The sequence below is a fragment of the Garra rufa genome, chromosome 17, assembly GCF_049309525.1.
Source record: "Garra rufa chromosome 17, GarRuf1.0, whole genome shotgun sequence".
Taxonomy (NCBI): Eukaryota; Metazoa; Chordata; class Actinopteri; order Cypriniformes; family Cyprinidae; genus Garra; species Garra rufa.
The window spans coordinates 31451529-31515538 of NC_133377.1; the positions used below are offsets into that span (position 1 = coordinate 31451529).

A 64010-nucleotide genomic window follows, 5' to 3' on the forward strand; every position below is an offset into this window, starting at 1 on the left:
AGTAATGATGCTAAAAATTCAGCTTTGAAATCACAGGAATAAATTTTAATTTTAAAATAGAAAAAGTTTTCAGTACTAAAAATATTTCAAAATTTGACTGTTTTTGCTGTACTTTGGATCAAATAAATGCAGGCTTGGTAAGCCGAAGCAGAAAAAAATCCTGCTGTTCAAAAACTTTTGACTAATATATAGTTTTTTATATGAATATATAAAAATGTAATATTATAAGTTAATCTAATATTTATATTTTATTTAAATAACCAAAACTTTGTGATAGTTAATATCGCCGAACTACAGTCTTCTTTCTTGCACAGGAAACAAAAATGCATGTACATTCAATATTTATTCATAGGTATCATTTTTGTCCAAGACAAACAGTTCAAAAGACATATCCATCGAAGTTTGCATACATACAGTTTTAATTAAAATATTGACAATTAAATAGAACAACCAAATAAAAAGACCCAATGAAAGACCACAATTAGAAGGGTTGAGATAAAACAAAAGAAACAAATATATATTTTAAAACTGGACAGTTCTGTTATCAATTCATTAAGATTATTTCATCACACTTTAACTAAACCGTTATATCAGAGCGCTGAACGTGTTGCATCACAATGAAAAGAGTGCTGACTTTAAAGAATCCTATGAAGCTCCTTCAAGATTAGAAGAAACTCGCATAGCATGATACATCTGCTATACAGTATTTAAATTACAGATATGAATATCCTCATTTTATAATCATTAAATCATCATGCTATAAATGTAACAGTTGGATCCGTGAAGTTCATTTACTGTATGAAAAGGTGGAATTTAGGCCAAATATTAGTGGCATTACCAATTCCGTTATTGCTATTTCATCACATATAGACAACACAGATTTGTCTTGGTTGTTAGAAATGCTTTCAAGACAATAAACATAAAGGGAAAACATCGCTTGGGATGCATTTCCAGGCTTCCTACAATATAGCCTGCCTGGTCAGTGCTTGATCTATTAGTTTTGCAGTGCCAAATCCTTACAAAAAGTAGCTTTAACCCTTGTAGAAAGTTTGGTCCAGAGACCCTTTAACTGGTAAGCTCTGTGATTGAATGTGTTCTTGGCGAATAAAGAGGCACAATCACACCCACACATACCGTTTTAACACTCTTGAACACACATTATACAGTATATCATATCAATATTAACTTCAATATAGGCTTGTCGGGCCTTTAAAAACGTATTTTATCTGTCTGAGAACAGCACCATCAGAAAAGGCACATTCCACTAACTCATCTGCCCAAAGGATGAATCTTCACCTCAACACAGTCTGAATTAAAATAACCTCAAGCAGCAAATACTCTAGGCTTGAGGAAAACAGTTTATCACTTCAGTTCAGACACGACTAATATCGAGTTCAAGAGGACTTTGAATGTGCTTATGTGTGAATCGTCCTGTTTTTATTAACTAAATGGAAATGTTTCAGGCGGTACCTTCATGTTTAAGTCAAGAAAAGTAATAAAGTGAGAGGACTGAAGGTTCATCCCTTTGTGAACTACATAATTTCGCTCATATAAATACCGTAGGACAATGCAGAGACACTCACGAACGACTTTCAAGACGAGACAAATCTACTAGTCAATAGTCTATTGCATATTAGCCCAATTTATATTAGTCACTATCGCTTTGCTTATCTTTCATAGACTTTGTTAGCAAAAATAATTGATGTGCATTATGCAGTTTGGTTATTTAAAAATATACAAATATACTTCTCCTCTGAATTAAAAATGCTTTAAGGTATCCGCAGTCCAGCTTTAAGCCAAGGGGTGGAGAGTGTCTGATCACAGTTTCAGTGGGAGGTGCTATTTAAGCCACACCCACAAACTCAAATAGCCCCACCCACAGGACTTGGTTTTTTTTTTTAAGCGATTTAATCCGTGGCAACTTCAGAAGGCTGTTTAAGCTGTCATCTAAAGCCAAACATGCATATGGGTGCAGGTTCTACTGATCACTCCCCTTATTCAAGTAAGTTCAAATGCTGGTAGCGGCAGAGAAGTAACAGTTCTCAACACATCGAAACAAATGAAAAAAAGAGCACCGAAGCCATTTGACATTAGCGCAATGGAGCTAAACTCCAGGTAACTCGCTAAAACTGACATTTTATTCACTGTTTGAATACAAACACGTATGTGGGTTTGGTCATTCGCAAGCTGAATTCTCAAATTAGCGAGCAAACCGAACATCACACTCTGGAAAAAAACAAAACAAACAAGGCTGGCTCTAAAGATCAACATTTTTTCACCTGGTGAATCACTCCATACATTAAAAATGCTATACTTTTAGCAGACAGATAAGCGTAAGTTAACATCCCCGAATTACAGCACCACACCTCTTAGCACCTTGGGCGTTTCGCCAAATCTCAGACCGTACAGCATTTTGTTTAAGTGCAGCAATGTATTTGTCAGTCATTTCTCAGAATCTCTCGTTCTCTCTCCACATATAAAAGCAGATGTTGTTTATGTAAAATAGCAGCTACACTGGTCAACACATATTTGTGGCTATAGGGCAGAAAGACCACAGTGCCATTCACATTAAGGGTGATGTGAAAGTGTGCTAGAGGCCATGGAGTTAACAAATATAACCCTCCACCTAACCTACTACAATCCAAATGCCTTAACTTAGGTACTCCCTGCTACCCCTGTTTTCCGAGGCACATCGGTTTGGTCTGTGTGGAATGCAGTTGAATATACAGGGGCTATGAACAAGCAGGGATTTGAAGAAAAAAGTTCAAAAGAAAGGGTCTGAAAGATCAAAAGAATGTTTGAAAATTCTTTTCGAAATTCAAAATACAGTTGGAAAGTTCAAAAGAAAATTTGAAAACTCAAAAGAGAACATCCAAATCTTTAAAACAAAGTTCAGAAAAAGGTTTTTAAAGTTCAAACGTTCAAAAGAATGTCTGAAAGTTCAAAAGAATGTTTAAAACTTCTAACAGAATGTTTGAAAATGTAGACACTCAAAAGAACGTTTCAAAGTTCAAAACACAATTTGTTGAGTTTAAAAAGAGCTTTTGAAAGTTCACAGGTTCGAAAGAATGTTTGAAAATTCAAACTGAATGTTTGAAAATTCATTTTGAAATTTAAAAAGTTTGAAAGTTCAAAAGTCAATTTAAAAACTCAAAAAAAAAAAAAGAATATCCAAACATTTAAAGGAAAGTTCAAAAAGAGGTTTCTAACGTTTAAAAGTATGTCTGAAAGTTCAAAATAATGTTTAAAAAATTCTAACAGAATGTTTGAAAATTTAAACACTTAAAAGAATCTTTCGGAGTTCTACATATAGTTTAAAGTTCAAAACACAATAAAAAAAAAAAAAAAATAGAACGTCAAGATGTTTGCGTTTAAAAAGAGCTTTTGAAAATTCAAATAATGTTTGAAAATTGAAACTGTATTTCGAAGTTCAGAATAAAGTTCAGAAGATGATTTAAAAACTCAAAAGAGAATGTCAGATTGTTTAGAAAGTTCAAAAGAAAGTCCAAACATTTAAAGGAAAGTTGAAAAGTAAATGACCCAGGACTTGGTATAGTCAGTTCTATATTAGTTCAACTATTCAAATTGCCCTTAACAACAAAAAGACCTTAATAACAACAGCTAAATATCTGTCCAACCCATGTACACGCCTCTAACTTTAAATATATATTTAAAACATACCCCAATAGAATTGCGTTTTAGGGATATTTCCTATAAAACAGGCACTTTGTCTCATTTGACTTTTTACATGAAAGGTTTGTCCAAAATCTCTTGACAGCAAACTGAGTCTTTCCCCTAAATCATACCCATGAGAGTAGCCATCTCCTCTGTAAACTCAACCCAGCATTCCAGCCATAAAACACATGATCCATTTCAAGTTCTCTTACACAATGCCACATACAACAAAACATTTGTAAAATTAAAGCATTCACTCGTAAGGTACGGTTTGCATTGTATAATGAAAGTCTACGACAGAGCCGTCAATAATTGGCTTATTGCACTAAAAGGCTTATGGGACAGTGTTTGTTGACAGTTCACAGGGCTAAAACGCGAAATTAAGAAACCGATAAGTTAAATAGATAATTTACAGATGCGCTATTGACAATGCGAGTTAAAAGCAACATTATAAAAAAAAGCTCAAAGATCATGAATGAGAATGAAATGTCTAACAGCTGTAAAAAGTTAATATTAATGGATGACGTAAACCTCTGAGTAGCCTTGGGTGGAATTATATGTGCACACACTTCCATCAAATGTGTCATGGTCACGCTCCGACTGATTCGAATGCTTGCGTTGTAAGCACACAAGAACCGAATGAGGCACAAAGCATTCAACCCACATACATAAACAGTTGACTATATGGAAACTTTTTGCCAACCCTTGAGTTTCAAAGTTCATATTTTGGTGATTCTGCAGACCTTAGCTAATCTGTCACCTCTGCTTAATGACAAGCTAAAGAGAAAGCCATCAGGAACTGCAAAGAACCAACGGTAGGCGCAACATTGACTAGAAAGTTAATGTATCACAGAGGTATATAGAATCATTTGAAAGACTGTTGGAACTGGAAGAAAAGTGGTGCCTCCAATGTTCATAAAACAGAATAAGACATGGAAATGAGATGTAAAGGGACAAATATAGATTCCCAACTGGCTAGAACAAAATGGAATGACAGTTATCTGTTTTTTTTTTCTGCAGATGCTAGATTAGACTTTGCTGGAAAAGCATGACTTACTATTAAGCTACTTGTAAAACATCAAAAATGGTCTCAGATTAGCACAACAAATGTCCAGAGGTACAGCGGAGGACCTACAGTAGGATGTCATAGCAAGACTCTGCCCTCTAGTGGCATTCCTCCAACAACCGACTTCTCCAAACCTAATACCTAAATCTAAAAGGTGGTCCAAAGACTAGTTTCAACTCTGTTCAAACACACCTGGCTGTCTTTTTCAACCGAACCTGAAGACACTGACGTCTAAATTCATGTGTTGTAAAACAAAACTCTGTAGAAGGAGAAATCAAGATGACTCCTCTCCAGCCCTAAAGAAATAACACTGCCTCATTCGCTGATCTAGTATGAGTTGATCAAGCAAACCTTTTTAAGCTTGGTTTTGTGACCTACATAGGCAAAATTAATAGTTAAAACAGATCTATGAATCTAATAAATAATGGTATAGCTGCAATCTACATATTAAAAACAATCCGTAAGCGAAGCAGACTGGAAAGATTGGCTGTTTTTCTATTGCATAACAGTGCTAGTCCCTCCTGCAAGTTCTACATTTGGTTCTCTTTAGCAGCCTGTGATTGGGTGAAGCCCTCCTCCACTAAGTGCACGATGACCAGCGACTTGATAGGTCTGTGGTGGCTGGACTACGCAAAGTACATGGTCCTCAGAGTGTCGTGATGGATCTGCACAGCTTTGGCCAGGGCCTGGGGGTCTCGGCCATTACTCTGGCCTGACACGTGGCTGCCTTCCGCACTGTGAAAGAGAAAGAAATTAGCAGAGGCCTAAATTTACACTATTAAATATATTTTCCTTGACATACCAAGGAGACAAAAGTGTATACAGTATGTACACTACCATTCAAAAGTTGTTTTTTTTTAAGGAATAAATTAGCAATTATTTTTAAGTTAAAAAATTATTTTAATTTCAAACAAATACTGGTCTTTTGAATTTTGTTTATCATAGAATCCTGAAAAATGTATCAGCTTACACAAAAATATTAAGTTTCAAAATTGATAAGAAATGATTCACAATCACCAAATCAGCATATCAGAATGATTTCTAAAGGGTCATGTGACACTGAAGACTGGAGTAATGGCTGCTGAATAAATTAAGCTTAAAATATTTTAAAATAGCCTTAAAGGAGAAGTTCACTTCCCGAACAAAAATGTACAAATAATTTAATTACCTTCTTTTCATCCAATGTTTATGTCTTTCTTTCTTCAGTCATTAAGAAATAGTTTAAGGAAAACATTTCAGGATTTTTGTTTTTTATATAGTGGACTTCAATGGTGCCCACGAGTTTGAACTTCCAAAATGCAGTTTAAATGGAGCTTCAAAGGGCTATAAACGATACCAGCTGAGGAAGAAGGGTCTTATCGAGCGAAACAATCGGTTATTTTCAGACAAAATTTTTTTTAATTTATATACTTTTTTTTTTTTTACCTCAAATGCTCATCTTTTCTAGCTCTGCGTGAACTGTGCATTCTGGGTCAATACAGTTAGGCTGTCAATAAACACCCATCTTTTTTTCTCCTCCAACTTCCAAATCGCCCTACGTCGTTGCAGAAGTAGCGACCTAGTGTTTACAAAGTGAACGCACAAAGATGGTATTTTAAAACAGCGATGTAGGATGATTTTGAAGTTGGAGGAGAAAATGAGATGGGAGTTTTTCGACATACCCTAACTGTCATGAACCAGAATACACAGTTCACACAGAGCTAGACAAGACGATTTGTTTGAGGTTAAAAAGTATATAAATTGTACATTTTTTTTTTTTAGAAATTAACTAATCGTTCCGCTAGATAAGACCCTTCTTTCTTGGCTGGAATCGAGCCCCTTTAGAGCCCCTTGAAGCTGCATTTAAACTTCATTTTGGAAGTTCAAACTCAGGGGCACCATAGAAGTCCACTATATAAGAAAATTCCTGAAATGTTTTCCTCAAAAAACAAATTTCTTTACGACTGGAAAAAAAAAAAAAATACATGAACATCCTGGATGACAAGGGGGTGAGTAAATTATCTGTACATTTTTGTTCAGGAAGTGAACTTCTCCTTTAATTTTTAAAAACAAAAACTTACTTTTACATTTTTTTACCAACCAGTATGTAAAAACAGATTAAAAAGTGTTAACCTGAAACATACAGAAATATAAAGAAAAAAGGAAAATCTCTGCTGGAACACAAAAATCTGTGATTATGTCTTAAGTGGCTAGCTTGAATAATTCAACTTCCTGAATTCAAACCATCACTCTGAATCACTGAAATGAACGATACAGGATCACTCTGACCCGGTCAACAACTGTGGCAACCAAGAATATGCAAAGCCTAATCAAATCGAAGTGACTGACAGCTTCTAAAAGCCTTTCATTTAAATCATATAAAACATTTCTACTTATAGATACCAAGACTGCAATAATCAGGCCAGTAAATCCCTCACCTGTCGTGCTCTTTATCCACTAAATGGTAGCGGGCTCTAAAGGCCACTAGGTGGGCATAGTAGGCAGGCGCAGGGATGGAAACGGAGCGGGTACAGCGCACATATGTGTGGCACAGCTGGTAGGTCAAGAGCTGGAATTCATCGGCTGTAAAGCAGTTGTCGTCCCATAGCACGTGGTAGTGCGAAGGTCGGCTTGTACCCTGAGTAAAACAGGTTAAATAAACATTTTGATTAAATGCATCAGGCTCACTTCCAAATTGTGTTAAGTGTTAATGGATTTATTAAACTCAATCAAATGACTTAACAGGCAATAATGCAACAAAAAAAGGCCTAAAATGCACTAATACAGCTATGCTCATGTCTGCATATTTTCATACCTGTATTCCAGCATGGCTGCACAGATAAAAGTCAAATTCATAAGGATGGGTGATATCAGTGTCCACTGTGGTACCTGCTGGTATGTTGCCACTGCGGCCCACCTTTAAAAATAAACACAAAAAAAAGAAAAAAGTGAGTGTGTATATAAAACAAAAAGAGAAGTTCACTTGCAGAACAAAAATGTACAGATAATGTATACACCTCCTCGTCATTCAAGATGTTCATGTCTTTCTTTCTTCAGTCTTAAAGACATTGTGTTCTTTGAGGAAAACATTTCAGGATTTCTCTCCATATAGTGAACTTCTATAGTGGCCAGAGTTTGAACTTACAAAATGCTATTTAAATGATGCTTCAAACGATCCCAAATGCGGTTGTAAAAAATCCCAGTCGAGGAAGAAGGGTCTTGTATAGACCTTTTTCCTGAGTAAACGATGAGCGCCGCCATTACGAATTCCAACGTCAGATTAAATGCTTTTCTGTTCCGGTTTCCATAGGAACCCATTCTAATAGCGTCCATCTGTTTTTAATGTAGCTAACGTCCGCTGCTTCGTGTCATCTACACACTTATTAAAGTGAGGCACTGACAAATGACGCTCATTGCGACATTGCCAAGTGATGGCGCTATGGAGCCATGTGCTTTTTAAAAACATTTTAATAGGTTTAACATTAGTTTATTAGCTCGGAATATACCCTAATTTGACTAGAAACAATGCAGACCAGAAATGCAAAGCATTCTTTCAGTTAAGAGTCGGACTTACTTCCGTGTTCAGGAAAAAGGTCTATAGCAAAACAATCATGTTTTTTTTTTTTTTTTTTTTAACTACAATTTTTATACTTTTTAACCTCAAACAATTATCTTGTCTTGCTCTGCCTGAACTCAGTTTTTTTCCAGGTCAATACTGTTAGGGTATGTCGAGAAAATCCCATCTTATTTTCTCCCTCAACTTCAAAAATCATTTCAAAAGCATCCTACATCGTTGCAGAAGTACCGACCCAGTGTTTGCAAAGTGAGCATACAAAGAAGATCAAACACCCTTAAGAAAAAAGGTAAAACAGCGATGTAGAAAGATTTTGAATTTGAGGGAGAAAATGAAATGGGAGTTTTTCAACCCTAACTGTTCAGGCAGTGCAAGATAAGATGAGCGTTTGAGGTTAAAAAGTATATCAATTGTAATTTGAAAACAAAAACAACCAATCGTTTTGCTAGATAAGACCCTTCTTATTATCTATTGTTTACAACCGAATTTGCGATCATTTGATCTGCATTTAAACTGCATTTTGGAAGTTCAAACTCATGGGAAGTCTTCTATAGACCTTTTTCCTGAGTAAACGATGAGCGCCGCCATTACGAATTCTAACGTCAGATTGAATGCTTTTCTGTTCCGGTTTCCATAGGAACCCATTCAAATAGCGTCCATCTGTTTTTAATGTAGCTACCTTCCGCTGCTTCGTGTCATCTACACACTCATTAAAGTGAGGCACTGACAAATGACGCTCATTGCGACATTGCCAAGTGATGGCGCTATGGAGCCATGTGCTTTGTAAAAACATTTTAATAGGTTTAACATTAGTTTATTAGCTCGAAATATACCCTAATTTGACTAGAAACAATCCAGACCGGAAATGCAAAGCATTCTTTCAGTTAGGAGTCGGACTTACTTCCGTGTTCAGGAAAAACGTCTATATGGAGAAAAAAATTAAATGTTCTCCTCAAAAACATAATTTCTTTACAACTGAAAAAGAAAGACATGAACATCTTGGATGTCAAAGGGGTGAGTACATTATCTGTAAATTTTTGTTCTAGAAGTGAACTTCTCCTTTAAGAAAAAGTGACGAAAAAACAAAAAAAGCTTTTAGGAGAAGTCTCTCAAATTCACCCTCTCAGTGCGGTCAGCACAGAAGAGACGAGTGTGGTGACGTTTCTGTACGACAATGTAGGTAATTCCTGGCTGATATTCCTTCTCAAGGCTGATACAAGCTTCACGTATGGCCAGCAACTCGTAGTACAGCACCTAAAAATAAAGACATAAAATACAGTTCAAGAATACTACTGAATATGGCAGGGCTGCATTATGGTTAAACTGATAATCATGATTGTTGTCATTTTAGAAATTTCTTATTAGACTTGATAAGAACTTCCACAAAGCACAAATCAAAGGAACATCAACTTGCATGGGTTATTTTACCTCATCTAGTAGCAACTACTATGTTCAAGAGAAGAAACTCTTGAATTAAGTTGTTATTTTTGTTTTCTTTGCGCACAAAAACTATTTTCTCAGATTCATAAAATTAAGGTTTAGCCACTGATGTCACATGGACTATTTTATCAACGTCTGTTGCGATGTCAGAAATGCAGGGTCAGAAACCTCTCGGATTTCATCAAATATATCTTAATTTGTATTCCGAAGACGATATCTTTCGGGTTTGAAACAACATAAGTGTGAGTAATTCTTGACAGAATTAAAATTTTTGGGTGAACTATCTCTATAAACAATCAAGAGAAATCAAAAGAAATCGTGACCATGATTAAAACACATTTACAATTAGTGCTTATGAGAGTCTTTCGACCAAATGCAGTGCATGCTAAGAGAAGAGAGGGGGCGCTGGAGAGCCTTACCTGTCTGAACTGTCCCTCAGACACACCATCTCTGTAAAAGATGATTCTGGTGGGTTTGTAGTGAGTAGACTTGTAGAACTGGATGAGAAGCTCTCGCACCATGGACGCCAGGTCCTGAATCACCTCCTGTCTGGGCCTCTGGACACGGACGGTTGCGCAGTACCTGCTGGGGTGAGCATCCATGCTGCCCACCACCTGTTCAGAAACAAGTGAGGAAGAAGCAGAAAAAAAAGAAATGCATTTCTTTAAAAATATCCACAGCTGTTCAACAACAGTAACTTTCAGGTTCGTAATGAGGATTTAGGTATTGCAATTTTTTTATTTTCCACAAATGTGTATAATGTGATTAAATGGTAAAGTATATGACATAAAAAGTGTGTATTTCTCACAGCTGCAATGGAGGGTTTCTTGCCATCTCCTGCGGGCGGATGAGTGACATCAGCTCCCAGAAAAATGACAGGCTGCTGGAAAACAGATGGGCTGAAAAACAAACAACAAATACACACAAACATTGTATCTTAACTAGGGCTGTCAAATGATTAAAATTTTTAATCAGATTAATCAGACTTTTCAGTGGATTAATCATGATTAATCACTATTTGCAACACCTGAATCCTAACCATTTTTTTTTTTCTAAAATGCATACCAAAATATAAATAACAGGATACATAATTTTCACATTTTCATATTATGCCAGGGCCCGCATCGGGCCTGTTTTAGGCTACTCCTTATTTTTTATATTTTAGACATCCATCAATAATGTCGCGCTGGTGGAAACAACACGAGACTTTCGCTTTTACTTTCGATAACGGCTGGGATGGCGCAACTGGAAGAGATCCGCGTTCAATCGCACGCAGTAGGCTAAAACAAATACCGGCAAAAATAAATAATAAATGTGTCGGGGAAAGAGTAAGGACATATCTGAATTATTTATTAATAAAGTGTATTCTATGTCGCAAAGATCCTGCAATTTCATTTTTGGACGCGCCTTGAGAGAGAAATTTATCGTTAAGGATTACATATTAAACAAGTTTTTGTTTTCGATTTGTTTTATTTCGTTAAGTAATAATTTAAAACTTTCTATAGATATGTTTATCATGTCTGTGAGGCATGCATTTAGCTTTATTTTTGTTAAGCACTCCTGTTCAAGAACGAGACGACAGAAAGCGCATCATTTTTGTTTTCTTTATTTTATAAAAACACTGCAACGTTTTTTGGTGTATTACTTTTTCCTTTGTGAGCAAAAATGACGGATAATTTGAAATTGCTTCCACTGAAAAAATGCAATTGATTGAGCTGGTGCCTCGATGACCTGCAAAGCGGCTTTATGTATCTTCCACTCTCCACTCTGTCACTGTGTCAGTCACCGCTCTTTCGAGAATGAACGTAATTGTACGATGTACAGATGTAATTCCCAAAACATAAGAAAAACGAAATTTTCATACAAATTCTGAATGGATTATGGCATGGAAAGTGCAAAGCGCGCTCCCTTTATTATCACTAAAAGCGTCACAAATCTAGTTCATAGAGATCTCACAACGTTCCGTTATAATCAATAAAGCTTTCTAAACTACACAATGAATATTTTATTTACATCGCGTCTACACTTAGTCAGGAGATGAACAACGCTGGATTGTTTGTCAGATCTTCAATTGCTTTGCTTTCGTTTGAGGGTAGGCTATATAGCACCGTCTACCCCAGTAGAACCGAGCTTAAGCTTGGCTATAACCACTCCAGTTGCAGAGGGGCTGTCGCAAAGGCTTGTACTTGTTAACTGTACCATCATCATTCTTTTTATATTTGAATCCGTCCGTAGGCTCACCTTGCTCCATCTCGCCTCTAGCTCCCCAATCCTGACAAATGATTCGTCACACTGCGCATGCGTGAAATGCGTTAAAAAATTTGACGTAATTAACAACAACAAAATAATTAACGCCGTTAACGCGTTATTTTCGACAGCCCTAATCTTAACCAAAGAAACCAATTTTTCAGTGTAAATAGGCTCATTTTTTTTCTCTTACCGCTGATGGGGTACCAATATGTTGTTGATGCCGCCCAGTTTGACGTTGATCTTAAGACACAGATTGGAGAGGGTCTGAGGGGAGGTTTTTACCACGTTCTTCACCTGAACGCACTGAGTGGCCATTCCCAGAAGAGTGTCTCCAACACGTTTCACTTCCGCTGCAGAAAAAGAGCACAGACCCCATATTTAATTCATTTAAATCTGTTTTAATTTAAGATATTTTTGATAAAATCCGAGAGGTCTCTGACCCCTCCCATAGACAGCAAGGGTCCTACCAGAACAGTACAAAGATGATTGACAAAATAGTCCATGTGACATCAGTGGTTAATTTTACAAAGCTACGAGAATACTTTTTTGCACAAAGAAAATAAAAATAATGATTCCACATGTGTATGCGCGTTCTTGAGTACCATGAGGCAACGCCGACGGCCCGACGCTGACCCAGATCTGGCATTATGACGTTGAACACATCCGCTATGCCTTGTTTACACATGGAGAAATATGCATGCTGTATGAAAGCTATTGAAATCCATTGATCTGGGTCAGTGTTGCGACATGCATGCATTGGGGTACTCACGCGTCCACAAGTGACGCAGTAGAGACGAAAATGTGGAATAAAGTCATCATTTTAATTATCTTTATTCTCGTAGATTTGTAAAATTACAGTTAAACCACTGATGTCACATGGACTACGTTGTTGATCATCTTGGTACTTTTCTGGGCCTTGAACGTGGAAGGACACTTGCTGTCTATGGGAGGGTCAGAGACCTCTTGGAATTAATAAAAAATATCTTTACTTGGGTTTCTAACATGAAAGAAGGTCTTACGGGTTTGGAACAACATAAGAGTGTGTAATTAATGACAGAATTTTTATTTTTGGGTGAACTAACCCTTTAATGACTAAATAAACATCTGTCCATATATAGTTACCATAGACAGGAGTTTTCCCAGGTAATATGACGATGATGAGTTGGAGGCCAGCGTAGGTGTTTTTCAGGTGGCGGAACATGGGCTCCACATTATCTGCTCCCTGAGCGTATTTGCAGAAACATGGCTGGCCCTGTATGGGCATCCCTGCATCCTTAGAGATCTTCCGCAGCTGGTCTGTAAAGCCCCTGCAAAAAGACGAGAGGCAATTTAGTAATTCTGAATTAATAGATGGTGCTTTGTTAATGTCCAAAAGAGGGAAAAAGCTTTACTTGAGAACTTCCTCTCTGCATTGTCTCTGAGTGGCAAAGCAAGCAATGGCCCACATCTTGATCTCAACACCAGTATGAAACTGCTTGCCTCTCATGTCCCACACTCCATGACTTGGGGTGGCTACTGTACGATTCTGTTGCACATTTGTAAAGGTTGTCTTAACTTGTTAAGATCAAATGTTACCCTGGACCACAGAACCAGTCATAAGGGTTTTGAAAATTTTTGAAAGATGGTTTATTTAGGTTTGTTTGTTAGGATAGGACAATATTTATCCGAGATACAACTATTTGAAAATCTGGAATCGGAGAGTGCAAAAAAATAAAAAATAAAAATCTAAATATTGAGAAAGTCACCTTTTTTAAGTTACCCAAATGAAGTTCTTAGCAATGCATATTACTAACCAAAAAATAGGTTTTGATTTATTTACGGTAGGAAATTTCAAAATATCTTAATGGAACATAATCTTTACTTTACATACTAATGATTTTTGGCATAAAAGAAAAATCGATAATTTTGCCCCATAAAATTTAATTTTGGCTATTGCTACAAATATACCCGTGCTACTTAAGACTGGTTTTGTGGTTCAGGTTCACACACAAAATACAAATTCAGACAATGTTTGACCAAAGTTACAGTATGTATTTTTTACAGTCGTTATGTTATAATTATTCATGATTATTCGCAATTTACCAAAAACACATAAAAAATGATAAAGGAAAATGCATTTTCCAAATGCAAAAAAAACAAGCAACTAAACAAGCAACAAAGCTCATTCCATTTAAGGAAACCCACACAACAACCCACATATAAACATTAAAATTTGCACACATTCAATTATAATATTAAATGTTAAATCTAGACACAAAAAAATGACCAATTTCTAGCCTACTCAAACACAAACACACAAACTGCATGAGTGAAAGGGAACGGGTACCATAAAGTGTTCAGAGCTCACCCTGCCGCCGTATTGCAGCATAGGGGCGGGCAGGACTCGACCCGTCACCTCGGCCATCTCATCCCGCACACGGAACTGAAACTCCTGCACGAAGGGGTCCGAGTTGTAGTTGGCACTGCGCACCTATGGATTGAGAAAGATTTAGAGTTGGGACTTGCCCGTATACATGAAGAATTTCCATGATACCAACATTTTGCATCAGACAGTGACACTATGAACTCACCAGTCTGCTGATCTCCTCTTGTCTGTCTGGTGCTGAGCGGGCCGTGGCTTTGATCATGGTGGAGGTTTGGTTGTCTGTTAATTTTTTAATGCAGCGCTGGCCTGCCACAATGTTGCACACCTGTTGTGATAGAGAGAATGGTCAATTTTGGCACAATTAAATTAGATCAAGACATCTGAAAAGCTTCTAAAAGTGTTTAAAAATTAATCAGTGATGAGATGGTGGCTGTGGAAAGAAATGGTAGCCAATGTAATTGATCAGATATCTTGACCCTCACCTCCAAAGGCAGGTATGTGTGCTTCTGCTCCTGCCCCACTTGCAGGCAGGGCAGATGGGGGTACTTGAGCTGTAAGTTGTACTTTTCCCTGAAGTATTGTGCCACAGTTCTCTCCACAGTCTGTCCATTTTCCAACTGTAGAGGAAACCTGTCAAAGCATAATAAAATTTCAAAAGAAAATTAACGAGGAGCTGGAGTGACTTGCTTTAAACAACAACAACAAAAAAAAAAGTATAAAAAGAAATTACAAAATGTTTTCTTTTGTTGAAAATTACTTATGCTCGGCCCATTTAAGGTGTAGATGACTTTGTTTGTTCATTAGAACAGATTTAAAGAAATTAAGTATTACATCACCTGCACACCAACAGATCATCTGCAGTGAATAGGTGCCGTCAGAATGAGAGTCCAAACCACAAGTAAGTAAACCATGTGACTCCAGTCTATCAATTAACATCTTAAGCAAAAAGCTGCTTGTTTGTAATAAAGAAATCCACCATTAAGTCGTCTTAACTTCAAACCATCAGTTATGGACAAAATACAAGTCCATAATCTATAATCACGCTTCCTATAGTGCAAAATGTTAATCTCCTATTGTCCTCTCACATCAAAATCCACCAACATATTTGTTTAGAACTGTTTTAGGCTGTTTTCACTTGCAAAGGTTCTATAAATTGTTTTGTGCACAGAGAAATCTGTAAATGTGAAGTTAAAACATTTTAATGATAGTTTTGTTTCTTACAAACACACAGCTTTTTGCTTCACAAGACATTAATTGGAGTCATGTGGATTACTGCGATGTTTTAATCATCTCTTTGGACTGTCATTCTGACAGCACTCATTCACTGAGGAAGACCCATTGGTGAGCAAGTGATGCAGTGCTTCAATATAACAAAAAAAATGACACTGTACAGATTTATTGACACAATCAAACCTCACATTATCATAAGAAATATGCAAAAAGATGCATATACAATACACTTACGTCTGGTGGCTGGCTGGCCGGCGAGTAACATTACACACCCTGTACTTCCTCCGCATGGTGCCACAGTGGGTGACCTCAACCTTTAAACCTGATGAGAAGAGATCAAATTTACACCACTATACAGATGCAACTGGTCAGTTTACAGCTCAGAGTATTTTGACTATTAAATACAGTACAGTAAATATCATGTTTCATCAAAAATTGTGAAATTAATTTTAAAAGTAATTCAAAAAGTAATTGGTAAGTCTGCATTAATCTGATTAAAAATAGAGTAAAAATAGCAATACTGTGAAATATCACTACAATTTCAAACAATGGTGTATTTTAATTTATTTAAAAATGTAATTTATTTCTTTAATTGCAAAGCTGAACTTTCAGCATCCGTTTCTCCCATCTTCAGGGTCTCATTTTTATTCAGAAATCATTTTAATATGCTGATTTGGTGCTCCTGCTCAAGAAACAATTTCTCTTATTAACAATGTTGAAAACAGTTGTGTAATTTAATATGTTTGTGGAAACTTTGATGTTTTTTCAGCATTCTTTGAATCTTTGATTTGCATAGAAATGATTCCATTCGTCCATTCACACAAACCTTTGATCTCTTTGGTGAATTTGACTCTATGGGAATCGGTAAGAGGTCGAGGCTGCTCATCGATGTTGTGGATATCCAGAACCTCACACATGAACTGAATCACAGGCTGAGCTTTGTAGAATGCAGTAGCAGACACTGTGGAGAAAAAAAACATGGCCAATGTTACACCAATACTGCCCTCCAAAGGCAAAGCACAGTAACTACACATTTGGTCAAAATTGAGTTAAGGCTTAAAATGTACTTTGTGACAACTGTTTTGTCTTGTGGCAAAGTCTCCTGGTTTAATTTTGTCCCATTTCAGAGAAATGAGAGTGTCAACATGTTTGACTAGCTGGTGCAAAAACTTTAAAGGCATTTTTCTCAGTTTCAGTGTTGGCGTAGTTACTGCCCTTTGCCTTTGGAGGGCAGAATAGTCAAGATGGTTTTTGACAAAGTCACAGGTTAAATCCCCCAAAACACTGTGATGCTTTTAAAAGCTGGACTATCCGTTTCTGTGACCAATGACTGATGGAAAAATGGAAGACCTTCAATAACGGCATGAGTATTTTGCCATGATCTTTTTCTTTTATCTGATCTTTTATAACCACTGAACAACATCCAGATCACGTAACTGGATAATTCAGACCAAAATATGTTTTGACTTTTCATAACACTCTTACCATCAATGTTCAACATCATCTTCCACATAGCTGGACGCACTGATTGGTGAAAGCCAAACCACACCTCCCTCCCCCCACCCAGTGGGTGATCATAGCCCTCGGGGGAGGAGAAAAAAGATCGTCCCACTGGGGTGTACCTGAAGAGAGAGCAGACAAACACAGCTGTAACCTGCAGAATAAACATGTGCACTCCTAATTTATCCTTATCCAACCGCTCACTGTTTATGCTACAGTAATCTTCAACAAAACAGTCTCATTTTCAGTTTCATTTTACTAGTTATGCACTTTATTATTAAAGATGTAACAATCACTTAATGCTTTTCTAATTGTATCAAATGCTTTTTATGATCAGGTAACAGTACTCATGGGGAAATCTTACCTCATAGAGGGCAGATGGCGCATAACAACATCTACAGCGTGTACGGGATTGGTGCTGATTGGCTTATCCAGGTTCAGAGGATCAGGTGTGCTCCGTCCAGTGAGGACCTCATGCAGCAAATGCCAGCTGACCAGTGACACAAACTTAATGGTGACCTTGAACAACCTGTCCTTTCCACCTTCACCTGGCAAGGTCACATCCAGGTCCACCTACAGATGGTACACAAATTTAAACATAATATTTAACACAAATTGACGAACATGCTTTATTCAGTCATACAGGTTAAAATACATATATATTTTTTAAATGTGCAAATGCATTAAGGCTGTGCATAAAATGCTTCGTTTAATTTAGTCAATTGCAGTGAAATAAAATATTAATGCAGCACGATTCCTAAGTTCTGTCACAACATATTTTCATTGCACGTAATCAATTTAAATGTATACAATTATTTGAATCATTTAATTAGCATTTTCATTCATTTCATTCCATTTTTTGATTGTATGAAATTACATGACATTCTATTTTCCTGATTTGTGTCAATACTTTGACCTCACCTATCAATATTTTAGTTATGTCCATATTTTTAGGGTATTACTCATAATATATAACAAATAAATTTGACCTTGGAACACAAAACCAGTCTTAAGTAGCACAGGTATATTTGTAGAAATAGCCAAAAATACATTGTATGGGTCAAAATTATTAGGATATTAAGTAAAGATCATGTTCTGTGAAGATATTTTGTAAATTTAAACTTAATTTTTGCTTAGTAATATGCATCACTAAGAACTTAATTTGAACAACTTTAAAGGCGATTTTCTCAATATTTAGATTTTTCAAATAGTTGTATCTCGGCCAAATATTGTCCTAACAAACTATACATCAATGGAAAACTTATTTATTAAGCTTTCAGATAATGTATGAATCTAAATTTTAAAAAATTTACGCTTATGACTGGTTTTGTGGTCCAGGGTCAGAAATATGTATCTAATAATCAAATACATGTATCAAGGTTTACTTACTGTAAAGTACTCTAAGGTACTTTCCACCAACCCTGGTACACATTTATAAGTCTTACCCCCGCTGTGGCCACTGGTAACGGCTGGGCGGTGTAGAGACTTTTCTTTCCATCATAGACTGGTCTTCTGTCCCCAAAGATTGTCACCTTAAAGTGCTGCACCATGGAATCCACCACCTCTCTAAAAGCCACCACAGAATGGAACATAATAGTGGTTATCATAGGTTTAAAGGAATAGATGGCCAGGCCATCCAAGACATAACATTACATTACTTGCCCACCAATGGGCTCTCTGCAGTGAATGGGTGCCATCAGAATGAGACCCCAGACAGTTGATAAAAACAACACAATCCACAACATGACTCAAGTCCATCAATTAACATTTTATTAAGTGAAAAGCTGAGTGTTTGTGAAAAGCTGAGTGTTTGTTTTAACTTATAATCATTGCTTCTGGGCAAAATACGAATAATAATCCATAATAATAAAAAGTCAGTTTTCCGTTGTCCTCTCAAATCAAAAACAGTTTCATTTGTAAATGGTCTTAATCTATGCATATTTCTCTCCAGACTCATAAAAATATTTTTTATTGGAGAAAGCAATATTTGGATAAAGGACTTTAAAGGATTTTAGCCGGAAACAACAGTTTAAAATTAAAAACATCTTGATGGATTGTTATCTAAACACACACAGCTTTTTCACATTCACAAGACATTAATTGATGGACTGAAGTCATATGGATTATTGTGATGCTTTTATTAGCTGTTTGGCCTCTGATGGCACTCATTCACTGCAAAAGATCCATTGGTGAGAAAGTGATGTAATGAAAAATTTCTTCAAAACAGTTCTAACGAAGAGCCAAACTCATCTATATAATTTTTCTGCAAGTTTTCATTTTTGGGTGAATTATCTTTTTAATGAATCTAAGATTTTGTTTATTTTGCTTTCAATTGGACTATACAGATTGATTCATGCACAAGTCTCTTGTGAATAGTTTTTGAACAGTAAGATTTTTAATGTCTCTTTTGCTCACCAAGCCAGCATTTATTTGATCTAAAGTACAGCAAAACAGTACAATTTTGAAATTTTTTTTTTTTTTAACTCCAGTCACATCACCCTTCAGAAATCATTCTAATATTCTGATTTGCTGCTCAGAAAACATTATTATTATGTTGAAAACAGCTGAGTAGATTTTGTTTTCAGGTTTCTTTGATAAATAGAAAGTTCAGAAGAACAGCATTTATGTGCAACATTATAAATATCTTTGCCTAATAAAAGTATTAATTTCTATTATTTATTTCCCCAAAAAATACATATATACTGACTCCAAGCTTTTGAATGGTATAATGTATGATGTTACAAAAGATTTTTATTTCAGATAAATGCTGATCTTTGGATCTTTCTATTCAAAGAATTCTGAAAAAAATGTACTTATCTGTTTTAAATATTGATAATAATAATAATAATAATAATAATAATAATAACAACAACAAAATTCTTGAACAGCAAATCAGCATATTAGAAACATTTCTGAAGAATCATGTGACACTGAAGACAGGAGTAATGATGCTGAAAATTTAGCTTTGGTCACAGGAATAAATTAAATTTTAAAATATATTCAAATAGAAAACGGATATTTTAAATAGTAAAAAGATTTAAAAATTTTACTGTTTTTGCTGTACTTCGGATCAAATAAAGGCTTGTTGAGCAGAAGAGACTTTTTCAAAAAACTTTTGACGGGTAATGTGTCACAAACTATGTAAATTATTATTATTGCAGAGTGTTTGGCACCTGTTAACACGGCGTGGGCACTTTTCGGGCTTGATGTCCACTTCGTACAGGTAGACGTCCATTTTGGGGATGTCCACCTGGAAGCAGTTGGCCAGCAGCTTGATGGGCTTCCCCATGGTGCCATAGCCTGGCCTCCGAGGTACGGAGAACAGGGGCGCAGCCCCAACGGCTTCTGTAATGAAAATCAAAGGGAATTTCCATCAAATATGAGATTTCAAAACTTACTCTATTAGACAGACTCTCACAATCAGTTATTACCATCTAAACCTAAATAAGCCCCATGACTTGTAAAATCGAATAGCCAACACTGTCATAATCATAATCCTGGCATTAAAGCCAAATCAACCTTCATACAGGCACGAAACGTTATTTCTCAATTGTCAATATTGACATTTCACGGAAACATGATTAATATCTGAATTAATAATAGTAAATCACCCGTTCAATTTTTGACACTGACATTTAAACAGTGGGTGTTATTTTGTCTTATCAGGAAATTTCCTCTAAATGCCTACTCAGTGGAAACAACATAACACTCAGCATCATCACACCACACACATTACCGATAAAGCACAGCTTTCACACACGCACTATTGTATACCTGGGAAACAAACACACTGTCAACTAAGATTTCTAAAGAAAGATGCTTTGAGTATTGTAAAGCAAACTTGCAGATACACTGCCGTCCAAAAGTTTGGGACTTGTAATGTTTTTTTATAGAAGTCTCTTATGCTTATCAAGGCTGCATTTATTTGATCAAAAATACAAAAACAGTAATATTGCTAAATGTTCTTACAATATAAAATCATGTTTTCTTTATTTTAATAATATTATTTCAAAAATATAATTTATTCCTATGATGCAAAGCTGAATTTTTATCAGCTGTTACTCCAGTCTTAAGTGTCACATGATCCTTCAGAAATCATTCTAATCTGCTGATTTATTATTAGAATCATCAATATTAGAAACGGTTGTACTGCCAAATATGTTTTGGAACCTGTGATTCAGGACTTTTTTGATGAATACAATTTAAAAAGAACAGCATTTATCAAAATATAAATCTTTTGTAATAATGTAAATCTATGCTATCACTTTTTATTAATTTAACACATCCTTGTTGAATAAAAGTATTAATTTCTTTCAAATAAAGAAAGAATAAACATTTACTCACCCCAAACTTTTGAACAGTAATGTATATTGTTAGAAAACTTTTCTATTTTAAATAAATGCTCTTTTTACCTTTTATTGATCAAAGAATCCTGCAAAAAAGTATCACAGGTTTCAAAAAGTATTAAGCAGCACAACTGTTTCCAGCACTGATAATAAATCAGCATATTAGAATGATTTCTGAAGGATCATGTGACGCTGAAGACTGGAGTAATGATTCTGAAAATTCAACTTTAATTACAAATATAAATTACATTTTAACATATATTAATATAGAAAAACGTTGTTTTACATCATAATAATATTACTTATTTAATTAAAAAATCTTACTGATCCCAAACTTTTGAACAGCAGTGTATCTCTGACATACATTGTATATAGGCATACTCAGTGTAGTTAAATAAAAAGCTTATTTTTTAAAACAATAAGAAACATGGCAGTTGTTTCTTCCTCTTTTTTCCTTCAAGACAATTTAAACTGACAGCTCAGAAATTAGACAAAATGTTTATACAGTCAACTATTTGGTTTACAACACTGTTCAAAATATCTTCTTTTGTGCAAATGATAACAGAATTCATTTTTGGGTGAACTATCTCTTTAAAGACTTCAACTAGACCTCACGTTTAAGTCACTTTAAGCACATTCATTTTACAATACTGAAAGTTTTAAGATGACTAATAATCCTGGCATTGTATACTACAAATATTGCTGGCTCTATGAAAAGTTGGTTAAGTGTCTGCTAGATCCATAAATGAAATAAATGAGTAGAGCTGCAAGATTTTGGGGGGAAAAAAACCACTAATTTAAATTCATGATAAAAAATGGATTTTTACATAAAGAAAATCGAGGTTTGCTGTGTTTGTTTGTAGTACTGCACAAGATGGCCAAAATGTTGTGTTTTATACAAATATGGCTATAATAATAATAATCATAATAATGAATAAAATATAAAAAAAATACTAAATAAAAACAAAAGAATAAATATTACTATTGTAATATTTGACAGTAAAATAAAAATAAAAATACTCTAGTTTTATTTACCTAATTAAATTACAGCCTATGTGATATGGTAATCACACTAAGCCATATTGTGATTTCAGTATTAATTCAATAAATCATGCAGGCTTAAATTGGAGTCAGGGCAGTTTGTTTTAATGGGGATGTGTGTCCAACCCTCAATAAAGGCCCCAGGAAAATGTTTAGCGTTTGTTAGCCTTATGTTGAGTGAATACAAGCTTTCTGCATTGCCATTTAAATCTAGTTTACGTGTTGTCTTAAATGTTGAGTCTATGTCATCCTTTTCAATTTTCTTTCACTTTTCTGACATCACATCTCTCTTTGCTCGCATTGAGTAGCATATTGGGTTATCATGCCAGAGTAGGCGAGACTGTTACTGCTGTTGTAAAGATGCTTTAGAGGGGGTTTACAGAGCAAAACTGTTACTGAGAGGTGTGTAAGGGGAATTCGACTGCAACTGCTTCTTACTCTTCCCAGTGTGCCGTTGCTATGCCAGTGGCACTCATGTGGCTTCTTTTCACCATAGCAACCAAGACTACACTAACGACCAGTTAAAGGAAGAACAGCTGTTCCTATATATATATATATATATATAGACACAGGTAGAAGTGTTCTTGTAGGTCACACATGTGCATTTACTCTACAATAAAGAAATCTGGATTGTACCGTTTACTTCACACGCATTCATACTCACATTATCTGAAATCCCTAGCAGTTTCTTGACATCACAGACATCAAGAGGAACTACAGGTTTGACAGTGATGTGGTAACACACTCAGATTGATTTGAAAGGCTATTGTTGGTCTGGTGCTTGGAGTGTAATGCTCACTTAACTGGCAAATAGGTGACTGGCATGTTTACAAGGGTTTTACTCATTCAGAGACTGAGACACATCTCCTTTCTCCTTTAATTATTTAAAGCTAGTCGAGCAAAATAATTTAAAGTTGTCTGATACTGATTGGACATACAGTTTTGCACTAGGGCTGCTTGATTTTGGCAAAAATCATAATCACGATTATTTAACACGATTATGACTGGGTCCAAAACTTTATATTAGTGATTAATTCAAAAGATAGCAATACAGCAGAAAAAAAAGATACAAAAACTTTTATGCAAAGTCTAAAGTAGTCTAACAATACTACATAAATTAAATGTAATTATTTGAATGTAAAATAAAACAGGATTGTGTAGAACCCTTTGAAGCTGCACTGAAACTGCAATTTGGAGTGGACCTTCAACCTGTTGATCCCAATTGAAGTTCACTATATGGAGAAAAATAGAAACATTCTTTTCTATTTGACTGAATAAAGAAAGACATGAACATCTTGGATAACATGGGGGCGAGTAAATTGCCAGGAAATTTTCATTTGGGAAGTGAATAGTGGTGGGCATAGATTATTTTTTTAATCTAGATTAATCTCACTGTAATCTTGGAATTAATCTAGATTAATCTAGATTAAAATGGCTAATTTGAATTCTGCCGAAGGCATTCAGAATATGTGTGCTACCCAAATAATGACTAAAAGTAAGTCTTTGAGAACGGGTTTCTCAAGCCAGGTGGCGCATTAGACCAGGGGCTCATCTCCTGTTTCCAAAATGCATCACAAACTGCTTGACAATTGCATTTACAACACAATTAACTATACAAACTTGTGTGACCAACTATTCATACACTGCATGTACTTCTGCGTAAAAGGCTGCGCAACGTGCATGGATATCTGCGTGCATAGTCTTCGGTTAAACTGCGTTGCTTTTAGAAGCATCGCTTCAGTTGTTGCATATAGTTTAATGTCTTTATTTCGGGATTATCAAAGTAAATTATAACTCATGCACGTGCCCCAGTAAAAAGGGTCTAGCAACACCCCTGCCCTGAAGCAAACCTGGCGGCTTCATAGCTGCATCCATGTTAGCACGTCTCGTTTGATGTGGTAATTTCACAGTAGGCATACACACAGGTTCGAAGACTCGTTCTCGCTCCCTATAGTGCAATTCGGCTAGGTATACATCCGCGCTAAACTATCCAGGTGAAAGTCATCATAGCTTGCGTTGTATAGACCCAGCTCCCAACCCAACTTTGAGAATAGATTAACGGCGATATTTTTTTTAATCGCCCGATAAGAGTCTCATGTCAACGCAGCACGTTAACGCCGGCCCACCACTAGAAGTGAACTACTCCTTTAAAGACTGATTGATATATTCTTTAAATGTGGCTAAATGTGTATCAATACGGCCATTGTTAAATTGTCAGCATTGATAACTGTCCCTGATTCGCAGATTAACAAAAGTGGTTATTTAGCTTAGTGTCAGTTACAAAATCTACAAATAGGCTGGTTAAATCAGGATATATCCTTAAGATTATACATTTTTTTTGTTTTAACAGAATTCAGAAAATATCTGTTATTTGGCGGACCTAGTAAAGTCAGCCAAAAGTCAACTAGGTTAAAGACTTTTTAAACAAAACATTAACTTTTCTTGAAATGTCTTTAATAAAGAGATAAACAATGATTTGACAAATGTAGGTGTTACATTAAAGTTATAATATACATAAAGGGATTATATATAATATATATAAAGGGACTTTTGATCTTCAAAACAAATTATTTTTTTAAGTGTATTTTTTTTTTCCTGAGCAAAAAATATTGACTATGATACATTTTTATCACGATTTACAGAAATTGTCATTCAGTGGAACAGTACTTTGCATACCAAAAAAACATTTGTCAGGCATATTTAGAACAAGAATCAGATGACATTTAAATACTTAATTTAAGGCTCACACTGCAGCCCCAAAATACTAATTCACTGTCATTTTAAATCTTTACCAAAGACTTTAGGCAACAGCAACAAGTTTTCAATCACCTAAAATGAAATTAAATTTAGTGTGAGCACTTTTTCTTTTATATATTGTAAGAAGTACAGGTCAGAATAAGTATATTGTTCAATTTTTACATAAATATGTTATGCTGAATGATGATGGAACATTATTTCACTCATTTTATTTTCAAATACAGCGTTTATATACATGTATACAGAGAGTTTATATAAAATATGTATATGGGTCAAAGACGTAAAAAGAGTTAAAGCAAAAAAATAAGTGTAATACTGCTTCAAATAGTTGTTGTTTTTCCAAAAAAAATATTTAAAAGTTTTGTTTAATTTTATTGCATTTTTGTTTTTGTTTTTCTGAGCAAAAAATAAATATCATACATTTTTTCCTAATTTGCAGATGACACCCACTAAAATGTCATTCAGTGTAACAATCTTGTCAGGCATATTTACAACAAAAATGAATTTATGACACATTAAAAGATGAATTACTTTCACCCCTAATACTAATTAGTTAGAAATTCCACATTTTTAAAATTTGCCATTATCATAGGTTTTGCCCATTTGTCAGTAAGAATTTTTCACTCATTTAAAACACAATAACATTTAATACGCTCCCTTATTCTTTGATATATTTTAATATGAACAAGTCAGAATAAGCATGGTGTTTAAATTTTTTACATAAATATTGTGTTCAATATTTCAACCAAATTTTGACATTTTATTCTCCATAAACTTATTTGAAACCTTAAAAGTACACACTTTACTTACATTTAATGTGCTTTCTATGGACATAAAATCACTTTTGTAAATTTCTTTTGATGTGGACATCTTAACGTCTTTGACCTATATACAGAGAGTTTGTATAATATATGTATGTTTATATAGATATCGTAGCTATGGTTACCTCCTCAAGCGTACACAAGTAACGCAACTAGTGTACCTTTGCTTGGTACTTGTGTAAAATTATGGATTTTGAGATCTCAACCTCTTTGTTCCTATGCACTATTAAAAGTGCCGGGCCCCCCAAAAGCCCCGATACACGTTATCTCAGCATCTCTGTAAATTCTGAGGAATGTACAATGACTAAAACTTTACAAATGACCTTCTGGTTAAATACAAAACGATTTCCACTTAAAAAATCATACGTAAGATCGTTCAGATTGATAAAGCAGTGAATCAGTGACAGTCGTCATGGCAACGGGCAATCAAAAACTCCCCCCTCCCCCCGCTACACGCTCCCACCGGTAGCAGCTCGAGGACTGCCGCACCTGACGCACGCAGCACCTGTGCGTGACAGCTGTGCCACAGTGGTGTGACGTCAGCAGAGCAAGTGAGTCAGGATCTTCCACACACGGCGTATGATAGCAAAAAAAACCAAAACCCTAACCAAACCCTCACGCTAATTTGGTTGCTACGCCCAAACGTACACGAGCAGTAAAATGGTTCTAAAAGCTTATTCTTATCGCAAAAAGCAGTTCTTAGCAACTCACCAAGGACGTTTGCTAAGCACTGAACGTGTGTTGTGCTGACGGTGGACGTAACAAAGTTACACCGAGTCGATACGTCACAGTTCGGAATAGACAAGAATCCTGAATCGGTCTGAAAACATCGAGAGCGACGTACCTGTAGTTCCGATTTCCATTCATGAGGTCTCTGTCCGGATTCTAGCCGGCTCCAGGGGATCAAATACCGGCTGAAGGGTGCTTGTTTGAAGCCGCTGAATGTCCTCCGTAAACCGAACTACACCCCGGCTTCTACCGCGGGTGTCGAAGCGGGCCGCTCGGAGGTTCTACTCTGGTCGGAGGTCCAAACAGCCAGTACCAAGTCAGTCAACCAAAAGCCACGAACTCCCCACCGTATGTTGTAAATCCGTAATTGCTACCAGCTGACAAGCCAAAAGACGCCGAAAATATTTCAAACAGCCGTCGCGAAACAGAGTTTGTCAGGAGCCTCGAACCATTCGCGGTGTCTTCTAAAGTGACAATCTCATATAACTTAAAGACATACACTCGGATATTAAGTTTATAGATGAATATCCGCTGCCGAGTCGAAAATGTGGCTTTTATTCCAGTCGCTTTAGTCCGAGTTTGCCAGCGGCCGTTGACGTCTCATCGACTCTGTCGGTGTGTTACCGGTTTGCCTTGGGTTTACCATCTCTGTACAGTCAGGGTGTGTTGCCAGGTCTGTTCAAATTAAGCAAGTTGGTCTGCTTGAACTAACTCGGAATATGCGACTTGCATATTCAAAATCAGTCTAATATAGTTATTTTTAAGTCTAAAGTTTATTTATGTTTTGCGAAAATTTAAAACTGAAAAATCACCAAACCACAAATCGCCTATATTTATAAGCAAAAAATAATCCCTAAAATTTAAAAAACACGGATTTGGCATCACTGAATCAGGGAGACCCACAGGAAATACCAAACGCAGGAAACACCGTCACTTCCTAACATAATGTCATTTACTTGATCCGCCTTTGATTGTTAATTAATGAGTAGTTTAAGAACATGACATTAACTCTCTATGATTTTTTATTATGAAGAAAAAAAAATTCTATTATGTATATTTTTTATTATAATTGATTTAAATCAGTAAATTATAATATTCCTCCCATTGTTTTACAAGAACAAATCCTCCAATGTGTTAATTTGCAATGTTATAATATCCACATGTAAATGGATATCTATCTATCTATCTATCTATCTATCTATCTATCTATCTATCTATCTATCTATCTATCTATCTATCTATCTATCTAGTGGAAGTTTAAGTAGCTCTCTTTTTATCACATTTAGTGCTCACCTTCGTGGCAATTTCTTACATTTTTGTTTTGTAAATTGTGTAAAACCCCCCACTGCAAAACAGGTAGAAAATTCTTTTAATACAAGCACTTTACTGCAAACTGTGATCTACAGATGGCAGCAGTGTGCTTGGCTTGTATGTCATTACCAAAGAAGAAGATTGTACAGGATATATTCTGCACTATAAACGTGAGAACAGTATCTGGTGGTTTTGATTAATCTTTTTGTCATGTTGATGTAATTTCTATGGTTTAAAACTGAAATATCAATTAATCTAAATTGATTAATCTGTTTTTAAATAATCCCATATAAAAGATTTAATCGTTTGGGCACAAATCAATGGCTTACATATTGAACATATGTAAATAACCAGCTGCATAAAGTCGTGAATGTACGCCAGAAAGTTGATGAGCAACAAAGAGCTCAAACCGATTTATATGTGCTACTATATTAAGATTTGATTCTGTTATACATCTGATTAATTAAGCTAAAATTCAGCTAAACAAGTATTGAGATCAATAACTCAAACTTTTTTTCCCTCACTATCATGTGGAATATTCTCTCCAGGTAAACAGAAGTACAGCAGGGTACATTCAATTACTTTTCATGTTTCTTTTCTAATCTTTCATATGTGGTATCAGTGCATAGGTACTGATCAGACTATCAACTCCTACAGGTATTTTATGAATTGACAGTTTTGTCTAGGATCAGTTATTCTTAATTCATGTCATAATGTTTCAGAGGAATGGATAAAGTCATAACCTGTTTCAACAAGCGCCCAGATGCTTCGGTCCGTCTCATCTGTTTTCCCTGGGCAGGTGGAGGCTCTATTCATTATGCTCGCTGGGCAAAAACTCTCAACAACTCTATTGAAGGTAACTCCCCTACTAAAAACAAACAATCAAACAAATGTAATATCAATATTATTGCATTTTTTTTTACATTCATTGTATCAAGTACATTTATTTTTTAGCTTAATTTAATTGTTCATTTATTTTCAGTGTACTCAGTTCGACTACCAGGTAGAGAAGGGAGAGCCAAGGAGCCATTTTTTAAAAATATGCAGCAAATCATTGAAGAGGTCATGAGTGTGCTTCTTCCACATCTCAAAGAAAAGCCATTTGCACTCTTCGGACATAGGTTTGTGAAACCTCTGCTAAAGTAACGGGAATGACAGGTTTTAAAAAGTATATATAAATTTATATGGTTTTAAATTATATACACTACGGCCCAAAATACAGCAGAAGTTATATATTGTAAAATATATATGGTAAAATATTTGTACTATTTAAAATAACTGCTTTCTATTAGAATATATTTCAAAATGTAATTTATTCCTGTGATCAAAGCTTAATTTTCAGCATCATTACTCTAGCTTCAGTGCCACATGATCTCTTAGAAATCATTCTAATATGCTGATTTGCTGTCCAAATTTTTTTTTTTTTTTTTAATTATCAATTTTTAACAGTTGAGTACATTTTTTTCAGGATTCTTTGATGAATAGAAAGATCCAAAGATTAGCATTTATATGACATAAAAAGCTTTTGTAACTACTATTCAAAAGCTTAAAGTCAGTTTTATTTTTTGGGGGGGGGGGGGAAGAAAAGAAATTAATACTTTTATTTAGCAAGTATGCTTTAAATTGACCAAAAGAGATGATAAAGACATTAATAATGTTACAAAAGATCTTCTATGTCAGATAAATGCTGTTCTTCTGAACTTTCTACTCTTTCAAAGAAACCTGAAAAAATTCTACTCAGCTGTTTTCAATATAATAATAATAATCAATGTTTTTGAGCAGCAATCAGAATATTAGAATGATTTCTGAAGGATCATGTGACTGGAGTAATGATGCTACAAATTCAGCTTTAAAATCACAGGAATAAATTACATTTTCAAATATATTCAAATAGAAAACTGTTATTTTAAATAGTAAAAATATTTCAAAATTGTAGTTTTTGCTTTATTTTGGATCAAATAAATGCAGGCTTGGTGAGCAGAAGAGACTTCTTTAAAAAAACATTAAAAATCTTTTAACGGGTATTGTATACACTGATGTGTCAATATAACAGGCAAATGTATACCTTTTTATATAAATAAATAAATACCTGTTCATTTGCAACTTCCGCAGTTTTGGAGCTATGACCTGCTTTGCTTTTGCCGAGCATGTAAAGAAGGTCTACAACCTTGAGCCAATCCACGTGTTTCTCTCTGGAGCATCTGCACCCTATGTAAGTGTGATCTGTTCTGTATGTTGTCATATCTGTCAACTGTAAACAGCCAGAAGCATTTGTCACATGAAAACAAACACAGCCAGAAGCATTTGTCACATGAAAACAAACACAGAGTATGATCTTCCCACATATTTTACACAGTATCTTTAAATACCCCAAAAATGATGGACTACATATAAGTGGTATTTCCATCTTATGTGCTTTGGTTTATTTTTTTGCAAAGGTGAGATATTTTTGTTTATTAAAAAGAAAAAAAAGACTATACTTGTACATATAAATATATTCAAACATATAATGATTGACTTTTCTATAAGTCTGAAGCAAGACTGCAGGCACCAAGAAGAAGCAATCTGTCAGATCAAGAGTTTCTTGTGTGGGTGACTTCTATTGGAGGCACACCACCAGAGTTACTGGCCAATGCTGAGCTCGCCAAACTCTTCTTACCTGCATTGAAAGCAGACCTCTGTGTAGTGGACAACTATAGGTGGGTTCAGAAAAGAAACAGACTTCAGTGTCTTTCCTAGGATAAGAAAACCAATATATGTGGCATGAAACAAACTTGCATATAATACAATATGTCTGGCAGATGTAGCAGACCATCAACGCCCTTCCTGTCATGTCCAGTATCATGCTTTGATGGAAAAGAGGATGTACCCCATGACTTACAAGGTGACTCTGACAAATAAATAGTTCAATTTGAAATGGTTTCTTGTAAACCTAGAATAAACAAGCTTTTTTAGGTCATCATTTACAAGCTTTAATTTTATGTTTATGTATTGTGTCTGTTGTTTTACAGCTTGGAAGGACATGACAAGTGGTGACTTCACTGTGCAGATGCTTCCTGGATCTCATTTTTACTTGAAAGAAGAAGCAAATGAAAAATACATACTGGACCACATCACAAAACATCTTGAAACAGCAGAAATGGACTATCTATAGAAACTCTGTCTTTCATTTTAACTGCAAACATGATACGTTTATGATGTAACAACAAATGCATTATCCTAATTCATATCAACTGAGGGAACACATTTTCTTGTGACTGTTAGAAATATATCAGAATAGACACATAAGGTAAAACCAAGTAATGAATTTAAAAAAATAATTGTGTACTGAATTATTCATGACCTATTTTGACCAATAAACATTAATAGATGTATACAAATAATTTTAGAGGATAAAACATGATCAAGTAGCCTAATCATCTCCAAAGCTGTAAAATATATATAGCTAAACTAACTTTAATAAAACACACTGAATGGTTGAATGAAGGAGGGATTTTTTAAAAGAAATTTGTACATGTTAAAAGTGCTAACAATGGGCATTTGCCACAACATTTCTAATCTGTTTTGAGTGGTTTTTAAACGTTGCTGTGAGATTTCTAGGGTGTTTAAGGTGATCAACTTTAGACAAAGCCAAATTGGTCCCACCCCAAGTGATTTTCGGATTTGAAATGCGATTCAACAAAAGCATCAATTACGTCCAAGAGCTGAGAAGAGTGCTCATGGAGAGATGCCACGGTCAAATGATGAAACGTTTCAGTGAATGAGTAATTGTTGAGTGTTGCTATGCTGTATAAATTATTGAATGAGCTGTTGCGTCGCCCCGTTACCATGAGACCCTAACTGTGTTTACTGCTGGACTCACAACAGCCGACTGACAACACATCTGAAAGTTACATCAGTTTCGGTAAGTCAAATTAATGTTTTTGGTGGTTTACAAACTTTACATTTAACTACAGACTTATAAAACGCTGCTGTGTGACAAATCCTTTTATAAAAGTACAAATATTCAATGTAGCCTCTCAATTACGAGGTCATGAAATATATGGGAAATACAAGATAAAGAAAAGGAATAAGTAAAAGTAGATTATAGTATTTTCTCGAAATGTCACGTCAAAAATCCGAGTGCCATTGCTTGCTCTGTCATAATTATTTGTTTGCCTCTTATCATTCTGATTATTTATGCATCAAATACATTACTAAAAAATGTAATTCTTAATATAATGCTTCCTAAAATACAGAAAAGAGAAGTTTACATTACCAGAGTGAATTTAAGAAGCATTACTGATAGGTTGACTATATGTCCAATAATAATAATAATAATAAAAGATGTTTAATTAATATATTTGACGTCAGAGTGAATCAGAGTGATAAAACACAAACACAGCCTTAATTTCAAATCAGATGGTTAACCATTTCCCTGTTTACCAGAACTACTTTTTTGTCTTTAATTGACATTTTGTTTCTACCAGCAAACATGGCAACCCTAAGCTCGAAGCCAGGCTTGCGTTACAGTGTATCTGACTGGGCGACCAATAATAAACAGATATCAGACACTGCTGAGTACAAGCGCAATATTTCACATGACATACGCCAGGAAGGAAGAACTTTGCGTAATGAGACGACAAATAAGGTGATTATAAGGGTAGTTCGGGACTTGTTTGACAGGGTAAAGAGCGAGTACCACTAATTAACCAATCTTTTGTTGTTACTGTCATCCCATCAGACAAACTGGGATGAGTATGACAGCAGCCGGCGACTGAGTAACAAGATCAATGACGTCACGCACTGGAAGGAGAATCTGAACGCTTGCGCGCAGCAAGTAGATGCAGAAATGGACGCACTTACTCTGGTGAATGAGTCCATAAAAATATTTTTCCATCTCTTTGCGTTTTCTCAAAGCAACGGTATGCATTTTTTTTTACCTTGAAATATGCAGATATGAAATTCCTCTAAAAGAGCAGAAGGCTTTACAAATGAGCTTATCCACATTTTTCTTCCCTTAAGAGTGGGCGTGGCCACTTGTAAATTTGTAAAAAAAAAACACAGTCTGGCTTCCCTCTCATCTGCCTCCAGCTATTTTTAGCTGTACAAAACAGCTGGTTTTGCTTCTTGATATTTCAAATTGGCGTGTCTTACCCAAGCGGCAACCTCTAGCGCTCTCTATTGAAATCAACACGGAAGTGACTTAAACTGCAATTCATCGACTGGCCGCTAGAGACTGGCTGCAGAAGAGAGTCAATCCCATTGACTCCCCATGTTAAAATGCCCAACTTTACAGCAGAAAAAAGTATGTTTACAGCCTGGTACAAAAAAGTGGTTTTGGTCTATATAGCTAGTTTTGCCCTTCATGTCAACTGTGAGGGGGGTGAATTTTTTTTATAACTCATCCGTTTAAGTTATATTAAGCCTTAAAGTTCTGCATAATTAGGGCGTGGCCACTTGAGTGACGGGGATTGCCGCTGCTGTTACCACTGTCGCGCTAGGTGGGTGTGGTTTCAGCAACCAGCTCCACCCACGTCCCGCCTTTTTGCCCATTTTCAATTATCCTGAGTGACGTGCGATGGAGCGATTCCAGGATGGCGACGGCCGACTCCCGCCTACTATAGGCTTCAAAATCGCTCTTCAGAAACCTATGGGTGACGTCACGGACACTACGTCCATATTTTTTACAGTCTATGGTCTTACCATATTATTTAAATGTATTATCTTAATTATGAGCACACTGGTTTGTAATGCAAAAAGTCCCACCGTTTACTGCACTTTGTTATTGTTCTCGTTATTTCCCTATAAGTTAACGGATAATGAACCGGAAGTATCACCCATAGGCTTACTTTCGCTTTGAAGAAAAACGTCTGACAGTCACAGCAGTATGTTTACGATAGCAAAATAGGAATCAAAGACGCTAAAATACACAAACACTACATACAGTGGCTTTAAGTATCTGACAATCCTAAGTTAATTATAAAACACTGTAAAACATAACCCAATAATTATGGAAGCCCATTTCCACCACAAAATAAAATAAAATGGGTATTTAAAAAAATTCTGGGTGTACATATATATTACATAATTTCTCACAATTCTGAGAAAAAGACAATATTGCAAAATATAAACTCAGAATTTACTTTTTTCCCCTCACAAGTTCGAGTACATCTCACAATATAAGCTAAATATAAACCGCAACTTTTTCCAAATATTTCCCCTCACAAGTTCGAGTACATCTCACAATATAAGCTAAATATAAACCGCAACTTTTTTCCTGCACAGTTGCGACTTTATTTCTCACTATTTAGACTTCTCCTCTTAGAATTTTAAGAATTGTGAGGAAAAACCAAACAAAACTGCTACCAACAGATTCGTTCCTGGAAGTCAGGTTTTTCTGCCATTTTGAATTATATCCACAACCTACTTTTGCAAACTAATCCTAGTTTTTTTTGCCAGATCAGAACCGACCAACGCAGAAATGTTCTATGGAGTCTGATTATCAATAATAAAAAAGTAAAAAAAAAAAAAAAAAGTAAAAGGCGCCAAAATGTTCTAAATGTGGCCTATTGGTGGCGCTATAAGATGGAAAAAAACAAAAACATCTATAACTATGCAGCCATTTGTACAAGTGAAAATTTGTTTGCTGTGTCGTTGTCTATGAGGACATTCACGTATCTCCAAAACATGGTATCCATTGGCCAATAAAGTTTGAACACCAATTTAAAAAGGTTAACGAAGGCCAATCGGAACTAAACTTTGTGGTCTGTAAGAATTTTAAAAGAAATCAGCCACTTGTTGGCGCTAATGAGTTTTACGCCTCTAGTGTTTCACATATCAAAACAATATGCATATAATTTAATAGATCTCCTCATACTGAGCAACTTTGCCTGAAGAACCACTGCTGTCAATTAAATTGTTTATTAAATATTCTCAATTATATTAAAAAACTACTTTTGCAAACTAGTCCTAGGTTTTTCGCTTCACCTCAATAAAACCAGTGCAGTACAATTCTCGACTCTCTAGATCAATAATTATCAAACAATGTTGAATTTTAACCTTTGGGTAGCTATAACATGATCATTTAAATAAGGGATGTGGCCAAATATACCCAAAAGACTATAGCACAATTTTGAGTTCATATCTTGCAATTCTGTTTTTTCCCCGCCACTGAATATAATCACATCTCTTTTCTTCCAAGTTGCGACTTTATATCTCACAGTTCAGACTTATATTTTCTGAATTCTGAGAATTGTGAGGAAAAACCTCAGAAATGTAAGATATAAAGTCACAATTACCTTTTTTATTCCATGGGTGAAACGAGCCTCCATAAATCATCTTTGTGTTAATTACAACTTTAAAAAAACAATTTTTATAGTGAAAAAAATTTCACCTTAAATGTATTCATGAACCCATAAAACATTCCTAAGTCTAAGGAGGAGACGGAACGAGCCCTTGCTGCCACTGTTCTTCCTCTTGAAGTCACTGCGGAGTGCTTGAACCTCAGAGAAGGTCGTCGTGGTAAGGAGCTGGTCAGTGACCCTGTAGAAGCTGAACTGAAGAAGGAAGTAGAGGTGATTGATGGATCACAACGAGTCCTTCAGCAGTGCATCGATCAGGCCTTTGAACAGCTGTGGTAAGTACATTCAGATGGACATGAATTGGTTTGAACCATTAAATAGCAATCTGCTTTGTTTATTCTGGATGACAATGAAGCTTAAACAAAATATACATCATATCTCACTTGACTTTTACCTGTTGATATGATAAAGATTAAGTGGTTGATAATCTCGGCATATGTTCTTAGTCGCTTACAGGAAGCACGGCAACAACTAACAATTGACCTTCAGGATAAAGTAGAGGCCCTTGATGTGGACATGTCGTGCTTGTCTCTCACTATACGGTCACCTGAGATCTCCCTGAAGCCCAACCCCACAAGAGTGCCCCCCGGGTGAGCTTATGAGTGCATTTATCTATATATAATATTAATTTAACATCCAGAATATATTATAGGCCAAGTTTTGTGAAGGGACCCTATTTTAAACCAAATTTTATGACAATGTCAACCTTTTATGGTAATGAATGATATCTTTGAATTATGTTTGCAGTTCCACAACTCCTCAGCAGTGGGAGCAGTTCAGCCGATACAATATTACCCGAGCTAAAGAAGAGATGCAGGCCTCTGTGCAGATAAGAGAGAACAATAGCATCACAAGAGCGCAGGTGCCACAACTAGTGTATCGATTTAAAGTGAATCATTTAGTGTAGTAAAAAGCTTTTTAAAATATTTAAGGAACTTTTTTGAGATGTTCAAAATGACTTGCAGTTGAACACTGTAACAGGATTCAGTATGATATCCATTCACCATATACACCTTCTCTTTTAGGTGCAGAATGAGCTAGAGGCCCAAAGAATGGCAGTGGAGTTTGCTCTCCGTAAGCGAACTCACCGCGAGGAACAGGCCTATCATGAAATGCAGTGGCAGCTAAAAACTGTAAGGCTTCTTCTTTATTCTCCCCGTTTTGAAATATAATTATGGTGTTTTTGAATATCTAATAAAACTGTTAAAAATATTATTCCTCCACAAGGTGATCAAATGAGGTGTAAAAGTGTCATCCTGAAGGGTTCTATTTTGCTATATTGACCAGCTGACTGCAAAATATCCTCCTATTATATGACTTCCCACCAAAAAAATCAATACATGGACTTTGCTTTGGGTGTATGTTATTTGATTATGTGTGAAACAGACTGTGGACTGATACTAGCACAGTGGTTGTTAGGGACTATGTTAATTATTTTACCAAAATAAGAGGGATCATACAAAATGCATGTTATTTTTTATTCAGTACAATTACATACAGTCTACAAGAGAAAATAATAGCTGAATTTATAAAAATGACCCTTAATACGGTGTTGTTTTTTGTGATGTTGTTTATGAGTCCCTTGTCTGTCCTGAACAGTTAAACTGCCTGCTGTTCTTCAGTTTCAAATTCATTGTTTTTTCATTTTTGTGTATTTGAACCCTTTCCAACAATGACTGTGTGATTTTACTGTGAGGACAACTGAGGGACTCGTATGCAACTATCACAGAAGGTTCAAACACTCACTGATGCTCCAGAAGAAAACAGGATGTATTAATAGCCAGGTGTGTAAACTTTTGAACAGAATGAAAATGTGTACATTTTTCTTATTTTGCCTAAACATCATCTTTTTTTTTTTTTTTTACATTTAGTACTGCCCTTCAGAAGCTACATTTTTCCCAGAAGACAATAAGTTAAATTTACCCTGATCTTCAAATTCAAAAAGTTTTCACCTCCCAGCTCATAATGCATTGTGTTTCCTTCTGAAGCATCGGTGAGCATTTGAACCTTCTGTAATAGTTGCAAATGAGTCCCTCAGTTGTCCTCAGTGTGAAAAGATGGATCTCAAAATTATACAGTCATTGTTGAAAAGAGTTCAAATAAACAAAAATGCTGAAAGACCAAAGTATTTGTAGGACCTGAAGGATTTTTCTGAAGAACAGCGGGCAGTTTAACTGTTCAGGGCAAACAAGGGACTCATAAACTCTCATTAAACAAACAAACAAACAAACAAAAAAACAGCTGTGGATCATTCAGATAGCAACACAGTATTAAGAATCAAGTGTATGTAAACTTTTGAACAATCATTTTTATAAATTGAACTATTATTTTCTCATGTGGGCCATATGTAAACGTCTTTTATGTGAAATATCTTATTCAGGGCATTTTGTATGATCCCTCTTATTTTGGTCAAATAATTACCATTTTGGACATTCTGCAAGGTGTATGTAAACTTTTGACTTCAACCATATCTGAAACAAGAACGCGGCAATTGACCAATCAAAAGGTAGTATTCCACACTGCCATGTGGTAATGGATTTAATTGTAGTATGTGCACCAATATCTTTCAGACTCAAGAAGAGATTGCTGAGCTGGAGAAGGACATATGTGGCCTAGAGGAGGACATGCAGGCCAAGACGGCTCCTTTAAAGCTGGTCCACACCCGTCTAGAGAACAGGACCAAGAGGCCTGGCATGGACTTGTGCCGAGATGAGGTAAACTCTCCAACTAGTTTACTGGTAACTTGCATAAAAAGTGCTGTCACATTAGCAAAATGTAGTATTGCATTTAATATTGAAGGCAAAAAAGGTCTACGGTCTGTTGTCAGTTGTGTGAAGATGTATGCAACAGCTTTTCTTTGGTCAACGTCTTGAATCACAAGATGAACTTGAACCTATTTTTAACATTCGTAAACATAACATATGAAACAAAAACAAGTATGCAATATCAAGCAGCATAATGGATTGTTTTTAAAGCAACTGACACTCAAAACCTTGTACATTCAAGTTACAAGTAGCCACATAGACTCTTACGATAAAAATAAGTTGGATTAAAATTGGATTTTGCCAAACAACAATAAATGTAATGATGCCTTATGTCATCAGCAAACAAAGAGATGCATGACCTTTGTTTTAGTTGGTGTCATCCAGCGAAAAACAAACACAATCCATTTTAATCTGTTGTGTTTTGATTGGTTATCTCTTAACCCATTACTCTCAGGTGCAGTTTGGTTTGGTGGATGAGGCCAAGCAACTGGAAGCCACCATCCTAGCACTGAAACAGAAGCTAGCACAGGCCCAGTGAGTCCACTGTTTTAATTCAATTCCTTCTTCTACTATATATGAATAATGCAAATTCAAATAGAATCTGACCTGTGAGCACTTTTGATTGCCAGGCACTCTCTGCAGTCTCTGAAACAGCATGAAGCTCAAATGATAGAGGATCTGTCTCGTAAGCAGGATGCCCTGTCACTGGAGCAGCGCAACAGCCAGACCCGTCAGCGCCTGACTCTGGGGGTCCAGACTGAGGGTCTGGCTTCAGCTGTGGTGCCTCTCACCAACTCTAGTGGCAGACACAAACTGGAGCTCGCTTGAGTTGACATGCTGATTCTTACTACGTACTTAAAGGTATAGTTTACCCAAAAATGAAAATTCTATCATTAATTATTCACCCTCATGTTGTTCCGTAAGGCCTTTGTTCATCTTCAGAACACAAATGCAGTGTTCTGTAAACACAAAGAGATTTTTTATGAATTCCGAAAGCTTTCTGACCCTCCATAGACAGCAAGGGTCCTACCACGTTTAAGGTCTAGAAAGGTACCAAGAACATCAACAAAAGAGACCATGTGACATCAGTGGTTCATCCGTAATTTTATGAAGCTACGAGAATACTTTTTTTGCACAACAATTATTCAACAATTCTTCTCTTCACGTCAGGAAGGAGGAAAGCATGCACATGCGTCGTGGTACTGTCCAAAATGGTGCTAGGATGATGCACAGGAGAAGAACCGTTAAATAAAGTTGTTTTTTTTTTCGTATTTTTGCACAACAAAAAGTATTCTCGTAGCTTTATAAAATTACGGTTAAACCACTAATGTCTCATGGACTATTTTGTTGATGTTCTTGGTACCTTTCTGGACCTTGAACGTGGTAGGACCCTTGCTATCTATGGAGGGTCAGAGAGCTCTCGGATGTCATCACAAATATCTTAATTTGTGCTCTGAAGAAGAACAAAGGTCTTACGAGTTTGGAGTGACATGAGGGTAAGCAATTAAAGGTGCCATAGAATGCATTTATACAATATTTTAAATTGTTCTCTGATATCTACATAGAAGGTATATGGCATAGGAAAGGGCAAAAATTCTCCAGAAACGGTTTTACAGGTCCATTTACAACCCTAGGATTTGTCCCTAGAATAAAATGCTCTGTTATTGCCTTATTTGGAAGCTTCATGAATATTAATGAGCTCTGCTCTGATTGGCTGTTTCACAGAGCTGCTCATCTCTATAGCTGGCACATGGATAAAAATATATATTTAATTAGGAGCTCTCTCTGCTTTTAATAGGTGGTTTGTTGAATCTGCCGTTTTGAATCGCCGACATTTTACTCTCATTACTGTGATCGCATGTGCTCTGTGTAAAGTTATAATGAAGAGGGAGTGCTTACTTACCACACAAGTTCAGCTGCTTGTCAGTGATACTCGGGATCTGTAAATCATTCGCCATCATCAGTGCAGTTATTTCTCCATCATTCGCCATCATCAGTGCAGTCATCTCTCTGTTTATGTGGTAAGTGAAATCTTTTGTACTGCAATGTAACAGGCTAGCATTAAGCTAACGGTGTCCCTTCAGTGGCTTGCCTTATTTTACTGATGTACTGACGTTACTGATGATTGGGCGATGCAAATGTTGGAGGCGTAACTATTAACGATCGGGACTATTGCATAATAGTCGGTGTTATGTTGGAAATGACCTATTTTTCGGTGGTCCTTTGCAAACACTAGATTTATATAAGAAGGAGGAAACGATGGTGTTTGAGACTCATGGTATGCCATGTCCATGTACTGAACTGTTATTATTCAACTATGCCTAGGTAAACACAGTTTTTCATTCTATGGCACCTTTAATGACAGAATTTTAATTTTCATTGGGTAAACTACACCTTTAAGGAGATGCGTTGCATAGTGAAGTTTCATGAGCAAAATCCAGTCTTTCCTACAAGAATTTGCGTGATCGGGAGTTCCACATGAGGGCAGAAATGTTCCCCATGCAGATTTCTCTCATGTTCAGGTTGAAAGTGCTTGGTTTGAAAGTGACTGGTATGTGTGGTGCTTTATACATTTCAATGCTATTTACAATGGATTTTTTTTGTCCACAAAATTTCACTAATGTGACCACACCTTTAGTCTCAATAGATTTAAAGTAGTCATATCATGAAAATATAATTTTACTTCTTTTGAAATAAGTTGCAATCACAACTTAAAACTTCCTTCTGAATCCAATACAAGGTTGCCAGGTCTGCAAAACAAAAACTAGCTCAATGGCTGATCAAAACTGGCCCAAAATCGCAAAATCGAAACTCAAAATATGCCACTCCCATACATACACTAGTACCAGTCAAAAGTTTTTGGACAGTAAGATTTGTAATTTCTTTTTTTTTTAAGTCTCACCAAGACAATTTATTTGATCCAAAGTACAGCACTATTTTTACTAAATAGCTAATTTCTATTTGAATATATTTTAAAATGTAATTTAGTCCTGTGATTTCAAAGCTGAATTATTAGCATCATTACTCCAGTCACATGATCCTTCAGAAATCATTCTAATATTATGATATGCTGCTCAATAAAACATTTATTATTACTATATGTTAAAACATTGGAGTTGATTTTTTTCAGTTCAGAAGAAGACTAATGATCTGAAATAGAAATCTTTTGTAACATTATAAATGTTACCATCTTTCGATGCAGCCTCAGATAGTGCAGTTTAGTTATTTAGTTGTACACACAACTCTCTGACTCTTCGTCTTCTTCCTTGTCGAATTTCTGTGGCTCTACATACGTCATCCGGTATAATTGAAACGATTGGCTATGAGCTACGCACAGGCGCATTTGATAGACATTCGTAGCGCCCAATAAACGGCTCTGGGCATTCGTAAACCACGCCTCAAATACGAGAAAATGAACATGTGGTTCCCAGACCACGAATCATGACGTTGTCATGACGTTATCCAGGCTATTTGATCACAGGAATTAATTACATTTTACAATATATTCAAATAAATAAAAAAAAAACGTTATATTAGTTTGAAAAAATCAAAATGTCACTGTTTTTGCTGTAGATCAAATAAATGCAGGCTTGTTGAGCAGAAGAGACTTCTTTAAAAAACAATAAAATTATGAGCGCTTATCAGGATCAACTAAACGGTAGATTTTCAAAAATATGTGAAATATGTAAAGTTTGCAGCATAGACTCTTTAAATAGTCTGTTTGTGGGGACATTTCCACAAAATGACACAGGACAAAAAGAACGTAAGGTTTCCAGACCTTCTGCCATCAGTCTAAAGGTCTGGCTACGTGAGACTACACAAAACTCATCATCTAACATAGTTTTATCATGGGCAGAATATAAATTGGCTAAAATATTCAATACAAGCACTTCAGATACAATTCATGCAACAGGTCAAACTTTAAACCTATGGGAGGAGATAAAAAAACAACCCTTGGCAACATTTTAAAAGTATCCCAATTCCAAAGGAAAACTGTGGACTTGGCAACCCTGGTCCACGTTTTTGATGTCCGGTAAATGAACATATTGACACAGGACCATACACATTTATAAGTAAATGACGTGAGTGTGACATTTACCAACTTGGTGTGGCCACTCATGGTGAGGTAATAAAGAGGAAGTACAGTAGATAGGCACGTTTTGCAGACATGTTTATCCAAAGCGGCTTACAGTGTGTTTAAGGGAAGCATTTTATCAGTACTTGCATGTTAAACCTAGAGCCTTGGAGTTGCTAGCACCACGATCTCAGTTGAGCTGCAAAAATGGACAATTTAATTGGTAAGAGAAAGGGTGGAAACTAGTAAGGGGGAACTAAATAAAATACAATAAATACATTGATTTATTAATTGCACAATAAATTGTATTTTCTTGATTCCAGAATTTTTCAAATTTGTTTACCAGCCTCAGTTGTGTTTTCGATGTGGTAATGGTTTTCGAGTATTGCATTTCATGAGCTACATTTTATGAGCTAGAATGGAGCAAACATCTTAAATATGAAAACATACTAACAGGTTTGAATGATTATTTCCTTGACTCATTGTACCCTGCATGTGGATCATTGTGTCATATTGTTAAATGGCATTTTTGTCTTCACAGACTTTTACAGCAATGTTAATCCATCTGTCAACAGATTTCTGTTTTATGCGTGGGAAGGGGAGCTAATGTCGTATGAAAGCCTCTATTTAGATTGGACTTTGACTCTCAGTGATGAACATGATAAAAGAATGGGTGACACAAAAATCTATGCCCATTCATTGCTGAGGATTTATCAGTTCTGTTGAAGTTAACTGCTACACTAATGTATCTAAATGGGACTATTTGCATCTAAGTTAAATACTGAGGAGGAAGGTATTATTTAATGAGATTAAATGCATGTCAAATATGAGTTCAAATCGTGGTTGGTCACAAGAGTATGATACCTATATATTTAAATGCCATTATATGAGAACTAAGGTGCTACATTTGGTGTTGTTATATGTGTTGTTTATAAATGTTCCTATAAACCTAAAATTGAGGTTGTTCACAGTTGCTGAAGCATGTTGTTTTTCTTTGATTTTTATGCTCAGTGTGTTTAAATACATACTTTGATGTGTTAGGCATGCTTGGTTTGAGCTGGTCTTTTTTTTAAACATAATAAACCTATTTAGAATATACTAAATTGACTGGTTTTAGACTTTTATTAAAGCATTTATCTTTTCTTGTGATGCCTTGTGACTAATTCAGTTTCTACTTTTCATGTTTATACTGATATATGGGCCATTCTAATTGGTGTGGTGCAAACTGCTGTCCCATAACCAAAAAACACATTTAAAAAGCATTTAAGTGTCAAATCTTAGATGTTTATTAAGATCCTTCTATTATCCATTGAAACCCACAATATCATTTTAAATATCAGTAAGCTTAATATAAACTATATATATATATATATAATTTTTTTTTCTTTTTTTTTTTTTGTTGTTGTTGTTGTTGTTGTTGTAAATTTTGCAATTTATGTAAATGTGTCCTGCATTTTCATGTCACTACCAAATCAGTGTATGTTGTGGTCCTCTGCCTAAAACTGATTTTAACTACACCCCTACATTTATGATCAGGAAATATTTGTGTCCCTCTTTCTACATCATTTTGAGGTATTCTGATGTGTTCAAAAATTTGAAAATCTGAGTAACTACCTTGAGTGTCACCAAAACGGACATCAGTTTTTTGAATGTTATTCCATATAATGTAGTTTTTGTATGTGCACAACTGTTCAAAACTGTGCTAGCTAACCATGTGCTGATTAGCATCTTTAAGCTAGGTTCAAAAGTATCTAAAATTGTTACTGCTAAAACAGTCACGACCAAAACATGTCATCACTGTTTCGGTAGTGACAAAAGGGAACAAATAATCCTTTATTTAAGGGAAGTAAACAAAATTTTAATACAGTTATGCACATTTTCAGTATTTTAGTATGTTTTTGTAGTATTTCAGTATGTGGGTTTAAGATTTTAGTGATGTGGTCGCTACCAAAACATTACTATCACTATTGAAAATGTGCAGCCATGACTAAAACATGGCATTTGTCCAAAAATAAAGTTGGTATACTGAATTATCAAAGATTATATGATAGTGTTTGGTTCAATGTACAGTCGTGGCCAAAAGTTTTGAGAATTACATAAATATTGGAAATTGGAAAACTTGCTGCTTAAGTTTTTATAATAGCAATTTGCATATACTCCAGAATGTTATGAAGAGTGATCAGATGAATTGCATAGTCCTTATTTGCCATGAAAATCAACTTAATCCTGAAAAAAAAACTTTCCACTGCATTTCATTGCTGTCATTAAAGGGCCTGCTCAGATCATTTCAGTAATCGTCTTGTTAACTCAGGTGAGAATGTTGACGAGCACAAGGCTGGAGATCATTATGTCAGGCTGATTGGGTTAGAATGGCAGACTTGACATGTTAAAAGGAGGGTGATGCTTGAAATCATTGTTCTTCCATTGTTAACCATGGTGACCTGCAAAGAAACGCGTGCAGCCATCATTGTGTTGCATAAAAATGGCTTCACAGGCAAGGATATTGTGGCTACTAAGATTGCACCTAAATCAACAATTTATAGGATCATCAAGAACTTCAAGGAAAGAGGTTCAATTCTTGTTAAGAAGGCTTCAGGGCATCCAAGAAAGTCTCCTAAAGAAGATTCAGCTGCGGGATCAGAGTGCCACCAGTGCAAAGCTTGCTCAGGAATGGCAGCAGGCAGGTGTGAGCGCATCTGCACGCACAGTGAGGCCAAGACTTTTGGAAGATGGCCTGGTGTCAAGAAGGGCAGCAAAGAAGCCACTTCTCTCCAAAAAAAACACCAGGGACAGATTGATCTTCTGCAAAAAGTATGGCGAATGGACTGCTGAGGACTGGGGCAAAGTCATATTCTCCGATGAAGCCTCTTTCCGATTGTTTGGGGCATCTGGAAAAAGGCTTGTCCGGAGAAGAAAAGGTGAGCGCTACCATCAGTCCTGTGTCATGCCAACAGTAAAGCATCCTGAGACCATTCATGTGTGGGGTTGCTTCTCATCCAAGGGAGTGGGCTCACTCACAATTTTGCCCAAAAACACAGCCATGAATAAAGAATGGTACCAAAACAACCTCCAACAGCAACTTCTTCCAACAATCCAACAACAGTTTGGTGAAGAACAATGCATTTTCCAGCACGATGGAGCACCGTGCCATAAGGCAAAAGTGATAACTAAGTGGCTCGGGGACCAAAACGTTGAAATTTTGGGTCCATGGCCTGGAAACTCCCCAGATCTTCAACTCCAAACTCCAAGAAGTGATTATGAAAGAATGGGTTGCTATCAGTCAGGATTTGGCCCAGAAGTTGATTGAGAGCATGCCCAGTCGAATTGCAGAGGTCCTGAAAAAGAAGGGCCAACACTGCAAATACTGACTCTTTGCGTAAATGTCATGTAATTGTCGATAAAAGCCTTTGAAACGTATGAAGTGCTTGTAATTATATTTCAGTACATCACAGAAACAACTGAAACAAATATCTAAAAGCAGTTTAGCAGCAAACTTTGTGAAAACTAATATTTGTGTCATTCTCAAAACTTTTGGCCACGACTGTATATTCAAACTAATGAATCAGTATGATCAACCTTTTGACTTTCACAAAGAAAAAATTGATTCAAAATACAACAAATCTCATAAATCACACTTGAAATATTGTTAAAATTGTAATTGATATTGATTTACCTCTGAAAACTTTTTAATAAAAAAAAAAATCTTTTTACAATTTGATGTAAGCAAAATCTTAATAGGTCAATGTAACCCTTCTTATTAAAGTATTACTGTGTTTCAGTAGTTACAAATTTAGGGAGAGGACAAATATTCATAAACTTTCTGAAAATACAATATGAGAATTAACTGCACAATTAGAAATGTGTACCTTGTGTGTACCATACATACAAAATTTGTGGAAAAATACATTTTTTAAAGATGTTTCTTTGTACCAATTCTGTAAATGGCCCATATATACTGTATATGACACATGATATACAGCCAGTATGGTAATGCTTAATAAACTAATCCTAAGGCTTTTTGCATGGCGCTATAAAAGCGTCAGTTTAATTCATTGTATGCAATAGCCTTTCCTGAATGACATCCCCAAACAGACTCCTAGTTTACAGCTTTAATAGCTTAACCGTCCAGTTCATTTCAAGTGACAGAGTCACGGCTGGATGGGCTCAGCTTCCTGCAAAGCCCAATTATTCTGAATCATTTCACTAAAGGGACCTGCTCTAGCGTGTGCACCAAGGGCAAATAAGGCAACATGTGACCATATAAATGCCATCTTGCTGCATTAAGGACCCATCCCTTTACCTCATATCAGACCAATTCAAGCTCTTAGATGCACTATCCGCCCATCTAACGCCCCTCCCACGCCCCCTTTTTTCCAAATAAATAGGAACTTTTGTGCAAATACGAACTTCCTTATTGTCTTCATGTTTTTTCCTTACACAGATTGGAGAGTGTTCAGCACTTTATTTGATCCAGGAACAGCTATTCCTTCAAATGGAATATAGAGGGAATATTGACAGCCAATGGAGAGGCTAATCTAGGTCAGCTCCGAATCAACAAACTGGTCAAACATGGAGTTGACCGCATCCAGCTTCATCTCATTGTTAGTCTACATCTTGACCTTCTCGCTTGGACTTCCCGGCAACCTCCTTGTGCTTTTTGTGTACATCCGTAAGGCTCGAAAACACGGTGCCACCCCCAACGTAGTCTACGCTCTTAACCTGTGCGTGGCAAACCTGGCTCTAGTGTTGTGGATGCCAGTCAAAGTGGCAGAGACTGTGCTCCAAGGTTGGATGCTTCCAGCTCTGGTTTGTCCTGTTTACAGCTTCTTTCTGTTCTCTTCGGTCTACGGTAGCAGTTTGATCCTCACAGCAGTCGTCGTGGGCCGTTATCTGAGTATCGCCTATCCCATAACTTATAAACTCTACCGCCGGGCACGTACCTCTTGCCTGGTGAGTGCCGTCTTGTGGGCTATAGTGCTATTACACTTGAGTTTTGCTTTATCTGCCGAAGGAGGGGGCCATTTTGTGTCTTTATCAGAGGACAATGTCTCTGCATGCTATGAAAACTTCACACAGGAACAGCTGGAAGTTCTAGTGCCGATACGTCTGGAGATGGCGCTGCTGCTGTTCCTGCTGCCACTTGTTTTGTCAGCGTTTTGCACGCTGCGCTGCCTCGTGCTTGTCAGACACTCTTCTTTGCCCTCTGTTGGGAAAAGAAGGGTTTTAGCCATTGCACTCTCCACATTAGTAGTATTTGTGGTCTGTTATGGACCTTACAATGTTTCCCACGTGGTGGGCTTTGTCTTGAACACTAATGTGGAGTGGAGAAGTGAAGCCATGCTTTCCTGCTCCTTCAATGTATTTCTTGAGCCTGTGGTCATGTTAATGCTTTCGCCATGGACGCCGAGGGATTTGTTGGACAGATTGTGTCGTAAAGGAAGGAACGCATCAAGCAAGTCGTGGCATCAGAATCAATGCAACAGGGCTTCCAGGAATCCTCAAACAACAACGACACAGGCTGCGTCAATAGTAAGCCATGGTGAATCTAAAGACGACAAGGCGAACGCAAACAAAGCAGACTCATCTATAAAAGTGACCTGATTTGGCTTCGGCAAGACACTTTGAGCATGGATTTTTTTAACCTTTTGAATGTGAGTCACCCAAACAGACATATGTAGCAGAAGGATATGAGCATCCTTGTGAGATCATGTTTTGGTGGATGTTAAAGATATCAGATGAGAATGTGCACATTCATTTAAAGGGATAATTCACTCAAAAAATGATATTCTGTCAGCATTTACTCACCCTCAAGTCATTTCAAACATGTATGAGGACATGTAATTTTTTTTTTCTGTTGAGGACAAAAGGAGATATTTTCATGAATGATTTTGATGATGATGGACATATAACGTCGTGGGGGGGGGGGGGTATCCATAATTATCGAATGCGATTTTGAACGCGATTTGGCGTAGCTTGTCAGTGATCTACGTCTCTGTGTATTAATTGCCGCTCCAGCTGAACGCATGTGATGGAGATTTACTACTAATCAAAGTACCGGCTTCATTGACTAAACGCGCCTCACAACATCGTTCAATTAATCGTGCAGCCCTAGTTGCCGTTGAAAATATGTACTTTTGTGCTCAGTGGAATTAAAAAAAAACTGAGGGTAAGTAAACCAAGACTTTGTTGAGTGAATACTTCGCAAGTTTTTAGACATCAGCTGTTTACGCACAGCTTTCCCTTCAGGGCTTTACAGTGCCACGCATTTTCGACTTAAAATTACTGCATGCGACTATGAAAATATATCTAGGAAGCACCATGTGCAAATAACCCGATCAGAATATTTGTGTTTGTGTTGAGGGGAGCTTCAAAGGTTTCTACGTGTTTTTGCAACGTTGAGTAATGTACCACAGACATATCTCATGATTTTTTTCATAAAACAAAGTGTATATAGAGTGTAAATAAGAAATTCATCGTGCAGTGTAGAGAGCTTTGCTAATTATAATGGAACTTTCGCGATGAACTAAGTTGTGTGAGAGTTGTAAATGAGAGATTGATTTAATACAACAGTTAAATAAACAAAGTTAATATTAAATGACTTACATTGTCTGACTGTAACACTATTGCATGGTTTTGCTCCATTTCGTCATCAAAAGTAGTCTGAAACAAGTCATAACTGAGTTGTTTCTGTGTTTCGTTTATGAATGAATACGTGTTTTTAAATTGATCTAGTCAATGATTCAATTTCCCATTCATAAAGACAGTCACTTGCTTTATTCCCGAACGAATCAAATGAATGAAATGATTCATGAATTAAATCAGTGACTTTCCGCCACCTACTGGCAGTTTTAGTATCATTTTAAAGTATCTTTTCAGTTATTTAAATCATTTAATATTTCTGTATTCAAAATGTTATATTTAAAACATTAATCTCAACATGAATTTATGAATTTGTTTGCACTTATGCCACCTCTGAGCCTCATTAAACATTTTTAAAAAGTTTAAAAATATATATTTTTTTAAACAATTTGACATAAAAGATGACTTTATATGATTTTAAAAGATGATTTTAATAACGTTAGAAAAATGCCATTTCAAATGTTAAAACAAAATCCCCCTGTAAATCACTTTAACAAGTCAAATATCACCTTGTAATGGGAAGGCAAATTTTTTATCAGACTTTAATTTATTGATTAGAAGGTGCTACTGAAATTTTATCTGCGCTCCTAAATTTTTTAAGTTAAAATTAAAATAAAAAAGGAAGCATAGAGCCCTGCCCTTGTCACAAATGTTTGCCTTTTAGTTTTTTTTTTGTTATTTTAACCAAAATTTTACACTTTAGACTAGTAAGAATGGTCACATTTCAGTTTGGGGACCAGTTCTCACCATTAACTGTCTATTAAATACGACTTTTGCCTCAACTTTGCTGCTTATTGATAAGTTACTAAGGTAGCTGTTAAGTATACGTAAGTATAATTAGTTTTATAGTATAGTAAAATAACCAAATGTTTATCTAGTGGAACCTTTGAGCATGCAAGAAGATTTAAATGATCAAAGGCTGTATGGAAATTCCATGAATACTTTTATCTCATTTAAATATGTTCAGTAGAGTAATACTAATAAACAATGTGCTAAATTTAATTGTTTTGTGATACACTTATTCTGTAATTGTTATTTTATACTGTTATAAAAAACATGAATGTGTAAAATGTTTAACATGGGCATTGCATTCTCTTGGATGATTTCATTTTCCAGATTTTTGGTGTAATTGGAAATTATAAATTGTTGCAGCATTTAATATTATAAATATTTATTTTATGTGTACATCACTGTGTATTACAAGTTCACACAATAGCCATTCCAGGGCCACAATGATGTCCTTGAATCCATCCTTACACACATTTTACACATTTTCAGCCTTATCTAGATCAAGAAAAAAAAGAAAAAAAAGAAAAGAAAACAAAACAATGGTCCTCTGTGTTCACATTGCATAATACCTTACCTGTGAAAAATAACTCTTATGATAATTTGTGGTTTGCAAAGTGGAACTTCCCTGGAATGTCGTGAGAACTAATACACATGCATGTTAAAAGTTTGTTTAAAATGAGAAGGAAGCATAAACCATAACCTGTCTCTTAAGAGTGAATATAACTAATTTTCCAGATTCAAATGATACTAATCTTCCTTTTCTGTAGCTGAATTAAAAAAAGTTATAACCAGTCTTGAATAGAAAAAAATTAGGTAACTTTAAAGACATTGTCAAAGTAGTTTATGCAAACAGCCACTGAAGAGTCTTGGTGAGTGTGAAATCTATTTATATTAAAATCTATTGATCTATTTTTGAAAATATGCTGTATTAAAATGCACCTGTTTTACGGTAATGAAAAACTAATAACATTTTTGCAAAACATCTTTAAACTAAAATAACATTGTTGCAAGGTTCTTGTGTAATACAGTATACATATTTTTTAAATATTACATATATACAGAGGAATTTTCTTTTACCTTAACTTTCATTATGAATTGTGGAATTTATTATGTATCATCAGAATATTGTATTGATTAAACATTAATGGGGGATGCTACTTTTTGATTGCTTCAGTTCCAACTTGTACCTGTAATATTGTGAAATATTATTATGATGTAAAACAATGTTTTTCTTCATTAATATACATTAAATTTGTATTTATATCTGTAAATAAAGTTGAATTTTCAGAATCATTACTCCAGTCTTCAGATCCTTTAGAAACCGTTCTAATATGCTGATATACTATCAGTGCTGGCAACAGTTGTGCTGCTTAATATTCTTTTGGAACCTGTGATACTTTTTTCCAGTATTCTATGATCAATAAAAGATTTAAAAGAACAACATTTATTTAAAATAGAAAGGTTTTCTAACAATATAAACTACTGTTCAAATATTTTGGGGTCAGTACATTTTTATTCTTTCTTTTTAATACTTTTATTCTCCAAGGATGTGTTTAATTAATACAAAGTGATAGCATAGATTTATATTGTTAGAAAATATTTATATTTGGAATAAATGCTGTTCTTTTTAATTTTTATGTTATTCAAAGAATTCTGAAAAAAAGAACCACAAGTGCCAAAAAAATTCTAATAATAAATCAGCATTAGAATGATTTCTAAAGGATCATGTGACACTTAAGACTGGAGTAACAGCTGATAAAAAAATAAAATAAAAATCAGCTTTGCATCGCAGAAATAAATTATATTTTAAAGTATATTAAGATAAAAACATTATCTTATATTGTAATAACATTTTGCAATATAACTGTTTATTTCTCTGTATTTTTGATCAAATAAATGCAGCCTTGATGAGCATAAGAGACTTCTTTAAAAAAAAAAAAAACATTACAAGCCTTACTGATCCCAAACTTTTGAGCGGTAGTGTATAATATTTTATTTTTGTAAAGACTAATACTGTTAGTTTAGAGCAGGACTAATGGTAAATGGGACTAATGGTCATGAACTGCTTTTTTTATTATTATTTTATAATGTTCTCTAAGGTTCACTTCGTTTTTGAGACTCTCTCCAAAACAAACTTTTTTTTAGGCAGTTTGCATTCAAGGTTTGCAAGTAAACGCCCACTGCTATAACTGGCTTACAGTTTTGCTAATTAAAATAGCAGATGGACGCTGCTGTGACATACTCTGAAAATAACGGGTCATTAAAATATACAAATATTCAGATAGAAATAGAATGCAAAGCATAATACAATTTGATGTATCCATGCTGTCCAGGTGACTAGAGTGTGTTACAGAACTGCGTAGGAGCCCATTGATTTTGTCAAGACAAATAACAGGGACATAGTGTTGGTAAGTCCTAGATAAAACCACAGTAGCTGATACTTTAAATAGTTTTACAATACTAAAAATCTATAGGAATACATCTAACATAGATGTGTGTGTATATTACAGGTTCAGCTTTTAAGAAAACCTGCAGGGCTGTTTCTAAAGCGAAGAACTTTACCATAGGCTTATAACAATGTCAGAAGATTCAACAGCATTTCTCGTCATTTATATCATCACATTCCTGATTAGTTTTCCTAACACTGTACTGGCGTTCTGCTCATGTATTCGCAAGATTCACCGGAAGCCTATTCCCATTGACATATTTATGTTGAACCTCACTGTTTCTGACCTCATCTACCTCACCTTCCTGCCTGTCAAGACGAAAGAGGCTGCAGATAACATGGTTTGGAACATGCCCTATATCTTGTGCCACTTCAATATGTTCATGTTCTTTCTTCCTTTCTGTTCCAGCAGCCTGTTTTTAGGAGCAATAAGCGCTGAACGCTATGTTTGTGTACGATTTCCAATTAAGTACAAAAGTCAAAGAAGAAACATCTATACAATATTAATATGTGTTGCCATCTGGGTGCTTGTTACAGTACTAATAGTATTTGCTTACAAAGCCACATACACTAATTCTGAAATACACAACACTACTAATCAGCGCCCTCTGGTGACAGAACCTCAGAGATGTTACAGTAACTTTACCTCTACACAGCTAAGAGAACTGCTTAAAATACGTCTGGCTGCTCTTGTGCTATTAAGCTGTACTTTCATCATTTGCTGCTTCTGTTACATTAATGTCATCTGCATTTTGTGGAAGCTTCCTCTCATTAACCGCTGGCGCAGGCTCCGGGCGATTGGACTGGCTTTGGGGACACTCCTTGTGTTGACAGTTTGTTATGCTCCTATCAGTGCATCATACATAGTTGGTTTCATCAGACAAAAAAATCCAGACTGGTTTATGAAAGCTTTAATTCCGACTACTTTAAACCCATGTTTTAATCTTGTTATATTTTACTGTATCTCTAAGGAGATGAGAAAGGCAATCGGTGTTTGTGCAAATGCTTTGTTTCAGTTATATGCCTGTTTAAAGAGATTTATGTTGTTGTGCACCTAAATATTTTAAGTATTTAGAAAAAATTGTGGCTTGCGATAATGCAAAAACAATTGCATTATCACAATCATCTACACAAAAACAATGCAAAACAAAATAGTCATATAAAGTGCAAAAAGACACTATCTATTAAACATCAAAAGATTCTGATTGTGGCCAAGCTCATAAGAGTAGATCAATCACTACAACATATAAAAGATATGTTTTCTTAAAGGAACACTCCACTTTTTTTGGAAATAGGCTCATTCTTCAATAATAAGTTAAAAGTCAAATTAATAAGGAGCACGGGAGGAGCACGATCAGATAATTAACCTGGATGAACATGAGGACCGCAATCAGTAATCAACCTATTAACAGTTATGTATTTATATACCGCAGCCTTACCTTTGTTCCTTGACAGTTTTTTAGCATCCCTCCACCACCCCTTCTCCGCATTTACAACTATTTCTGTCCTAACCCGGGGGGTACTCTGAGTTCGGGCCAAAATTCAGAGCTCGGAGCCCTTCCATCAGACAGCACGCCAAATACGCAAAACCCATACTAGTTACAATATTTGCGATCTGCCTGGAGTCCTTTAAAATGGAAGCGGCAACTAGAAGATGGAGTGTGTTTGACTTGTGTCACTGGCTGTTTGGTGGCGTTAGTTCATCTGCTATGATTGTTAATGCTTACGAGACTAGCGTGAGATTTGTTGGAATGACCTGTGTAAAGTTTTGCCATTTGTGACAGCTACGTTCATGATGAACGTTATGTGTCTTTGACACCTTTAGCCCGCTTATGCTCCACTTAAACTTGTGATCTAATTGCTGACTTACAGCAAAGTCCCTTTAAGGCAAGTCATGTCACTCGGCGGCCATCTTTGAAACGCTACTCGGGCAGGCAAGTGCAGCTCCTATCTCTTTGAATGGGGAAACATCAAATTCTCCAAAACTGTTCACCAAGCTTACGATTAAATTTCATATTTTAAATCTCTAAAGAAATCCAACAAGAACTGTCTCATAAATATGGTTCCTTGTGCTCCAATAGCGTAAAAAAAGCTTATTTTTCCGGCTAAATGAGCCAGTGTGCATGCGCAGTACTGAGCGCACGTCTTAGAGCGCCGACTGTTTTTATAGCAACCGGGACTTCTAACGGCAGCTGCAGTGATGCGCTGACTTTACTAATCAAGGTCTTGTTGGATTTCTTTGGAGATTTAAAATATGAAATTTAAACGTAAGCTTGGTTCGCAAGCAGTTTTGGAGAATTTGATGTTTCCCCATTCAAAGAGATAGGAGCTGCACTTGCCTGCCCGAGTAGCGTTTCAAAGATTGCCGCCGAGTGACATGACTTGCCTTAAAGGGACTTTGGTATAGTCTTTGCTTACAGACAAGGGAGACCTGGAACAGCCTAGTAAGTCACGTGAAATACATACCTTGCACGCAGGATTTTACTCTCTGTATTAGACACACCAGTTTAGTGAAGTGCGCTAAATGTGTATTTGTGTGTTTTTTAGTTAGAGTAAGTTTAGGGTGCATTTGCGCTGAAGATTTCTTTTTCATATTTTTGTTTTCTTATTTAGAGCAGTGGTTCTCAATCCTGGTCCTGGGGGACCCCTGCTCTGCACATTTTGCATGTCTCTCTTATTTAACACACCTGATTGAGATCTTCAGTTTGTTAGTTCAGTTCATGGATCTCTCTCCTAATGAGCTGATCTCAATCAGGTGTGTTAAATACGGGAGACATGCAAAATGTGCAGAGCAGGGGTCCCCCAGGACCAGGATTGAGAACCACTGATTTAGAGGACCGGGTGGAGACAGTGGGGATCTTTTTGTTATATTTATTTCTTTGATTTTCTAGCGCTACTTTCAGTTCCTCTTCCGCTTGTCTGGGTTATATAAATTATTGTTGTTTAATATTTTGTTTTCCTAAATGTTTGTAAATACTCATGGTTTTGGGAGCAATAAATCTTTTGCGGTGTTAATCTGATGTCCTGCGTTTCTCTTGCCACTTTTACCTTAAGCCGAGTTCAGACTGCACGATTTTCAAAGCAATCGCGTCACAGATGTTTTCACACTGCATGACTATCTGGGGTAGCATTCTGTCGCTGCTGTGTTCACACTGCACGATGGATCGGCGACAGGGGGTTTCACACTGCATGACTTTACAATAGGAAGAATCGCCGACAACTTTGTCCCGGTCCGCAAACTACGTCTCACAACCAAACACACGCGAGAAGTGACATGGAAACAACGCGAGGTCAGGCGTGCAAGTTCTCACATGAGACTGGTATTATTATAAAAAAAAAAATGGTAGCCCGCAAGAAGCTTGTCATACAAATAGCATGTGCACTCATTTGCAGCGAAAAGAGAAGAAGCCGAAGCTATTCTTGTTGATACTGTGGTCTACCTTCGTTACTCCTCCCCCAACTTCCCGCTGGCCTGGATGTTGCTGTCTCATTGGCTGTAGGTAATCGCCGATGTGATTTTCAGTCAGATCACCTTTCACACGGCATGATTTTGAGTCGCCGACAGGTCCAGATGTTTAGCATGCCAAATATCTCACGGGTGTCGGCGACACGTCGGCGATTCTCTCAGATCGGGTCTTTGATAGTTCACACTGTGTGATTGTCACTCACGTGAACGAGCACCGATTTGCCTGTGATTTCGGGCATTTATCGGCGATTTCTCAAAACCTGTCGGCGAGTCAAAATCGGGGCTAAAATCAAGCAGTCTGAACTAGGCTTTAAGCTTCTTCTTTTGGTCATCTCAATGTTACTCCTTTTAAATTCCTAGACAAAAATTCCATCTAAGGTCGTAACATTAATGCTTTCACTGTTGATGCCAAGGGATTTGGTGGACAGATTGTACCATAAACGAAGGAATGCATCATGCAAGTCATGGCATCAGGGCTTCCAGGAACCCTCAAACAACAACGACACAGGTTGCGTCAATAGTAAGCCATGGTGAATCTAAAGACGACAAGGCAAAAGCAAACAAAGCAGCCTCGTCCATAAAAGTGACCTGATTAGGCTATGGCAAGATGCTCATGGAAATAAATGAGATGTTGACTTGGCGCATGGATTTTTTTTTAAACTTGGGATTGTGGGTCACTTAATAAAATTTAAGGGAAGCACATGAGCTGTGAGATAATCTTTTGGTGTTTATTAAAGATATTGGATAAGTGTTTTTTAGTGGTTTTAAACAAAAATATAAACAATAGCAAATTATTATAATGACAAAAAAATGTAAAATAGCAAAAAACTGTATTGTTTTGTAAATATAAGTTAAATTGCTCTTACATTCTCTGGGTCTATTTCCATTTCCTGATGCTGTTTTTGTGAATGGAAATAAAGAATTATTTGTTCACGCAAAAGTCACTGCAGGACCACGATGATGTCCAGAAATTGTTGATATCCTTAATATCTAAGAAGAAATACTTCTTACACCATTTTGGGGCCTCATATCTATACCAAAAAAGTCCTTTATTTACATATTAAATAAGTGAACAAATACCCATGTGATTGTTTGTGGTTTGCAACAAGGTACTACCCAGTAAAGATCAGAGAACGGATAAACACGCATGTTAAAAGTTACTGTTAAAAATGAAAGGGAAGCCTAAGCCATACCCTGAAGAGTTGTGGTGAGTACTTAAGTCTTAAAATCTATTTAGATGTTTTGAAAATATATTATATTGGAACACACCTATTGTACTTATTTATTGTGGTGAGAAACTATAAAACACAGAGGTGGTAACTGTCACTTTTACAAAACATCTCCAAATATCTACTAAAATATAACAAGCTTTCTTGAAATAACATTGCTTTTTTAAGACATATATATACACATGGGTCAAAGAAGAAAAGTGTAATACTGCATTAAATTGTTTTTTAAAAAAAATAACCAGTTCTGTTTAATGTTTTTCATTTTTGTTTTTCGTTTTTCTGAGCAAAAAATGTATTTACATTTTTCCCTAATTTACAAAAGACACCCACTAAAATGTCATTCAGTGTAACAATCTTGTCAGACATATTTACAACAAAAATCAATTTATGACATTAAAAGACAAATTACTTTCACCCAATACTACTTAGTTGTATTTTTACATTTTGTATTTTTACATTTTTAAAATTTGCCACTATCCTAGGTTTTGCCCATTTGTCAGTAAGAATATTTTACTAATTTAAAACACAATAAAATGTAATATGCTATCTAATTCTTTTAATTAATTTTAATCTGTACAGGTCAGAATAAGCATGTTGTTTGAATTATATATATATATATATATATATATATATATAAACCTGATAATTCTGAATGATCTCATTTCATTTATGTTTTGATTGGCACAGTCAATTGTTTTCTATTACCATTACAGCATTTTTTCAAAACACTCTCTGCACTCAGCAGTTGGATTATGGTACACAGATGATGAATCAATATTAACTAATTTAATGCAACAGCCATTTAAGATTTAGCCAAATAAATAAAGTATTCTAAAAAAAATTAAATGCTGTTCTTGTCATACTCTTGTCAACAGTTTATAATAACCACATCTGTTCAACTGTAAAAAGAAAAAAAAAATGATATTTTTCTAGACTTGTGATACAGACATACTTGTCATTTTGAAGCTAGACATACTTGATCACTAAGATGATAAAACTTAAGAACTGTTCAACAATGCTTGGATCCAAGACTGAATAATAATATCAACTATTTCTTTATTGCAGCCTCCAGACTTTAAGTGTGCTTTTCGCAGCTAATAAATGGAACATAGAGTGGTCTGATTATTTGTATTTTTAATGAGCATTAGCTCGGCTAGTAAGCCTGAGGGTACTGATGCAAAGAAATTGTGGGGAAAACAGTGGCTCAATTCTAAACATATTTTCATAATGTGACAGGATGCAAATCATAATACTGTTTGCTGTATCTATGCCATCCAGGTGTGTGGAGTGCATTACGGAAGCACATTTCCAGAAATTCCATTGATTAGATCAAGACTACTAATAATAGAAAGAAATAGATTTTGGTAAGGTAAAAACCGCTTGTGTTTTTAATATATTCAAGAGGTTTTGTTTTACTTTTTTTATATTAAAAGAAAACATCCTAAAGTGTGTGTGTTTATATATTAAAGGTGATGTTTTAGGAACTTGCAGGGTTATTTTCTACAGCAAAGTGAAGAACTTTACCACAGGCCGACAACAATGTCAGAAGATTCAACAGCATTTCTCATCATTTATATCATCACATTCCTGATTGGTTTTCCTAATGCTTTCCTGGCGTTCTGCTCATGTATTCGCAAGATTCACCGTAAGCCTATTCCCATTGACATATTCATGTTGAACCTCGCTCTTTCTGACCTCATCTTCCTCACCTTCTTGCCTTTAAAGATGAAAGAGGCTGCCGATAACATGGTTTGGAACATGCCCCATTTCCTGTGTGGCTTCAGTATGATCATGTTCTTTTTTCCACTTTATTCCAGCAGCCTGTTCTTGGCAGCAATCAGCGCTGAGCGCTATGTTTGTGTAGCTTTTCCAGTTAAGTATAAAAGTCCAAAAAGAATAATTTATATGTGTTATCACCTGGGTGATTTTTTCAGTATTTTCAATATTTCCATTGAAGGCATCATATTTAGATTCTAATGAAGCGCACAACAACACTTATGCCGAAGCTCAGGGATGTAATGGTAACCTCACAGCAAAACAGCTCAAAGAACTGCTTTCAGTTTGGCTGAGTTTAGCAGTGGTGTTTTTCCTTCTACCCCTCCTTATCAGCTGCTTCTGTTACATCAGTTTAATTCATATTTTGATAAAGTGTCCTCTCTTCAAGCGACAGCGTAAACTTCGGGTGATTGGACTGGTTGTGGGGACTCTCCTTGTGTTTGCAATTAGTTTTGCACCCTACAATGTATCACACATAGTGGGCTTTATCAAAAAAGAAATTCCAAATTGGCAAATGAAAGCTTTTATGCTGAACACTTTAAATGTATGTTTTGATCCTATTATATTTTTCTGTGTCTCTAAAGATATGAGAAGGCCCATCAAAGTATGTGTGAAAGCCTTGTGTAGTTTTATGCCTATTTAAAGCTATTTATTGTTCTTACACTTAAAAATGTATTACCAATATCACACAAAACAAATATACATAGACATCATATTGTAACCTTACATGCACTGTACATGTTTTTTATTTATTGTATAAGCAGAAAAGGGTCCTATACACTGTAAAAAGTGAACAGTTGGTTCAACTTAAAATAATTACTTCAATTGGTAACACCTAAAAAATTAGGTTGATTGAACTAAGATTATCTAAGTGTGGTCAATCACACTTAAATAATCTTAGTTCAATCAACTTAATTTTTTTAGGTGTTACCAATTGAAGTAATTTTTTAAGTTGATCCAACTGTTCTTGAAAAATCACTGAAATAACTGACCTGAGAGCATCACGCCTGTCTTTGTGACAGACTCAAACTGCCTTCAAATTGACAGTGTCCCTATAAATGTTTGCTGCTCCCTGTTCCAGGATATCCATTGAAATTCACTTCATTTTCACATCATTCATTGACCTCAAATATGGCTTGTTGTCTAAAATATGCAAGTAGCAGCTTTACATGGCCGTTAACCTAGAAAAATGTTTGCTTTTTAGGTCCGGCGTTCAGGGGGGCTTAGCAATGGTCTGAAGGGCCCAATACGATTTTAAATGCAGAATTGCATTTTTTGCTTCTTTTTTTGGCCATATGACAGAGATCTAATATTCTATTTGTTGTATTTCTGCTTTGCATATAACTGAAGAATTTTCAGTACATGAACATCTATGCATGGATTACACTGAAAAGAGCTTAGGGTCAAGTAAACAGAAGTTTTAAGGTACATGCTATCCACTTTGATAGTTGGTCCTTTTAATCTCAGGCAAGCCAATCTTCTTTGGTGAGCCAAATATCTTGAAACTTGCATTTTCTAGGCATCACGTTACAGCAGTTTCAGCCAATTTTTGCAATGTTTCATGGTGTGTCTGTGAAACCTTGAGGTACCATCGTAGTAGTTTTGTGTGCACGTGGACATCATGGCAACGTACAACACAAAGTACCTCATGTGGGAAACACTTAATGTAATGCCTAAATGCACGTAACTAGTGCAAATCAAGCAAACAAGCATGCATGCATACCCTGATAGAACACATACATCTCAGAGACATCTATCTGACATTTACATCTGCAAGAGTGTTTGCTTATCTGCAATATGTCTATAGGACGTCTCCTATCAGATGTCAAATAGACGTCTAGATGTCTTTAAGATTTTTATGATTTACAATTTATGTAAAACTGACATCTTGCAGATGTTTGCAGATTAAAAGATCCTTAACAGACATCTTGCAGACGTACGTGTGCTATCTGGGTAGGCAACGAAGTGTTGGCGAAATAACACATTAGCGGACTAGAGGGAACAATAAGGAATTTTTTACAGAAAACATCTTGCACAAAATAAATTCAAGCACTTTCAAGGACCTGTATCTATGTTTATTTTCAAAAACTTTCTAGGCCTTAATTTTTTTTTTTTTCAGATTCACAAACTTTAAAGGATATCAAGGAACCGTGAATACCCTGTTAAAATGTTAATTCAGCCTCCTTATTGTTTTTCCCTGACACATTCATAATCATTAATTCCCCCAGTGTGATGTGGTAAGCTTTATGCGAGCACTTGAACGCTTATTAAGCTATGTAGACAATTAAAGACTCATTATTATGATTTAAACAGTTTATTAATAGACGTGCAATTAGTTGACTAATCACTTAAAATGAACGACTACTAGTTGAACAGAAAATTCTTTAGTTGAGGGCAGCCCTAGAATCATACAGTGTAATGCTGCGTTCCAGGTAACCCGTTACACCAGTGTTTTTCCAACCTTACACCCGTGAAAGTGCACTGGAAAGGCAGTCAAACCCGTGACTTCCCACCCGTGAACTCGTACTAGATCGATGTACTCCCAGTTCTTTGCTTTGATGTAACATAGCCTGCGAAACAACAATGTCAGCCCCTATGGGTGCAGTCTTCATGCAAGTGGTACACAGTGGAAAAAATAGACTTTAGGACAGTATAACGTTGCTGCAGTCAAATTAATAATAATATAAAAATCAGGCAGTTTGGCGTGACTTGCCGGGAACGCTACAAAGTCATGAGTCGTGGTTTGAAGTTGTGATTTACGGGCTCAAAAACCTGCCTGGAATGCAGCATAAATCAATTGACACTTTGCCAACAGCTTGATTGACAGATAATCTGACCATAACCCCGAATCTGCCATTCTGTCTGAAAAACAAATCAGACAGGAGAGTATATTAACTTTAGTGGACTTAAACTTGAAAAATGGTGTGTACTGACATCTTTCCATGGTTGAAATAAAATACGTTCTGATGTTCATGTTTTTTGTGCTTTTTTGTCCTTTCACAAGAGCAGCACAGTTTGTCGGACATAACAACAGTAAAAAAGGAGGGTAGGTTTTTGAGTTTCTTTCTTCTGTGGAACATAAAATAACATTTTAAGAAATGGCTGAACAGTTTTTTTTATTATTAGTTTGTTTGTAAGCCATGGTGATTGTAAAAATGACAAAGCAAAAGCAAACAAATCAAACTCACCCATAAAAGTGACCAGATTAGGGTACAGCAAGACACTGGAAATAAATAACATGTTGACTTTAAACATGGATTTTTTTTTTGTGCTTTGAACTTGATTTTGAGTCACCCAATAATATTTAGGGGAAGGATATGAGCTGTTAGATAATGTTTCGTTTTTTTTTATTTATTTTTTTTTGTGGTTTTAACCAAAAATATCAACAACAGTAAGTTATTATAGTGACTTTAATAATTATTATTGTAAAATAGCAACATCTAGTGGATCTTTGGACCATTAGGGAAGATTTAGAGACTCAATGTATATTCTTTTATTTCACGTGCTTAACTATTCTGTGATACAGTTATTCTGTAATTATCATTATTATTGTGAATGTGTAAAATGTTTAACATGGGCACTATATTGTAAATATAAATTAAATTGCTCTTACATTGTCTGGGACTATTTCATTTCCATGATGCAGTTTTTGTGTATTGAAATAATAAATTGATACAGCATGTAGTATTATTACAGTAATATTATTTATTTTTTATGTGTACACCACATGTTCACACTAAAGTCACTGCAGGACTACAACGATAGTCAGAAATTGTTTATATCCAAAAAAATCTTTTTTTTATATATATTCCTAGTTCACACAAAAAATTAAATTCTGTCATTCATTACTCCCCCTCATGTCGTTCCAAACCTATATTTTTCGTTTTTGGAACACAAATCAAGATATTTTTCAAGAAAATCCAGAAAGGTACCAAGAACATCAACAAAATAGTTGGTTTAAATGCTGTTTGGGGGACGTGGATGAGAAGAATTTTGTTATTTTAGTTTTTTTTGCACACAAAAAGTATTTTCATAGCTTCATAAAATTCAATTATTTTGGCGATGTTCCTGTTACCATTCTGGACCTTGAACATTTTTGGGTGAACCAGCCCTTTAAGGAACGATAACTATAGTAGTCAACATTTGAAGTGGATCAAAAAAGTTGTTTTTGCATCAGTTGTCCTAAGACAAGAACAGGTACTACTATTACTATGAGAAAGATTTTTTGAATTATATATTTATTGTTATATTTATAGTTATGTCCTTGGCGTGAACAGGTCTATGCACTAATTTTGGGCCTCATATCCATACCAAAAAAAGTAAACAAAACAATAGTCCTTTATTTTCATATTGAGTAAGTGTGGACAAATATCCACGTGATAGTTTGTGGTTTGCAATAGGCACTTGCCAGGAAATAAAAGAGAACTGATAAACATACATGTTAAAAGTTAGTGTGAAAAAAGAGAGGGATGCCTTAGCCGTAAGCTGAAAAGTTGTGGTGAGTATTTAAAAGTTTTAAAATATATTTAGATGTTTTTGAAAACATGTTATACTGGAATACACCTATTTTACTTATATGTTTTACTTATTCTATAAAAACAGAAGTGGCAAATGTCATTTTTACAAAATATCTTCATAGTATGTACTAAAATATAAAAAAAAGCTTTCTTGAAACAACATTGTTTCATTCATTGTTATATAGACCTCATCTATTTATATAACCTAAAACTGATTTATGAAGATTAAAATTTATGTTTTGAATCATCTCTTTCCATTACGTTTTTGACTGGCACAGTCACTTGTTTTGTATTACTAATACAGCATTTTTTTCAAAAAGCTCTCTGCTCTCAGCAGTTTGATCGCAGGGAATAGATGATGGAATCAATTTTAAGTCATTTAATATAAAAGCCACTTAAGGTTCAGCCAACAGAAAAGACAAAGAAAGAAAGAAAGAAAGAAAGAAAGAAATAAAGAAAGAAAGAAAGAAAGAAAGAAAGAAAGAAAGAAAGAAAGAAAGAAAGAAAGAAAGAAAGAAAGAAAGAAAGAAAGAAAGAAAAAGAAAGAAAGAAAGAAAGAATTCTAAAGATTTTTTTATGCTGCTCTTGCTATACTAATGGTTCATAATGATCACATCTGTGCTGCAAAAAGGGAAAAAAATGCTATTTTTCAATACTTAAATTACAGGCTAATGTTAAGTAACTTAATTGTGTTTTTGTGTCATTTTGGAGTGAGACAGGCTTGATCACTAAGACGATCTAATTTAGGAAGAACTGCTCAACCATGCATAAAAATGTAAAAACCCAATGCATACAAGACTGATTAATAATAATAACTATCCCTTTATTTCAGCCGCCACACTTAAAATAATTGTGCTTTTCGCTAAGCATAGATAAAACAG

General features: G+C 35.6%; 5 protein-coding genes and 1 pseudogene across 6 annotated transcripts; 5 read left to right on the forward strand and 1 right to left on the reverse strand.

The window, feature by feature from the left end:
* Positions 1–3357: 3357 nt before the first annotated feature.
* ago3b (argonaute RISC catalytic component 3b) lies at positions 3358–27087 on the reverse strand. Of its 2 annotated transcripts, none has more exons than XM_073821328.1 (19): positions 26889–27087; positions 20253–20424; positions 18525–18645; positions 17444–17652; positions 17065–17201; positions 16406–16540; positions 15814–15901; positions 14832–14979; positions 14555–14674; positions 14332–14454; positions 13376–13509; positions 13107–13291; positions 12175–12334; positions 10543–10633; positions 10154–10348; positions 9414–9548; positions 7536–7637; positions 7159–7358; positions 3358–5476 (listed from the first exon to the last, which is right to left on the reverse strand). In XM_073821328.1, the coding sequence occupies exons 1-19, from the start codon at positions 26905–26907 to the stop codon at positions 5368–5370; spliced, it is 2583 nt and encodes an 860-aa protein (XP_073677429.1). In that variant the 5' UTR covers positions 26908–27087; the 3' UTR covers positions 3358–5367. The 2 variants fall into 2 exon arrangements, with proteins under 2 accessions (XP_073677429.1, XP_073677428.1); XM_073821327.1 differs by having other exon boundaries at positions 14311–14454.
* Positions 27088–28260: 1173 nt separating this feature from the next.
* Positions 28261–31566, forward strand: olah (oleoyl-ACP hydrolase). Its single transcript, XM_073821329.1, has 7 exons — positions 28261–28632; positions 28807–28940; positions 29067–29205; positions 30197–30296; positions 30614–30783; positions 30886–30968; positions 31096–31566. Exons 1-7 carry the CDS (start codon positions 28613–28615, stop codon positions 31236–31238), a joined length of 789 nt encoding a protein of 262 aa, XP_073677430.1. The 5' UTR covers positions 28261–28612; the 3' UTR covers positions 31239–31566.
* Positions 31567–32558: 992 nt separating this feature from the next.
* tekt2 (tektin 2 (testicular)) lies at positions 32559–39020 on the forward strand. The gene is made up of 9 exons (XM_073821273.1): positions 32559–32714; positions 32808–32933; positions 35497–35702; positions 35874–36017; positions 36175–36289; positions 36453–36560; positions 37998–38141; positions 38647–38726; positions 38822–39020. Exons 1-9 carry the CDS (start codon positions 32559–32561, stop codon positions 39018–39020), a joined length of 1278 nt encoding a protein of 425 aa, XP_073677374.1.
* Positions 39021–46720: 7700 nt separating this feature from the next.
* Positions 46721–48031, forward strand: LOC141289183 (free fatty acid receptor 3). The gene has a single exon (XM_073821285.1). It carries the CDS (start codon positions 46837–46839, stop codon positions 47866–47868), a length of 1032 nt encoding a protein of 343 aa, XP_073677386.1. The 5' UTR covers positions 46721–46836; the 3' UTR covers positions 47869–48031.
* Positions 48032–52272: 4241 nt separating this feature from the next.
* LOC141289362 (free fatty acid receptor 2-like) lies at positions 52273–53199 on the forward strand. Its single transcript, XM_073821473.1, has one exon. The coding sequence runs from the start codon at positions 52273–52275 to the stop codon at positions 53197–53199; it is 927 nt and encodes a 308-aa protein (XP_073677574.1).
* Positions 53200–58375: 5176 nt separating this feature from the next.
* Positions 58376–59772, forward strand: LOC141289364 (free fatty acid receptor 3-like; annotated as a pseudogene).
* The last annotated feature ends 4238 nt before the right edge of the window (positions 59773–64010 follow it).

Bases quoted from the DNA above. Each gene is read 5' to 3' on its own strand.
- ago3b (XM_073821327.1), bottom strand. The intron at 16,541-17,064 runs GTAAGAGTGTTA...TTTTCTCCACAG, and splicing joins GATGATGTTGAACATTGATG to TGTCTGCTACTGCATTCTAC. The intron at 10,634-12,174 runs GTAAGAGAAAAA...TTTGTTTTTCAG, and splicing joins ATATTGGTACCCCATCAGCG to CCCATCTGTTTTCCAGCAGC.
- olah (XM_073821329.1), top strand. From the start codon at position 28,613: ATGTGGAATATTCTCTCCAG. The intron at 30,297-30,613 runs GTAAGTGTGATC...CTTTTCTATAAG, and splicing joins CTGGAGCATCTGCACCCTAT to TCTGAAGCAAGACTGCAGGC. The intron at 30,784-30,885 runs GTGGGTTCAGAA...TATGTCTGGCAG, and splicing joins TGTGTAGTGGACAACTATAG to ATGTAGCAGACCATCAACGC.
- tekt2 (XM_073821273.1), top strand. From the start codon at position 32,559: ATGGCAACCCTAAGCTCGAAGCCAGGCTTGCGTTACAGTGTATCTGAC. The intron at 32,715-32,807 runs GTGATTATAAGG...TCATCCCATCAG, and splicing joins GTAATGAGACGACAAATAAG to ACAAACTGGGATGAGTATGA. The intron at 38,142-38,646 runs GTAAACTCTCCA...CATTACTCTCAG, and splicing joins TGGACTTGTGCCGAGATGAG to GTGCAGTTTGGTTTGGTGGA.
- LOC141289183 (XM_073821285.1), top strand. From the start codon at position 46,837: ATGGAGTTGACCGCATCCAGCTTCATCTCATTGTTAGTCTACATCTTG.
- LOC141289362 (XM_073821473.1), top strand. From the start codon at position 52,273: ATGTCAGAAGATTCAACAGCATTTCTCGTCATTTATATCATCACATTC.